Source organism: Eriocheir sinensis, chromosome 52 (genome assembly GCF_024679095.1).
Source record: "Eriocheir sinensis breed Jianghai 21 chromosome 52, ASM2467909v1, whole genome shotgun sequence".
NCBI classification, from domain to species: Eukaryota; Metazoa; Arthropoda; class Malacostraca; order Decapoda; family Varunidae; genus Eriocheir; species Eriocheir sinensis.
Genome location: NC_066560.1, coordinates 2,369,926 through 2,442,014, shown reverse-complemented (window position 1 = coordinate 2,442,014; position 72,089 = coordinate 2,369,926). Strand labels below are relative to the sequence as shown.

Genomic DNA, 72,089 nt, shown 5'->3' with positions numbered 1-72,089 from the left:
TTTCACTCCTCCTCCTCTTCTTCCTCCTCCTCCTCCTCCTCCTCTTCCTTCTTTTCCTTTTTGTGTTTGTTTCTATTCCGTCCTCCTATGCCTTTTTTTTCTCTCCTTCCATTTTCTTCTGTTTTAATTTGTCTCCCATTTCTTCCATTCTTCATTCTAATTCTTCTTCTTGTGTCCTATTTCTTCTTCTTCTTCTTCTTCTTCTTCTTCTTCTTCTTCTTCTTCTTCTTCTTCTTCTTCATCATCTATTTTTTCCTCCTTTTCCTTCAACGTTCTTTTTTCTACTTCTTTTTCTTCTTTCTCTTCTTCTTCATCATCTATTTTTTCCTCCTTTTCCTTCAACGTTCTTTCTTCTACTTCTTTTTCTTCTTCTTCATCATCATCTATTTTTTCCTCCTTTTCCCTCAACGTTCTTTCTTCTACTTCTTTTTCTTCTTTCTCTTCTTCTTCATCATCTATTTTTTCCTCCTTTTCCTTCAACGTTCTTTCTTCTACTTCTTTTTCTTCTTTCTCTTCTTCTTCTCCATCATCTATTTTTTTCCTCCTTTTCCATCAACGTTACCTCTTCTTCTTCCTTCCCTGCTTCCTTCTTCTCCACATCCACACCTCTGTTTCCTCTCTTCACCTTCCTCCTCCTCCTCCTTCTTCTCCTTATACCCTTTTTTTTTCTTTCATGTTCTCTTCTTCAATCTCTTTCGTTCTTCTTTATCTACAATCTTTCTGGTTCCTTTCTGCTTTCATTTTACATTCTCCTCCTTCTTCTCTTCCTCCTTCCTGCTCTTCCTCCTCCTCTTCCTTCTTCTCCCCTTTCTCTTCTTCCTCCTCCTTGCCCCGTTTCAACCACCTTCTCCTCCTCCTCCTTCTTCTCTTCTTCCTGCTCTTCCTCCTCCTCTTCCTTCTTCTCCCCTTTCTCTTCTTCCTCCTCCTTGCCCCCGTTTCAACCACCTTCTCCTCCTACCCCTTCCCTATCTTCTTTCTCGTTCCCTTCCCCTACATCCTCCTCCTCGACTTTTTATACTAATATCCTGTTCAACTCTTATCCTTGTTCCTTCCTCCTCCTCCTCCACTTCTCCTCCTCTTCCCTGCTCATTCCTCTTCCTTATACCTTCTTCTTCTTTCCCCTCCTCTTACTCTTCTCCTACTCCCCTTCTCTGATCATCTTCCTACTTCTCCTTCTCTCCTCCTTTTCCCCTTCTCTGATCATCTTCCTACTTCTCCTTCTCTCCTCCTTCTCCCCTTCTCTTATCCTCTTCCTACTTCTCCTTCTCTCCTCCTTCTCCCCTTCTCTTATCCTCTTCCTACTTCTCCTTCTCTCCTCCTTCTCCCCTTCTCTTATCCTCTTCCTACTTCTCCTTCTCTCCTCCTCCTTTTCCTTCTACTCCTCCTTTTCGTTCACGTTCTTACTTATTCTCCTGTTTCTCCTATTGTTCTCTTAATAATATCTTTTGTCTTTCTTTTCATTCGTCTGTCTTACGATCTTCCTTGTGCCTTCATTCTTTCCTCCTCCTCCTCCTCCGCCTCTTCATCCACCTCCTCCTCCTCTTCCTCCTCCTCCCACCCCCAGCAGGCGGCACACAGCTGTAGGCACCCACAACAGTACCCCGAGGCGCCCAGCTCCCTCCCCTCACATTCCTCCCTGATGAGTCCATCCTGCCCTCCTTCTCTCTCTCTCTCTCTCTCTCTCTCTCTCTCTCTCTCTCTCTCTCTCTCTCTCTCTCTCTCTCTCTCTCTCTCTTCCACTTCTTGCTGCTGTAAATAAACGAAAAAATAAACAACAGACGAAGCCACACACACACACACACACACACACACATACACACACGCACACTACCATATAGTGTGTGTACTTTCGTAACTTGACACCCATATCAACAAACGTACACAGGGACACCAGACGACCCGTGTGTGTGTGTGTGTGTGTGTGTGTGTGTGTGTGTGTGTGTGTGAGGGAGCTTGAGAGCCATCTGTGACCTCTCCCCTGCTTGTTCTCTCTCTCTCTCTCTCTCTCTCTCTCTCTCTCTCTCTCTCTCTCTCTCTCTCTCTCTCTCTCTCTCTCTCGTGGATAATATGGAAGAGGACGGAATGGGTAAAACAATAAAAACAAGGAGTGACTGTGAAGGGAAGCGGAGAAAGAGGAGAAGAAATGGTATGGAGAAGAGAAATGAAGAAGAGATTACGAGATATGATGGGAATGAAGAGGTGAAGGTGAAGGGGGAGAAGGGTAATGAAGGGAAGGGAAACGATGATAAGGGAAAGAATGATGAAGATGAAGGAAAGGGATGAAGAAATAGTGAAGAGATGATAATGAAGGGAAGGTATGAGAGTGAAGGGAAGGGATGAAGATGAGACGAAGGGCAGAGAAGGAAGGGAAGGGATGAGGATGAGACGAAGGGCTGAGAAGGAAGGGAAGGGATGAAGATGAGACGAAGGGCAGAGAAGGAAGGGACGGGACGAGGGTGAAGAGAAGGGATAGGAATGAAAGGGAGAGAGGAAAATGAAGGGAAAAATGGAGAATAAAGGGAATGAAGGAGGAAAATGAAGGGATGAGAAGAAAGGAAGGGGATAAGCATAAAGGGAAGGGGTGAAAATGAAGGGGCAATGAAGATAAGGGATAAGGAGAAGGGAAGAAGATGAAGTTTTGGAATAAGATTAAAGGGAAGGGCTGGGAGGAAAGGGAAGGGCTATGAATGAAATGAAAGAGTGAGAATGAAGGGGAGAAGTGAAGGTGATGGGAAGGGATGAAGATGAAGATAATAAATGTAGATGGAAGGGAAAGGATGACAATTAAGGGAATAAATGAAAATAAAGGGAACGAATGAAGATGAAGGGAAGAAATGAAGATGAAGGGAAGGAATGAAGATGAAGGGAAGGGATGAAAATGAAGGGAAGAAATGAAGATGAAGGGAAGGAATGAGGATGAAGGGAAGGGATGAAAATGAAGGGAAGAAATGAAGATAAAGGAAGGATGATAGGAAGGGAAGGGATGAAGATATGGAGAAGGGAGGATATCAGGGGAGAGACAGAGAGGGCCTGAAGAAGGGGTGAAGGGAAGGGGTATGACAGAGGATGGGCAGGGGAAGGGGCGGGCAGATGGGCACTAATGGGGTGGTTGCCTATTACGTACCCTTAAAAATAACCCTCGTCTGCCCATACCCACCCCTCTCTCGCCCCCCTCTTACACCCCTCTCATACCCCACCTTATCCTTCATTCACCCCCTCTCACATCCCTCTCACACCCCACTCCCTACACAACTGCCCCCCACCCTCCCCCTCTCACACCCAGCCCACTCCCCATTCATCTCCCATCCCTTTAATTAACACACCACTCCCATCCCTCTCACACCCCACTCCCATCCTTTTAACATCCCACTCCCATCTCTTTAACTCCCCACTCCTCTCCCATCCCTATTAACACCCCACTCCCATCTCACTCCCACCCCTATCCACTCCCTACCCACTCCACCCACCTCCCACCCACTCATCATCCACCCACCATCATTACCACTATCTTCACAACCACCATCACCACCACAGTAGCCACGAGCATCATCACCATCATCATCACCTTTATCATCACCACTAGAGGAACCAGCACACCTTCTTCATCAGGCATAGGAGGAGGAGGAGGAGGAGGAGGAGGAGGAGGAGGAGATAAGTGTGACGTCATCCACTTGACATCAACAGGACTTCCCCACCATCACCTCCTCCTCATCACCAGCGCCCACGCCTCCCCCTCACTCCCCTCACTCCCCTCCTCCCCCCTCCCCTACGCCCACTACCCCATTATACACCCTTCCTGTACCCCATTTCCCCTTCCCTTACCAACTGTTACCAGGGAGAGGGGAGAAAAGAATAGAGGGGAGAAGAGGGGGATAGAGAAGAGTAGAGAAGAGAGAAGAAGAGAGGGGAGCAGAGGAGAGAATAGAATAGAGGGGAAAAGAGGCGGATAGAGAACAGGGAAGAGTAAAGAAGAAGAGAGAAGAAGAGAGGGGAGCAGAGGAGAGCAGAGGAGGGCAGCGAAGAAAGAATAGCAGGCTAGATTAGAGGAGATCAGTATAGGGAGAAGAGAGAATAGAGAAGAGGAACAATTGACAGAACAAAGCAAGGAGGATAAAGAGCTGAGGGAGAGAGAGGATGAAGGAAGTAGAGGGACATAAGAAAAACAGAGAGAAGAGAAGAGAAGAGAAAAGAGCAGTGAGGAAGAACGGAAAGTAGTGGGAATAGAGGAGACTGAAGAGGAGCAGATGAGAGGAGAGGAAAGTATAAGAGAAGTGAATAAAGGGGAGGAGAGGGAAGTAAGCGAAGCAGAGGGAGTAGAGTAGAGGGAATAGAGGGGAGGAGAGGGAGGAGAAGGGAGAAGAGAGGAGTCTGAAGAGGAGTAGATGAGAGGAGAGGAAAGTATAAGAGAATAGAGGTGAATAAAGGGGAGGAGAGGGAAGTAAGCGAAGCAGAGAGAGGAGAGTAGAGGGAATAGAGGGGAGGAGAGTGAGGAGAGGGGAGAAGGGAGGAAGAAAAAGGGGTGTGAAAGAAACACATTAGGAATAAAATTAGAACAAGGAAAAAGAAGAAAAATAAACAAAGGAAAAACGGTGAATCAGAATACGAATGACTCACACACACACACACACACACACACACACACGTCCTTGAAAACCAGATCCAGACGTGACCACTACGTAAAATCATCAAACGCACGAACAAACACACAAACACACTCAAGCACACACACGAAAAAAAAAAAACACCGGAAACAAGCAATAACAAGGCAGGTAATGCGCACACCTGACCAAGACTCCTCTCAAGGTGACCACACACACACACACACACACACACACACACACACACACACACACATCTCCACCGCCTCTTCCTGTTCCTGCTCCTCTCCCTTTCTTTCCCTTCACATCGTCCCCCCCCCCATACCCCTTCTTCTTCCACAAAAACACCAATTCCTATATTACACACATCCATTACCTTTAATACACCGAACATTATACACTTCTCCCATTATATATACACACAATAATAATAATAATAATAATAATAATAATAATAATAATAATAATAATAATAATAATAATAATAATAATAATAATAAGAAGAAGAAGAAGAAGAAGAAGAAGAAGAAGACAATAATAATAAAATGAATAATAATAATAAAAATAACAACAACAATAACAATAACAGTAATAATATTAGTAATCTCCACTCTCGCCAACCTTCCCTCGCTGATATTCTCCTCAACATCTCTCCTTCACCCATTAAGTAAGGAAGTGAATGAATGAGTAAATAAGTGCATGAATAAATAAGCCAATATGCTCACCTCCATCATACACAGCGAAACACACACTGAAATATAATGATTAATTTGTTGATTAACTAACTAATTAAGCAATAAATAAATATAAAATAAACGTAAAATGAAAAAAAAAGTTTGATAGAAGAAAAGAAAGAAGGCGAGAGCGAAAGGAAAAAGGAAGAAAAGAAAAAGGAAAAGATAAAAAGAACGTAAAAGAATGTAGGAGAGGACAGAAAGGAAGGAATAAAGAAAATAAGAAAAAAATACTTAATGAATGAACGAACGAAAGAATAAAAGAAAGAAAAGAAAAAAAGGAAAAGATAAAAAGAACGTAAAATAATGTAAGAGAGGACAGAAAGGAAGGAATGAAGAAATAAGAAAATTGACGAAATGAATGAACGAACGAAAGAACAAGAAAAAGTAAAACAAGGCTAATTTATCAGTGAAAGAACAAAACTATGTCATATACTCGTAAACACGGCAGAACAAACACTTCTCCAACACACCACCTGACCCACACCCTCCCTCGCCCTCCTCTACACCCTCACCTCCACCTCCACCTCCACCCCAGCTATCAAGTCACCCGCGCACCTGCCGCAGCGAGTGGAGGTGTGACCGCCGTGACCTGCACACCTGACGCGGGGACACGGCCGGGCACACCTGTACATCCTAATTAGTCCCCCCTGCGAGCGGTCATCCCTTGCACACACACACACACACACACACACACACACACACACACACACACACAGGAGCGGAGTGAATGTAGGTGGTGGTGGTGGTGAGGGAAGTGGTGGTGGGATGATGGAGGTGGTGGTGGTGATGGAGGTGGAAGTGGTGGGATGGTAGTGGTTGTGTTGCCTGATGGGGATGGGTAGTTAAGAGGTGATGGGGACGGGGGTGGTGGAGGTGGTGTTGGAGGTGGTAGTGGTGGGATGGAGGTGGTTGTAAGGGATGGAGGTGGTGGAGGTGCATTGAGAGGAGAGATGGTTACGGGGAGAGGAAGTGCACAGGCAGACAGACGTCCCCCCAGACTCCGAGGAGCCGGTCTGTGGCGGTCGTCTGGTGGCAATGGGTGCAAGGTGCGCGTCGTGGCAGCAATACTAGTGCTCATGAAGAAGGGATAAAGAATAACGCTCGGGAAAAAAAGGATGACACTTCGTATAAATCACTGCATACGTGCATGGTGTGTGAATAGAGCAGGGGAGGAACGGGAAGGGCATGAGTAAATATGCGAACATTGCATAAACCACACCGTGTGAGTGGACGCTGCGAGGTAAAGTAAAATTACAAGACACCTGAACGGAAAACATTGAGATAATACCGACACACTGTGTAAAGATTATCTATAATACGCACACCGTGAGTGAAGTAATATTATATTACGTGGATGAACGGCGGTAGATGGAGTAAACATTAGTGGGCTACATCAACTACACTGTTGTATGCGTTGACACTGCTTGTGGTAACATTACATCACATTACAATACATTACGTGAATGAACGGCGACGGAACCAGCAAACAGTGTCTCGCTGCATGAAATAACTATTACATGGGTGAACATTACAGGAAACAACATACGTGGATGAGTGGCGGTGCAATGTGTAAATAGTAATACACTGCACAAAGTGGAATGCGTGTCAAATACCGTTATGTTACTATAGTCTGTTCACTTAAGCTAGATTCCTGGGCGCCTAGGCAGATTGGTAAGCTGATTGGTTGCTCCGCTCTCCCGCTAACACTCATGTCGGACCACATCTTGCATGCTCGAGTGAGACATGTTTCTTTAATATATGCCATAGCTCACCTCATATACGAGCTAGCCAGTTTTGGTTGACACCATCAGACTCAGCAGTGCCTGTAGAATCAAGATGCATTTTAAAAACTCGACAAAGCAAATAAGAAAATGGTATTACGATGAGTTGAACCGTGAAGATGTTAAAAAATGTTATAACATGTTTTACTTATGCTCGCTGTTTTCAACAGTTGTTCATTGATTGCAGAAATATATTATTACATTGCGTAGGAAAATCTCTCGTGAACACGATAGTGTGATCAGAATGCAGATAAAGCTCCACATATTGAAAACACAGGGTTATTTATCGCAACATTTCACTCACCCCAACCATCACGGTGCGCGAGACACGCTGTATGATGATGTTAAAAAAAAAATGAGTGTTGCGCGCGCCGTGATGGTTGAAGCGAGTGACATGTTGCTATAAATAACCCTGTGTTTTCAGTATGTGGAGCTTTATCTGCATTCTGATCACACTATCGTTCAGTAACGTAATAATATATTTCTGCATTCAATGAACAACTGTTGAAAATAGTGAGCATAATTAAAATATGTTATAAACATTTTTTTTTAACATCTTCTCAGTTCAACTCATCGTAATACCATTTTCTTTTTTGTTTTGTCGAGTTTTTTATAATACATCTTGATTCTAGAGTCACTGCTGAGTCTGATGGTGTCAACCAAAACTGGCTACTTTACATATAAATATATATATATATATATATATATATATATATATATATATATATATATATATATATATATATATATATATATATATATATATATATATATATATATATATATATATGGAGAGAGAGAGAGAGAGAGAGAGATTATCTTGCCTCACGTTGGCACCAACGAACTTTATTTCATTTCTTCCCAAGACACTTTCCACGCCGCCACGCCATCTCTTCTTGGTCTTCCACGCGCCCTTCTGTCCTCCGAGTGCATCCCATGACTCCCCTGGCCGTGGCCGGCCCCCAAACTGATGATGTCTACATATTCCTGTCTTTCTTGTCCACTTAATCCTATTACTATCTATCTTTGGTACCTTTAGTTTCGCGGTTTTTAACTTGCTCCTCAGCTTTTCGAGTTTTACCAAATTTTCACAACCATCGGACGTTACAAATGTGAACCATTATTCTTTTCGGTGAAGGATCTTCCGTAAAATGGAAGAAAAAGAAAAATCCAACGTTCTTGGAGCTTACTTATCATAATATTATTTAAACTTGATTACCCCAATATCTATTTCGGGCTCACGTAGCATAGATAATAACTATACGTAATAAGTAATGAAGATGATGACAGTAATAATAATAATAATAATAATAATAATAATAATAATAATAATAATAATAATAATAATAATAATAATGATAATAATAATAATAATAATAATAATAATAATAATGATAATAATAATAATAATAATAATAATAATAATAATAATAATAATAATAATAATAATAATAATAATAATAATAATAATAATAATAATAATAATAATAATAATAATAATAATAATAATAATAATAATAATAATAATAATAATAATAATAATAATAATAATAATAATAATAATAATAATAATAATAATAATAATAATAATAATAATAATAAAAATAATAATAATAATAATAATAATAATAATAATAATAATAATAATAATAATAATAATAATAATAATAATAATAATATACAAATTCTTGAGAAGTGTATCGTAGGTTATGTCGCAAAAAGAATATACAAATCTTTCTTTCCCTGTGCGGACTAATCTCTTTGCGGGACACACACACACACACACACACACACACACACACACACGTAGGAGACATTCACTCTATCAGAACCATTGAGAACCATTGAGAAGGAGGGAGGGAGGGAGGAGAGGGGAGAGAGAAGAGGAGGGATATTTGAGGCAGGAGAGAGAGAGGAATGAGTGATGGATGAGTGATGGGTAGAGAAGAGGATGGACGGGTTGAGATGAAATGACACTCGAGACTAATGTCACTCTCTCTCTCTCTCTCTCTCTCTCTCTCTCTCTCTCTCTCTCTCTCTCTCTCTCTCTCTCTCTCTCTCTCTCTCTCTCTCTCTCTCTCTCTCTCTCTCTCTCTCTCTCTCTCTCTCTCCTCTCTCTCTCCTCTCACTCCCTCTCACGTCCTCTCTATCTCTCCCTATCCTCATCCGTCCACTCCGTTTATTCATCCTTTCACTCGGCTCATCCATTCACTTGCCTCACACACAGACTCACTAGCAAACTTATTCACGTCAGTCTATTGCTATTCTGACTCCTTAGGCAGATAGATAGATAGATAGATGGATAGAGAGAGACGGGGGGGGTGAGAGAGAAAAAGAAAGACAGAAAGAAGGGAAGAAAATAAAGAAAAAGGAAGAAAGAAAGGAAGAAAAGAAAGATAGACAGACAGACGGAACAAGTTAGAGAGAGAGAGAGAGAGAGCGCAACACCTCCTCCACAGAGTACTAAGATTAGGAGGAGGGAGGTGGCAACAGAGGTTAGGGAAGGCAGGTGTTTGAAGGTGTGGAGGCGGGGGGGGGGGGTGAGACAGGTAAGCTTACACAGGTAAACAACCGCGTCCCGAAGGCTGCTGTGTTTGTGCAATGGTTATATACTTCTCTCTCCCCTCCCCTCCCCTCCCCCCTTCTCGTATCTACTTCTCTTTTCCCTCTCCCCTTTCCTCTCTTCCTTCCCTCGTATCTCTTCTCTTTTCCCTCTCCCCTTTCCTCTCTTCCTTCCCTCGTATCTCTTCTCTTTTCCCTCTCCCCTTTCCTCTCTTCCTTCCCTCGTATCTCTTCTATTTTCCCTCTCCCCTTCCCTCTCTTCCTTCTCTCGTATCTCCTCTATTCTCTCGTATTTACTTCCCTCTCTCTCCTCTACCCTCCCTTCTACCTTGTCTTCTCTCTCATTATCTCCTTCCCTCTATCTCATCTCCTTCTCTCTCTTCCCTCTTTCTCATCATCTTTCCACTCTTCCCTTTCCCTCATCTTCCTCTCTCACCTCTTTCTTATCTCCTTCCCTCTTCTCGCTCTTTCTTCTATATCCTTCCTTGTCTCCTCTCCCTCATCTTCTTCCCTTTCTTCTCTCTCCTTTTTCCTACCCTTTCTACTTTCCTCTTTCCTTCCATCCCTCCCCTCTCCTTCATCTCCTTCTCTCTCTCCCCTCGTTCCTCTCCTATCTTCTTTTCTTTCTTCCTTCTTCTATCTCCTTTTTTTCTCTACTCCTTTCATTCTCATTCCTTCTTTCCCCTTTCCCTCATTTCTTTACCTCTCTATCTTTCCTTCCATTTCCTTTTGCATATTCCTCCTTATTCTTTCTCTTTCTCCGTCTCTTCTCTTCCCCTTCCCTTTCTTCTCTCCTCCTTTCCTCTTCTCTTTCCTCTCTCATTTCTTTTCTTTCTTTCTCACTCCTCCTCTTTTCACCTATATTCTCTTCTTTTCTCTCGCTCCTTCCCTTCCCTCTCTCCCTTATCATCTTCCTTCTCCTTTCCCCCTTTACTTCTTTCCTATCTCTTTTCCATTCTCTCTTCCATCCTCTACACCCCATCTTCGTTACCTCTCCTCCCATCTTCTATATACCAGTCCCCTTCTCCTCCTCCGTCTACACTTCAATCTTCATATGGGCAAATGTACGTTATATAGGGAACATTGCATACTCCTCACGTAGCTACTCTCTCTCTCTCTCTCTCTCTCTCTCTCTCTCTCTCTCTCTCTCTCTCTCTCTCTCTCTCTCTCTCTCTCTCTCTCTCTCTCTCTCTCTCTCTCTCTCTCTCTCTCTCTCTCTCTCTCTCTCTCTCTCTCTCATAATTTATTTCATTTTTCCTCTAATTCCCGTCCTTTACCTCCACCTTCTTCTTCCCTCCATTCCTCCCATTCCTTCCTCCTCCTCCACTTTCTCTCTTTGGTTCTGTGCTTCACATCCCCTCCTCTCTCTCTCTCTCTCTCTCTCTCTCTCTCTCTCTCTCTCTCTCTCTCTCTCTCTCTCTCTCTCTCTCTCTCTCTCTCTCTCTCTCTCTCTCTCTCTCTCTCTCTCTCTCTCTCTCTCTCTCGACACATCTGCTTTCCCTCCGCTTCTTGACGTTCGCCTTATCGGAAAAAAAAAATATATGCGGGTGTAGGAGCGACGCAGATGGGCCGGCCGTGACCACACAAGACCTGGCTCACACCTGCCTCGCCTCACCTCAGGGCCCGTCACACCTGTCCACTGCCACCACCACCACCACCATTACCTCACTCACCCTCCACCATCACCACCATCACCACCACTACCAATAACAGCAACAACCTTATCCTCCACTTTGTTATCCTATAGTTCACCTCCACCTGCGTCCCTCCTACACCGGGCCCGTCACACCTGTCCACCGCCACCACCACCACCACCATTACCTCACTCACCCTCCACCATCACCACCACTACCAACAACAGCAACAACCTTATCCTCCACTTTGTTATCCTTTAGTTCACCTCCACTTTTCTCTTCCACCCTCCTCCTCCGTCTTTTTCTGCTCCATCCACTATCCACTACCCTCACAGTGTTACCATTACTTGAAATACGGGGGAGTGGTAACTATGTCTATCGTAAGAGGGCTTTACTTTTTTATACTTTACTTTCTACGTATCTTGCCGCTAAAAAAAGTCTTGTGTGAAGTATGTTTTTAAGTGAAGAACTTCCGGGGGAGGGGGGGAGGGGTAATGAATGTTTCCTGGGGTGGGGGGTTGAGTGGCTACGGGCCTGGACCTCTCCCCCCCCATCCCCCTTCCTCTCACGACCCTCACAGTCTAGTTCTCCACCGCCCACTCTTATCCTTCCACCTTCCTTCATTAGATTTTTCTTGCCACCATCACAAGCCTCCATCCTTAAGGGGCTATCACACTGGGCAAATTTTCCGTGGATCTTCAGTCAAACCACGATTTCCGCTGGCGTGGTTCTCATATTTCCGTGGTTTTCTGACGTGTCCACGATCTTCCAAAGCTACGGTAGATTTCACTGAAGGACGACGGTATTACTCACCATCATCATCAGCAGCAATAACACGAAACAAATGAGAACCACGCCAGCGGAAATCGTGGTTTGACTGAAAATCGACGAAAAATTAGCCCCGTGTAATAGCCCCTTTAAGATTCCACTCCCAACACCTTCCCACTACCTTCCACCTTCTTCCTCCACGCCATTCAACACTTCTTTTAGCCTTGCTTCACCTCATATCACCACCACCGCCACCACCACCACTACCACCCACACCCTCAACTTCATTCTCCCCTTCCACCCCACCACCACTTCTCTTCCGCCTCACCTCTTAATTATTACTGCCACTTGTTTACCTGTCCTTCCCCAACACCTCCATTGCCAACTGTTCCGCCCCCCCCTGGCAGCACCTCCACCCTTCTGTCTTCAACACACATACAAACACTTTTTTTTTCAGTATCGAGTCTCATTCTATTTTGCTGTTTCCTCTTTACCACATTCTGTCCCTTCATCATCTCATTTCCTTTCACATAACTGTCATTTCTTGCCTATCTTCTAACACATTTTCCACTTCCTTTTTCACTTCACTTCTCTTCTTTTCACTTCTTCACTTCTTCTGTATGACTTCTTTACTTCTAAACCGGCATATGACCACAGATGTTGCGCCGACTAAACGAAACTTTCCAACTTTTTTTTCTTTACTTCTAACAGTTATCTTTTATCTTTTAACCTCCCTCTTCTCCTTCCACTTCCTCCATTTATCACTTATTCACTTCCAAATGTCATCTCTTCTCTTTGAACCTTCCACTATCCTTCCACTTCCTCCATTTATCACTTATTCACTTCCAAATGTCATCTCTTCTCTTTTAACCTCCCTCTTCTCCTTCCACTTCCTCCATTTATCACTTATTCTCTTCCAAATGTCATCTCTTCTCTTTGAACCTTCCACTTTTCCTTCCACTTCCTCCCAGTTTCACATATTTTTATTTTTTTATTTTATTCAAACATACATATACCATATACTATTTACAGACTCAAAGGTGCAATGTCGTGTGCTGCCTATTCAAAGGGCAGAGTGAAATCTATATAAAAAATAACTACATAAACTATAAAAATATATATACAAAAAAATAATCTTGCCTGCTACAGCTCACCTCATTTCACTTCCACCCCCTCTCACCTCTGTCCCTCCTCCTAACCCTCATGATCCACCCTCACCTTAACCATTCACTTCATTTCTCCCATCCTCACTTCTCCCATCACCTTACTCCCTTCATCCTCCTCTTCCTTATTGTTCTCCTTTTCCTCTCTGCCTCACTTTCTCTCATATGACTTATCTCTGCTAACCTCGCTCTTCTTTCTCCACTTCCTGTATTTTATTCTAAGCTATCATTTTTACCTCTGTTCCTTTTCACATCAATATAAATTCTTCTAACTGTTATCTCTTTACTGTCACTGTCTCTTTTGTTTACGATATCCAAGTCTGCTCGTTGAGGGGACTCCGTTTGGGTCTATATAGTTTTTTCCCTGATGTTCTTTCATGGAGTTCAATAATAATAGTAAATAATAGTAATGATTGTTCCTCTTTTATCGTCAGTCCTACCCATTCCTAGAGTCTTCTAAAATAAATCTCTTTTCTCCCTTCTTCCCATTCCCTAATTTCCCCACCATGCTTCCCTTACCCATAAATCCCACTCCCATAAATTCCCCCCCTGATTCCCCTTTTCCTGTCTTCCCCACCATACTTGTCCCCATACTTCCCATTCCACTAACTTCCCCACCATGCCTCTCCCCCATTGTTCCCCTTTCCCTAATTTACCCTTTCATTTCTCTCCCCATAGTTCCCATTCCTAACTTCCCCACCTATCCCCCATAGTACCCTTTTCCCTAACTTCCCCACCGTACATTTTCCTATAGTTCCCATTCCTAACTTCCCCACCTATCCCCCATAGTACCCTTCTTCCTAACTTCCCCACCGTACATTTTCCTATAGTTCCCATCCCCTAACTTCCCCACCAAACATACTCCTCAAACAACCCACTTCAACCCCCATAATTCCCTCTCCCCAATACCCCCCCCCCACACACACACTAGATGCTGTCCTCCCCCCCTCCCTAGCACACTCCTCCTCATCATTAATCATCATCATCATCATTGCCATCATCACTCTCATGTTTGAGTTGTGAACCCGTAAAAGAGAATAATACAATGTGAAGGCTTACAAGTGAGTAAGCCAGCTCTCTCTCTCTCTCTCTCTCTCTCTCTCTCTCTCTCTCTCTCTCTCTCTCTCTCTCTCTCTCTCTCTCTCTCTCTCTCTTCATTAAATCAGAAAAATCAGGAAGAAATAAAAAGCTTGCCTCGTGAAAGATTAAAATTAAATTATTCGGGAGTAATTTTTCCTTTGGTGGTAACATGGAATAGATAGATAGATAGATAGATAGATAGATACTTTAACAATGCTAATAATAATAATAATAATAATAATAATAATAATAATAATAATAATAATAATAATAATAATAATAATAATAATAATAATAATAATAATAATAACAATAATAATAATAATAAAATGATAATAAGTATAATGAATAAGGCTGAAAATACACAAAGTACAATGAGATTTATGTGATGAGCAATGGGGGAAGTGGGGAAGGGTGGTTGGTGTGTGTGTGTGTGTGTGTGTGTGTGTGTGTGTGTGTGTGTGTGTCATGAGATGCATGGCTCGTGCGGGAATGAATGGCAAACAAAGTGATTCAGAAGAAGAAAAAAACAAGTGAAGGATAAAAAAAGAGAATGAGTACTGTGTGATGGAGACGAAGGACGATGAGGCAACACGAGAAGGAGGAGAAGTTGCAACATATCGAGAGAGAGAGAGAGAGAGAGAGAGAGTAGCGTCCCCCTCTTTTCATTCTCCCTCCCTCTGTGGCACACCAACTCCCGGATCAAGTTCTGTCTCTCCTCCTCCTCCACCTCCTCCTCTTGCAACTGTTACCACACACTCCAACGGCAGCTTTACCTCAATAACCTCAGTCCCACGTCACTACAACATCATACCCACCACCACACACATCCTATACACCACAGTCCAACCTTCACCACTACTACCACCATCACCACCATCACCACCACATCATACCCACCACCACCACATCCTATACACCACAGTCCCACGTCACCACAACATCATACCCACCACCACACACCATCACCACCATCACCACAACATCATACCCACCACCACCACCACATCCTATACACCACAGTCCAACCTTCACCACCACATCATACCCACCACCACCACCACATCCTATACACCACAGTCCAACCTTCACCACTACTACCACCACCACTACCATCACCACCACAACATCATCCCCACCACCACCACACCACCACACACATCCTATACACCACAGCCCAACCTTCACCACTACTACCACCACCACTACCATCGCCATCACATCATCCCCCTTCACCACCACCACCACGCTAGCACCCTACCACACTATATACCAAGATTTATAAGTGGTTGTAAGTGGAGTCTCATCAAGAATTGTGAAGTGCTACGCTACCGCCATACCTCTATACCATACACCATGCTATTCATACCATACACACCACCACTACCATACGCTACCATACATACACTCTACCCTCAGCACCATCACCTCCACTATACCCTCGCACCACAACCTCCACAGAAAAAAAAAAACATTATCACCACCACAAGGACCTCAGGATTAAGCGTAGAACCATCCACCACAACCACCACCATCACCACCCACCCACCCTCCCATCACCACCTCCACCCCCACCCGAAGTTCACATGTGTTCACCAAACGCTGCCTAACACCCTCCCCCCCGCACCCCCCTTCACACCCATTACGCTATACATGAACACAAGGACTTTAACTGGACCATCTGTAGGCAGACCCTGAAGAGGATAATAGCCTATGTTGCTGTTATTCCTTTCCTTCTCTTTTTCTTTTTATTTATTCTTCTTTTGCCAAGCTTTTCTTATTTATGTTTTCTCTTTTTTGTCGTCAATCCCAAACCGTGGTGTCACTTTGGTTGATATGGAGAGAGAGAGAGAGAGAGCTATATCAAGACCAGCAACGAACCAGCCACACGCACGCCCGAGGATAAGCCTGACTCCTCGACTTCTGCGGCTAAATTTGTCTTTAGGCTTCTCCTATATAGACAGACAAACAGTTTGATAGATAGATTGATAATAGATAGATAGATAGATAGGTAGATAGATAGATAGGCAGACAGATACATGCATACATGCACATACATCCATACATACATAGACATAAAGACATACATATATACACGAATTTAGAGAGAGAGAGAGAGAGAGACTGAGACTTTACTGGATAATGTATGAAGTAAACACGGAAAGGTAAATAAATCACTCACTCAGTTAATTAATAATCAAATCATTCATATTTGTGAGGGGGAATAAACAAAAACAGTGTGTCTGATGGCATTTTGTACACTAATAAATGTTCTGCAGCCTCACCTGGACACACACACACACACACACACTACAGCTACGGAAGGGTGCGAGATACGTCTACTCACCCACAACAACGCCGGACTCTGCACACGCCTGGGACGTCTCAAGAAGTCCACCTCATTATCAGTGGGCACTGCACAGCGCACCTACGCCACTCATTACGCTCATTCTTTCCCTTTACGCTTCACTCAATGCACCTTCTCCTCCTACTATTCGTTTTTTTCTTCTTCCTCTCCTCCTCCTCTAAATGCTAGCTCACACGGAACGCAACACAACACTTAGGCTTCATTAATCTCTATTGAAACACATCATCTGGCGGGTCCACGGTAGGAGTGGGTGTGGCATGCAGCGTCCACCCAGCAGGTCAGCGAGGCATGGGTGCCGCCACTCCACTCCGCCTGCTTCGTCCCACCACACTCCACGCCTAATCCTGTTACGGGCAGACTTAAGACGCACCGTGAGCCCCGTGACAGGTGTGAGGCACCGATACCACCAATGACAACAACAGCAGCAGTAGTAGTGGCGCGGTGGGAGCTTCTTCACTACAAACCTGTTCTCACCTTGCCCTCTGTCTACCACAAGCGCCGTATAATTATTGACCAGTGATAAAGGTTTGCTGCGCTAGTCTCTGCGGCATACTATCATGAATATGCAGCAATTATTTGAGGCACAATAACGAACCTTAACTCTGAGCAAATGATTCACGTTTCGGCCCTGCAGCCATGAACACGTCTGCCCCGCACCGCCGACGACGCGCCGCGAGACGGTGCGCCACGCGTGAGCCAAGTAAACAGACACAAGTGGAGGCACAACACTGCAGGGAGCTCCAGGCGGCGGTCAAGGCAACACCATGGCCATCTATCGCCTTCTGACCGTGTGTTGTAAATAACCGGCCACTCACGCCCGTTTGTATACACCCTCACGTCCCCTGACCTTGCGTGATACATAAGTACAAGCAGCCTCCCTCCCGCCCTGAGTCATCATTATTTTCTGCATCCCTCCTGAAGGACGCGTAACAATGCTAATTCGTTGCCTGTGATCTGCGGCTCCTGTAGCTACCAGCCAACTCAGCGGCGGAGGTTTCAAATTAGGACAACACTACGAAAGTTAAACAAATATGCCATGTAGACAATGCAAGGCAAAACATACCGACAGGAGGGTACAATCACTACATGTGTGTGTGTGCGTGTGTGTTATTGTTAACTTTTTATTTTTCAATGCTAAGAGTTGACCACAAATAAGTCTTGCATGTTTACCTTCCTACTGATCAGCCAGCTGAAGTATTTATGTAATTCTACACTATTTTGTTAACTTGGTGTTTTCAGTACATAAAATGTATAAGTTGGCTCGGTTCTTTTATTTTTTTACAATGTGTATTTCTATAAAAAAAAATGGTCTCAATATTCTTCTCTACCTTGCATGTGGTATTTACAAACCTATTTTCAGCATATCAGGACACCTCTCCTCCCGAAATTGACCTCTCTTTCTGCCACCTCTTTTGATTCTTTTTTTGTAGGAGCAGCGAGTAGCGGGCTTTTTTTTTATTGTTGTTTCCTCTTTTTGTGCCCTTGAGCTGTCTAATTTGTTGTAAACAAAAAAAAAAAAATAAACCTCAGGGTTCATAAGGGATAAATTCTCACAGTAAAGGAAACAAACCCACTAACAGCGCGACATATTTCCTGTACTCGCCTTCAGCTCTTGCAAAAATAGTTAAGGAGTGTGCGGGGCTGGGATTTGAGATGAAGAGAGGAGATGGTGGAGGGAGATGATAAAAGTGGTGGGAGAAGAAAGAGGGATGGGAGAGGAGGGATTGGGTGGGGTGAATGTCGCGGCCGGCACCACACCCTCCTCACGCAGGGCCAAGATAACTCCTCTCGGTGTCGTGTTGTGAGTTATAATGGCGAGGCTCCTCATTACGACACATGACGCCCCAAACTTACCGACACTCGAGCTGCTTCCTGCCTGCCCTCCTCACCACCTGCCTCGCCACCACCACCACAATCATCCAACATTCCTCTTATCATATGTATAGCTAACCTTCCTCACTGCCACCTCCACCACACCCCATCTACTTCATCACAGTCTACCCTTTTTCACCATCACCAGCTATCATTTCTCACTACCACCATTACCTACCATCTACCATCCATATCCTATCTATCGAGTAAAACCCTCTCTCCCCATCACCAATAATTGGTGATGGGGTAGATGGTAGATGGTGATTCACCATCTACCATCCATCCCATCCTACGTCCCCTTTTCCGCCACCACCTCTACCACTTATACCGCTATCTACCATCCATCTTACGTATCCTCTATCTCTGTGCCAAGTTTATAGCACCCCATATCAGTCTTTTTTTTGCTTAGGCACCAAATCACTCCGCTTGTACTCAAAGGAGAAAAGCCAAAATACAAACAAACGTTGGCGCTCACATTTTTCCTCCAGTGAAGAACGAGTCACCATTAATCACGTAGAGTGCGTGGGAGGGAGGGGAGGATGAACCCCCGTTGAGCACACGTAGCTTGGGTTTACGAGTCAGCTGTGTGAGGAGAGTCCTGCTGGGTCTTAACTAGGAAAGGATAAAGTCATTTGCCATACTGCTGAACGCTATGGTGGCCTTCATGTTGCAAGAAGCCACAGCGAAGGCACAGGACTGACGGATGGCTGGGCTTCAGAAGGGCCCTCACTCTCCACCTCACCAAGAATCAACAAGCACCACTTCGGATGGCCAACTGCATCCCCGCTCTGTTTGTTTGCTCTCCCGCTGATGGTGATATGACTTACACTGCCTGGCCGTGGAGAAGTCCGGCCGAGACGCCCTAGCCTAGACACTTGTTCATATTGAAACTCTGTTCTGTTGTTGGTTCAGTGTTCATTTCCACGCTCTTCATGCACCAAAGGCCACAGTTTCCATCCTGCCACATATCACTAAGCCACGTAGAGGGCCGCTCACACACTTTCATGATAACCACACCCCTTTAGTGCCGATGTAGATGTCAAACCAGACTTCAGTATCTTACAACACATATACTTATCAGGAAAGTGTGTGTGTGTGTGTGTGTGTGTGAGAGAGAGAGAGAGATTGTTTTGTGATTGTCATTCGTTGACATGAAATTATAGAGCGTTTAAAATCTCGTTTCAGTCACATCCTTATCCCTGCACGGCCTGCGAACTTGGCCGGCAGCGTACACACACCTGACTATTTCCTAACGGAACGGACGAGTGAGTGACTTACTTGGAGAAACAGTCGACGGAGGCAGACAGCAGCAGTCCCCCGCAGCTCAGTGCCCCGAGGAGGCCTCCCGCCCGCCGCCTCGCATCACACCCCGCCACGCCACCCGCCTCGACCGCTTGCGACACCACCCAACTCGTGCATTTTAATAACCTACATGCTATTTTTTTCCTCCACTTGTATCCTCCGAAATTAAGTAACACGGCGGATATTTCTTTCCTTAACCACTTCCCACTCGATGCTTTTGGTGTAGGTCACTGGTGTGGCGGCAGTGCAGTTCCACCCCGCGGCGACTGATGCAGGGATTGGGGGGTCGGGGGGGGGATGAGGCTAGGGCTCGGCCGCTAAGTCACTGATCTTCCAACGCTCCTAATAATGGTTTGGGCGGGTGTCAAAACGCGCCTGTTCCTGCAAACAGCAGCTGGCAGCCTCGCTTCTCGGCCGCTGCCCTCCTCAAACTACGGCGATGGTCGGGCGGCACCCGGCGGCACTGACTGCGTGGTGGGAGAGGCACTGAGCCGCGAGGCTAATATGCCACTCAACTGGGCGAGGGAGCCGTGGGGTGAGTACGGGTGGAGAAGGGGGAGGGGTTGGGTAGTACCCGCATTCACTGGTTCAAACTCAGCCCTGTATCCACCCTCAGACGGAACACCCTTTTCTCTTTTCTTTGGTGGTGGAAGTACTACGTTGCCCCATTAACGGTCATTCAGACCACTTCCCAAGCCATTGTCAGTTAATGGCTACATGACGTCGCTGCCAGTCTTATTACCACTCCATCCACATGTATGTAAGCCACCATGAGATTTTATTCCGGCTTGGATTTGAAGGCAACCACTGAGACCTGCATTGACGCACATGGCATCACATTCAATTCTTCTTTCACACACACACCACGCCCACATTCCCATTCTTCAAATTCTAGAACAAGCTTTTTTGAGTGCCTCATACATTTTGTGCTCACTACCTTGATACCCTCATCAAAGCTTATATATATAGCACCAAAAACATAGCCCAAGAAGAAAGATAGGAAGCAAGGAACGATCGAGACATCAGCATGAGCGTTTTTAGAACTTGAAACATTAGAGGCTTGGCCATGTCCAATAATCTTCACTTTCCTGTGGCGAGTTGCCGTGAATACGTGATAGGGATGTGAACCAGACGGGATCAAGCCGATGTTTCCCCCATGAGATCTATTAATTCTGGTTAAGAATTAAAGTCGAGTTGGTCCTGACTGAGGCTATTTTTATTTTTGTTAAAAAGGCTACTTGAGATCTGTGGTTATTAATAAAACATTAGGAGCTACAGCCTCCGATGCCCAGGCTTAACGTCGCCAATGAACATCTGCAAAGTTTGAGTGTAAGGTTAGGAAGTGCTGATACCAGGATAAAGATCAAAGTTAAATATATGAAGAGGAAAAATTTAATATAAAAACGAACTTTGATCAACAAACTATACAGCTATAGACGTTTTTCTGTCATTTCCTGTTTTCCTTGCAGACAGTCACGTTACTACCAAATGGTGAATTTCAACATTAGGTTCTGGATTAGGATTACCCAATTACACTCTTGAATATTACTTTGCAGTATTACTAACATATGCCACTAAATTCAAACTCGTGTTGTTAACACACATCCATACCATTATATGTAGCATCATTAACAAGTGCTAACCAACAAAATCCTTTACATCTTACAAAATGTTACTGATTGTAGGCATACCCACTACCATCACATAATCTCCCTAATTACTGAAATTCCTTGCAGAAACCTGGATGATGCCGAGGATTATTATCACTGTTCTGTTTGTCTGCAGACACATGGAGAAGGATTCAATATTACTTCTACTTTTCCTTTTCTATATACATGGCATGTATCCAGACTGTCTCATTATTAAAAACTTTCAACAAATGAATGTACTTTTTAATGAAAATAATATTCAACATTGGTATACCGGCATTACCTGGCGTTAACAATAGGCGCACCTAACATTACATTAGCCGATCCAGGATTCAGTACGTTTCCTAACTAGTAGAAGGTAATGTTATAATTGTATTTCGTAAAGAATCCTTATAACCAAAAACTAACTAAAATTATGGGTATTCTTTTTCTTGAACAGAACATTGAATAAACAACAAAATACTAATATGAAAATACGTATAACCACCGTTGCCAGGTCATCGTAATCAGAGCACAGTATTTTCTGTCTCTCTGACGCAACTATTCTAAAACATCAGGATCTCTAACTCTTTCAACGATATATTATAAATTAGTTCGTTATTGGGGGCCAGAAGACAGTTTGGGGTAGGATAATGGAAAGTCGGGACGATGACGATCTGACGGGCAACGTTGAGGCTGTAGCTACGACGCCCGAGCCAGCCTATACGCCATTTTGGGGGTATCAGATACCATAAATAGCATATTTTTACTGCGCAAAGTAGGTGATGTCACTTATTGTGACTTCATGAGCTTTCATATTTATCTATTTCTGTATATTTCATGGTGGCAAAACTTTCATTACTAGTTTCATATTTACCAGTGACACGAATATGTGACTGTTTTTCACAATAGAATTTCGCTCAAACAAGTGAATCAGACACCACAGAAATATTACCAGTGTGTGTATGAATGAATACAAAGATAAGCACATACTTTGATTTAACTCTAGGATGTCTCGTGGATCATTAATAAATAAAAACAAAATATCTGGATAGGGTACTCTTTAGCCCGTTACCAGCTATGGCTGCCAAAAAAGTCCCTCTGCCAAGTTTGTACCCCCTCCATTTGGTGATTGTTAGGTACGCCTATTAAAGGGTATCCAGAGGTTATTAATTACCAGAACAAACGAATTCCCTCTTTACGATGGATTAAAAAAATATCAATAATGCCCTCCACATATATCTTGAGACCATCAGACTTCTGGTAATTAAATGTACACTATTCCAAAGCTTATTAAATATCATAACTTATTCAGCTAATGAGGTCTATTAACTGTAAGTTTGTAAAAAACACTATCTTACAAATTAAAATCAAGAATTGCAGAGTACCAATTGAACAGTGTCTCCATTTGATGGTACAATGATGAATTGCCCTTCGTGGAACAATATTCATTAAAGCATTGATCTAGGCGATGAGAAAAAATCAGAATGGGAGAGGAAAGGAAAATGATGGATGCAATGGTTGGCATATAACTTATTCATAGAGCAAATTTAAAAAGCATGATAGCACCGTCAACTGACTTTAAAACCACTGTATGGCATCAGACCCTCTGACATCACTCATGCGACCCATACTCTTAGATTTTCATGGCTACAAACATGATTGATGTAATTTTTTATATTGCCACTTTTCTCTTTTTCTTTTCATTTATACATATTGGTACTAGTTCTTGGTTTTCAACTAATGCTCTTCTACATCAAGGAAGCATAAGAAGACCTTTACAGTTGCAGTTCCTTGCCTTTTAAGCTATGGTTGAGAGACAAGAGTGGCTGGGACGCATTGAAAACACAGTTCCAGACTTTCATTGGACTGGAGGAACCATAGTGACATTGACCGTGATTGATCATTGCTGATGCTTAAGTATGGCATAAGTTTGAATGATGTCTTAAGCCTCTATCATCTGGCAGTCCTTCTTTACCTGATTTTAAGTAATTTCAATTTTCCTCACTGCCTAAATGATAAATGAGGTCTGTAATGATGGTGATGATGATGATGATGATGACAAACATGTAAGTTGGTAAGCTTTTCCTTCTATGTAATATACAATCTCCCAGAGTTAGGGTTATGGCAGTAAGCAACTTTACCAAATGTGCACATCAGATTAACATGATGTTAATTATTTCATAGCTGACCACTCCCCCTTCAATCATTGAAACTGTTAGACCAATAATAATCACAGCCACAGTTAACAAAAGACAAAAAATACAAGAATATAATATCAAGGCAACAGAGTATTTTTGCTACATCATTTATCTGTTCAATGAACCAATTGCAGTGGGTGTATCTTCATACTGAATGGACTTAGGCTATACTAAAAATATCTCAAGCTTAATTATTGTATTGCATTGCAGAAAGACTAATGACAAGTAATCTATAACTTGGCTTTGAGTCCATCCTTAACTATAACATCATGCATGTCCATCAGGCTTTGCTCAAGGGCCTCACGGAAGGTTGCAGAGTCTGTTTCGGGAGAAGAATTGAAAGCTGAGACACCAAAGAACACACCATCGCCTCTGGGGTTGTAGCAGCAGCCATACCCATCAGGCACCAGAGGGCCATAGCACATGAAAGCCTCACACCTTGCAGGAACCTATAAAAAAAAATGCACGGTGGTTATTATTCTTAACTTCTTGCATTACTTATTAACAATTACAGTTCTTTGACATGCCACCTAAAAACAGTTATAGAACAAAGATTTACTATATATCACTATCATCAACAGTACCTGGCTTGTTGAGAGACGCATATGAGAGCTGCGCAGGTACCCAACATCCATGAACAGCTTTGGTACATCCATCCCTGCCTCAATGGCAGCCAATTTGAGTCCAAGGAGGTGGCGGTCAATCCCATAGCCACTTACAGCCTGATAAAGGCAAGCATTTTTATTTATAATCTGTACTAAATTATGCTCTCATACATACTTAGCCAAATAAATTTATCTATAGTCATCATACATTAAATTGGTCCAGATGCCCCACCTTCTTCCTCCCCCTCCCTTCAAGGCAACACTGACTCCTAACTCCAACCTCCTTTCATCCAACCAATCAGTTCCCATAGCTATGGAAGGCAAGGCAGGGCTTCTGGGCCAGTTTGGTGTATGGTGACTATAATGTACTGTGACAATTCTTGTCAAATTTCATAAAATACATATCACAACAAGTAACATTACATTTTACAGGAAGGCACATGAAACTTGCCCTTTTGGAATAGTTTTTATGTTCTTCAACAGCAGCCCGCAAAGCCTTTGCTTTCTCAGCATTTGGAAGGTCAGGCTTCAACATGGCCTGAGCAAAAGCCACCGATTCCTGCGAGCAGGAGCGTATTGTCTCAGTGCGACCATAGATGTACTTCCTCGTGGATGCTGACTCATAATGGGCTCCTGGCTCTTGATGGATCCTGTCCAAGGTAGACAATGTGCTACACAAAGTGTGTGTATGTGTGTGTGTGTGTGTGTGTATTTACCTAGTTGTAATTTTACAGGGCCTGGGTTTACACTCGTGTGGTCCCGTCTCCATATCTGTACTTGTCCAGCTTTTCCTTAAAGTTGTGCACACTCTTTGCCAATATTACATCCTCACTTACTCTGTTCCAAACCTCTATGCTTCTTTGCGGGAAGCTATATTTTTTTGTCTCTCAAGCATCTTCCTTTTCTCAATTTTTTACTGTTACATGTGTTGCTGGTGTTTCTTACTTCTCTTAGTAGCAACTCCTCGTTATCTACTTTTTCCATTTTATTCCACAATTTGTAAATTAGTATTAGGTCTCCCCTTTCTCTTCTTTGTTCCAATGTTAGCAGGTCCATTTCCTTTAACCTTTCTTCATATGACAATCCCTCCAGTTCTGGAACCGTCTTCATTCCCATCCTTTGTATTCTTTCTAGTTTTTTTCACGTGTTTCTTCTTATGGAGAGACCACACAGTTTTCGCATATTCCAACTTTGGTCTAATCATAGTGGTTATCATCTTTTTCATCATATCTTTATCCATGTAGTGGAACGCTATTCCTATATTTCTTACCATTCTATACGTATCTCCGAATATCCTATTTACATGACTCTCTGACTGTTGATTATCTTGTATTGTCACTTCCAGATCTCTCTCTTTTTGAACTATTAATATTTCTCCATCTCCCATTCTGTATGTCCATTTTGGTCTCCCTTCACTCTTTCCTATTTCCATTACGTGACATTTCTTCACATTAAACTCCATCTCCCATTTCTTACTCCAATCCCAAATCTTATTTAGGTCCTCTTGCAGAATTTCACAGTCTACTATTTCTTATGTGTCTCAGCAATTTTTCATTGTCTGCAAACAAGCTCATGTAACTATTTACTTTCTCTGGCATATCATTTATATACACCAGGAAAAGTATTGGTGCCAGTACCGATCCTTGAGGCACCCCACTATCTACATTTCTCCATTCCGATTTTATGTCCTTTAACACTGTTCTCATTTCTCTTCCTCTTAAGTAACTTTCCATCCAGTTTTTTATTTCCCATTCAATCCTCCTTTATTTTCCAGCATCCATAGTAGTCTTGTATGTGGAACTTTGTCAAAAGCCTTCTTCAAGTCCAAATACAAACAGTCTACCCATCCATCCCTCTCCTGTGTTATGTCCGTCACTCTCGAGTAAAAGCTTAATAAGTTTGTTACACATGAACACCCTTGTCTAAAGCCATACTGTTTTTCTGTAATTATATTGTGTTCTAGAAATTTTGTCCATTGTTTCTTTATCACTTTTTCACATATTTTACAAACTATACTGGTCAATGATACTGGTCTATAGTTCAGAGGTTCTTCCTTTTTCCCGCTTTTATATATAGGGACCACCTCAGCCCTTCGCCATTCCTTAGGTACTTTACCAGTTGATATTGAGCACTTTATATCATATACTCATATAAAACCTGAAACTCCATCCGGTCCTATTGCTTTCCTCTCTTCCAGCTCCTCCATTATTTTATATATCTTCTTTAGTTACTATTACTTCCTCCATTTGAATATTCATCTTGTCATCTTGTGGTTTATTAAATTTTGATTCTTTTGTAAAAACTTGTTGAAAACTCTTGTTTAGTAGCTCAGTCATGTCTTTAGGATCTTCAATTATCTTATTTCCATCTTTCAGTCTTTCTATTTTTTCCTTTGGTTTGATTTTTCCATTTATAAATCTATAAAACAATTTGGGTTCCTCCTTACACTTTCCAACAATATCCTTTTCGTATTCTTTCTCTTCCTCCCTACTTATTTTCACATATTCATTTCTTACTATCTTAAAGTCTTCTTTATTCCTATGGTTCTTATTTCTTTTCCATCTTTTCCACGCTTTGTCTCTCTTTTCTTTGCTCCCGCACATCTTGCATTAAACCAATCTTGCTTTCCTCTTTCTATTGGTTTATATAATGAGACATATTTTTTTACTCCTGTCTCATATGCCTCTATGAATATATCATACTTTTCCTGCACCGCGTTTGTTCTTTTTAACTTTTCCCAGTCCAGTTTTTCATAATATTTCTTGAGATTTTTTATGTCTGATTTCCTGTAGTTTTTCCTTTTTTCTTTGTATGATTCGTCTTCCTCAGTGACTTCCTCATCGGTTTCCAACTCTATTATTACATGATCGCTTTTTCCCATGGGACACACATATCTTAATTCATTTAACAAGTGCACTCCCTTCGTCAGCACCAGGTCCAGTCTCGCTGGTTCGTCATCACTCCTGTATCTTGTATTCTCAGTCACCCACTGCATCATTAAGTTTTCCATGGTCAGTTTTAGAAATCTTTCCCCCCATGCCGTCTCACTTCCTCCACTTTCGAATGTTTCCCAATTTACCTCTTTGCAGTTAAAGTCCCCAACCAAAAAGACTCTTTTATTTGCTTTAAGTAACCTACTCAAACACTGAATGGTATCCTCAATCATCGTCTCATATTCTTCTCTGTTCCATGAGTTTGTTTTTGGTGGTACATAGGTTGCTATTAGCATGAGCATTTCTCGGTTTTTATTATCCAAGTTAACATTCATTATTTCCACCTTTCCTTCTCTATATATTACTGATTTCACCAACAACTCCTTTCTTGTTATTATCATCACTCCTCCACCACCTTTACCCCTCCTATCCTTCCTTCATACATTGTAGTTATTGTTAAACACTATCTGTGTGTGTGTGTGTGTGTATTTATTTACCTAGTTGTAGTTTTACAGGGCCTGAGCTTACGCTCGTGTGGTCCTGTCTCAATATCTGTATTTGTCCAGCTTTTCCTTAAAGTTGTGCACACTCTTAGCCGATACTACATCCTCACTTAGTCTGTTCCAAACCTCTATGTTTCTTTGAGGAAAGCTATATTTCTTTATGTCTCTCAAGCATCTTCCTATCCTCAACTTTTTACTGTGCCCTCGTGTGTTGCTGACGTTTCTTCCTTCTCTTAGTAGTAGCTCCTCATTGTCTACTTCTTCCATTTTAATCAATAATTTATAAATTTGTATTAGGTCTCCCCTTTCTTTTCTTTGTTCCAGTGTTGGTAGGTCCATTTCCTTTAACCTTTCTTCATATGTCAATCCCTCCAGTTCTGGAACCATTTTCGTTGCCATCCTTTGTATTCTTTCTATTTTTTTTTTTATGTGTTTATGTGTTTCTTCTTATGGGGAGACCACACAGTTTCTGCATATTCCAATTTTGGTCTAATCAGTGTGTGTGTGTGTGTGTGTAATTCACCACGGCCTGATCACGAGTTGGACTCGCTTTCGCCAGCAGGTATCCTCACGACGTGAGCATGTGGTCATTATTGTTGATCTCTGGGTACTGGCAGGCCTCACACCCCATCCCCTTTGCAGAAAAAATCCGGCCTGAGCAGGGCTCAAACCGCCGCCTGTTTGGCCGTGAAGCCTTGCAGTGCGGCGCTCTAACCGATTGAGCTACCAGAGAGATATGTGTGTGTGTGTGTGTGTGTGTGTGTTTATGTGGCTGCTTAACAGATAAATTTCCTAAAGTTTCTAGAGTAAATAACAAATAACTATTGGTTAATGGGATTTTAATTTACATTATAATTAAAATATTCCTTTTATAAATATTACTGGGAGCAGTTTTCTTTACCCATTAACCAGGTGGCATACAAATAAGGTATATACTTGAATTGCCATACCATACCTGAAAAATGCCAATTGGATGGCCATTTGGAGGAAACTATCAGGACTTAGTTTCTGAGACTTGATGAAGTTCTTGCCAAAGCCTGTAAACTTGAAGCAAGTCATCTCCAAGTCACCAACCAAACTGAAAATAAATTAAAATCTTGATGCCGGCACTATTTATAAGTATCTGCATTTTCTCATTATATACACCAATTATATAAAGACTGAAAGACAGAACAATGACCTTTGAGAAAAAAAATGTGGCAAATAAGGCAGCCATGGCCAGAAAGAGAGGAATATAAGGAAAAATACTTTCAGTAAAATGAGAGGATGAAACAGGTAGCCAATACCTTTCCAGAGCAATCTTGGCATCCTCAATTTCCTGTTTCATTTCTGAGCTGATATTAAACATGAGACGCTGAGGCCGGGACAACTCCACTGCCGGCGGCCGAGGGTCTTGCTGCTCTGCCCTGAAAGTGTGCCATGGCAAAGGAAGCACCACTGGTTAGGAGCTAGGCATTCATCTACACAATTATTTCTATCAATTCAACAGGAAATTTGAAAGTTAAAAATAAGACTAAGAAAGTGTAAATCTTCTGAAATCATAGAAATGGCAATAATTACAGAAGCAGAAATTTCATAACAAATTTACAAAAAAGCTGTGAATGCCATATATCCTTCATTCAATACTCACCAATCCTCCTGACAAGGATCATGTAATCATATCACACAACAGGTTGACAAAAACTTTCAAGTATAACTGCTTACTACAATGATGTGGTGATTCACTAAAACACTTACACTAATTCATCCTTTGGAGATTGGCCTCTGAAACAAAACAAAGCAAAAATTCTGAAGAAGCTACAAAAATTAAATCAAACAGAAAACTTAGGGAAAATAATTAAGAGGTGTTAAGTTAAACTAAACTAAGTCAACCCACTAAAAAGAAAACAACGATATGTTCCCAAATGTTTGGTTTTCTGGTTTTGTAAATAAATAACCTAAATACATGAAGAAAACATAAATCACATGCAGCTCCTATATAATCATAATGACTGGCCATGCAAAAGCTACAGGTCTTAGGAAAATTCATGCAAACATATAGGACAAGTTCTCTTCGGTAAGTATGATTAAAACCTAAAAATCAAAGAAAAGGTAGTGCCTTGCTTGGGCCACTTACATGAAGTCCATGATGTGATCCATGAGGTTGGCAATAGGTGGACCCTCAGCTGGTGTGTGTTCATAGGTCAGGCCCACGGCACCTTTCTTCCCAACGATGAACTGGGGCAGAAAAGGAAACAAAATTAACATATGGATTAACAATAATTAAATTACTCTCATTCAGAATGCCTACAGAAAAGCATACTTAAATATGGCCAGTGGATCAACTATGAACAAGATGAATGATACAGAAAATTTTCAATAAAAATTCAGCTTATAAGAGACAAGAATTTCAATCTACATAAGCCTTATATTCTTTGCAAAGATAGCTAACACACCGTACATCTATCTACCTTACAAAATATAACATCCCTTGATTTCTTTACTAAATGAAGACACAATTACAAGCTGACACACCTGGATAGTCTTGTCATACCACCTGTTGCCAGCATAACCCTGGGGTCCATTGCCGTGGACACAGTTGAGGGCTGCATCTGTCATGATGTTGCCAGTGGGGTTAACAATAGGACCATCTAGTGACACCAAGAAGATGCAGCGCTGAATCTCTTCGATGGAAGCTTTGTTTACTTTGTCTGGCATGAGAAAGTTAGAGAGCAATCATTAATATTGCTGACATAATGCCTCAAAAGGAGGAAGTACTACAAGAATATTACCAGAAAAAAGCAGGTTAACAAAAGTTAATTATCCAAAAGGAAAGAAATTCTTACATATTATCAGCCTTACCTCTGATATTGATCAAAGGTTTATTAAACACTGGTTGCAAATGAACTAACTGGAGTATTGCATTTCCAGGGTATAAGACGACCTCCAAAAAATCCATTTAATATGCGGGCTGAGAGGTATCTTCTCTGTGTAATACGATACACACGTGGTGTAATTTGGAGGTTACAGCATCAGTAACAGCAGTCTTTTATAGCTCTTTCCGCTGACCACTGAAATGGTACTACATCAACACCTTGCTAAATAACTGTCATTGCTTGAGGATTACCTTTAATCAGTTTCTGTGGATTTCATGGATTTGTGTTTCAGTGACCCTTTCCTTTCCAAAGATGATATTAACCTGACTAATGTCTCATAAATGACTCAGTTTTATCCATGCATTATATGCATTTGGTCTGGTGCTGATGATATCATTGCATTACACTACACTGGTAATGTTTATGTGAGAGCAGCAGCCACATTTATATTGCTTGGATTCTCCATGAGGATGACAAGTCTAAGGGCAACTACAATTTATAAGCAATATATAAGCAGTAAATCAGAAATAATGTAGAAAGTGGCTCCACGGCAGAACAGGAAATGCATCTAGTGCTGTAGTGAAGTAGGAGATTGTTTGCCATTTCTTGCTTTCAGCTGCAGCAACTAGATAGCTCCAGTGAAAAGATGGCAGAATGGACAAGTCATTCCAGCTGCTACACAGCCTTTTAATTGTCAAGACCTTCAGAGTGCCTCCTCGTGGCACCCTTGGTCACAGGGACCTTGCAGTCCCAGGCTAAATCTCTGAAGGATCTAAGAGGAGGGTGGAGCCCCAGAGGTCTTGTGTGCATGGCCCACCAATGTGTATACACGCCCAACCACTTCACCAATCCCGCCCAGGCAAGTGGGGCTCACCCTGAGGATGGCCTCCATCCTCAGGGGAGAAGGGAGGCTGATATACAAGCTCATACCCCACAGTGGCGGATATATATATATATATATATATATATATATATATATATATATATATATATATATATATATATATATATATATATATATATATATATATATATATATATATATATATATATATATATATATATATATATATATATATATATATATATATATATATATATATATATATATATATATATATATATATATATATATATATATATATATATATATGATGGAAGATGTATAGGTGATGGAAGATATAGGAGGAGGAGGATATGAATATATATATATATATATATATATATATATATATATATATATATATATATATATACATATATATATATATATATATATATATATATATATATATATATATATATATATATATATTTTGTTAAAAGTGATGGCTAGGTTGGCGTTTATTATTTTCTTCAATGTACTTTCTTTTTATCTTAGTAGTGTTCTATTCTCTTTTGACAGGAATTGTATGACTTCGCCGTAGCTAGTCATTTGGCTGGATCCGGATTTCGGGTTCTTAACCCTTCATCAGCAGCTAGTAGAGAGATGTTCCTTCCCCTGGTGTTGAGGTGAGAATGGTAAGTGGATGGCGCGCGGCTCCTTTTAAGCTGGAGCCTCGCTGCTACTCTCCTCTGGGCGGGACGCTGATTGGCTCGTCCCGCGTCCCTCGTGCGCGCGCATCGATGATTGATGGCTGCCTGTTTGTCGGCGCATGCTCGGTAGGGCCTGTAGGTCCTCAGCCTGGATGTTGAGTTTTGGCTTGAGTTCTTGTATGTACAAGGCCTCCAATATTGGAAGTCGTCGCCTATCCTGGCAGGTATCCAGAATTTCTGTGTTTTCTTCCAGGGTGCTTCTTGTTATTGTCTCTCCGTGTTCTTCTCGAAGGTGTTTTTTGGGGGCTCCGGCAGATAGATGGAATGTAAGTCGCCGAGACAGCCTCATTGTCGTCATGCCGATATACAACGAGGAGAGGACTTCACAGTTTCCTCTTGTGCAGTTGAACCTGTATATGATGTCAGACTTCTGGGTTGTCTCTTTATCGGGGCGAGTATTGTTTTTCAGTAGGAGGTGGCTTGTTTTCTTGTTTTTGTAGTATATTCGGAGGCTGATCTTCTTCTCCTGGTTTGTGGGTTTTAGGTTGCGGTGCACTATCTGCCTCATGATCCTTTCTTCTTCCTTGTGTGCTGTCCAGAAGAATGCTCTGTAGAAGATGGTAATTTCTTGCTTCTTTTCTGTTGTTTTTGGATTGTGCCAGCTATCCATGATCTTCTTGGTGTGGCGGTTGATTTCAATCTCACTGAAGCCGTTATTGAGTAGGACTTGTGTTGAGCGCTCTATTTCGCTGTGTATTTGTTGCCATGTGCTGCAGTGAGTGAGTGCCCTTCTGACATATGCGCCGATTGTCGAGTCTTTGTATCTTTGTGGACACTCACTTCTTCCATTGAGGCAGTGTCCGGGGTTTGTGGGCTTGACGAATACTTCTGTTGAAGGCATCTTCCTGGTGGGGCCTGATGGTCGGCCCAAGGCTTCTTCCAGGTGGGGCCTGATGGTCGGCCCAGCCCGTTCTGGCGCAGGCGAGTGTTTATAGTGGCGCCATCTTGCATTGGCTCATGCGTTCTTGATTCACTTGGACGGCTTCCTCTAGAGTCCGGGTTGATGGGTGGTCTTCGGGACAGCATGTGGGTAGTTTTAAGCCACTCGGCGGTGACTGAAAAATCTGAGTGGTAGCGTGGGGATTCGAACCCGCGTCGTCCATCACGCGGTGAATGTGGGCCCAGTACGTTACCAGTTCGGCCACCGCCTACTCATTTGCCTTTCAATCAACCATTTTCTTCGTGATTATACATTGAGAAATATGTATGATTACACTAATATATGTAAAATGCTTCAATTATCAATATTTCCGTGTAGAGATGTTTACAGAGGCTACCAACCCAACTCGGAAAAAGCTCTAGCGGAGGAAGGGACTGAGATCACCTTATAGTATCCGGCAGAAAGGGGACACCGTTTAAGGGAAGAGGAAGAGGAAGGTTTAGAGGCTGCCTAATGGTACGGCTGTTAGACTCCACTCTGTCCAGAAGAGCTGTGTGAGTGGAGCCCCCTTACATGTGAGATGCATATTCCATACGAGGGTGGACAAGGGCCCTATATATGGAAAGCATCTGTGCGGGGAAGAACTGGTGGAGACGATACAGAATGCCCAACCTCGAGGAAGCTGATTTCGTAAGAGATGAGATGTGAAGTTTCCACTTGAGATTTTGAGCTAAGGATAGAACGAGGATATTTAGTGTTGAAGAAGGTGACAGCTGAGTGTTGTCGAAGAATAGGGGATAGGTGTTAGGAAGATTGTGTCAAGTTGATAGGCGGAGAAACTGGATTTTTAGGCACTGAAGGACAAAGTTCCTTTTACCCCAATCGGAAATGATAGTAAGGTCTGAGGTTAAGCGTTCTCCAGCCTCCAGTCTAGAGTCTTGTAGTTCCTGTTGAGAGGGTCTTCTGTTGAAAGAAGTTGAGTAATGCAGAGTGGAGTCATCAGCGTATGAGTGGATAGGACAGTTTGTTATGGAAAGAAGAGTGGGTGATAGGACAGAGCCCTGTGGAACACCACTGTTGATAGGTTTAGGGGAAGAACAGTGACCATCTACCACAGCTGAGATAGAACGGCCGGAAAGGAAACTGGAGATAAAGAAACAGAGAGAGGGATAGAATCCGAAAGAGGGCAGTTTAGAAAGTAAAAACTTGTGCCAGACTCTATCAAAATCTTTCGATATGTCTAGCGCAACTGAGAAAGTTTCACCGAAACGGCTAAGAGAGGATGACCAAGAGTCAGTTAAGAGAGCTAGAAGATCGCCAGTAGAATGCCCCTTGCGGAACCCATACTGGCGATCAGATAGAAAGTTAGTAGTAGTAGTAGTAGTAGTAGTAGTAGTAGAAGTACATAGTAGTAGTAGTAGTAGAAGTACATAGTAGTAGTAGTAGAAGTACATAGTAGTAGTAGTAGTAGTAATTGTAGTTTTGTTATTATTATTATCATTATAATTAGTAGGCTAGTAGTAGTGTTCACAGGAATGATACCCTCCCAGATCTCAGTGAATCTTTGAAAGGGCGCAATTTAGGTCCTAAACCCCTCCCCATCGTGCGTCATCGTGCGCCAGGACCTTTTACCCTTGATGACGCAAGATGCGTCATCGTGCACAAGAGGGTTAATATAGTAGCAAATGATCCAGGAATTATAAGAAAATTTATTTGATCTAATATGAATCAGGAAAAGTTTTTTAAAATAAATGATTAAAAATGTTGTTAAAGACTTTAGGGTTTCATGATTCATCATGATTTTTAACCCTTGCCATGTCAACACACTTGCTTGATTAACTCAAGCAGGTAGTCCTTTGCTATAGTTCCAACGGGGCTCAATCTGTATTCTAATGGATCCTTGCTTGGCGGGACGGTAGCGAAAGGAAAAGGAGTGGTAGCGGCGGGCACATGTGGGCTCCTGGGCTGGTTGTGTGGAGCGATGGAGGTGTGGAAACACAGCCCGCCAGGGATGCCAACCCTATGCCATCATGACTTTATTCAGATATTTCTATGAAATTCTGTCGTCATATAAAAATTTCCACAATTATACCTATATATGCACTATTCAATCAACTATTTTAATTGTGATTAAACATGAAAAAATATGTATAATCACACTAATGTGTGTAAAATCTTCAATTATCAAGATTTCCACGTAGAGGTATTTGCAAATGCTACCAACCCAACCCCTAGGAAGGGAAGGGGTCGGGGTCAACTTATAGTGCCCAACAGAAAGGGGACATCGTGTAAGGGAAGGGGAAGGGGAATGGGTGGGGAAGATGTATGGTATGGCCGTATGCCCCACACCCCTAGGATTTTTTTTATTTATTTATTTATTTTTTTACAGCAAGGGAGACAGCTCAAGGGCATCAAAACGACAAAAAAAGCCTGTGCTGCTCCCTTGATCAATGTTCATACTCCCAACAAAAGTAGCATCACATTTGAAAGTGAAGTCTACTTTCTAATTCTAGAACCACATACAATACTGCAGATGAACAAATTCAACTTAAAAAATATACTTTACCCAGAAAAAAAATTGTAAACTGTAAAATCAATCCACATAAGCCACTCTGTTACCCCCCTGAAATTCTATGTCACACCCCTTGGGGGTACAGGCATCCCACGTTGGGAACCCTTGATCTAGATATATATCACACTGCCATCACAGACAAGTAACACTGTGTCCTCCATCTACCTGGCCACTTAGGTGCATGGCTGTTCTTAGTTAATACTGCATAATTATATAATCTCACCTTTCCTGAGTTGTTTGTATGCCTTGCCCCAGACATTCCTGTTTTGTGTGGTGAGGATGCCAACAGGGACTGTGGGGTGTGTTGAGCGCTCTACAACATTACGCAACTGATGCACCAACTGACGCACGTTGAGTGGCTTCCCATGCTTCCCATAAACGTCAATCTTGAAAAACTGTAGTAAAGAATGAAGGAACCATTAATTAATACAACTACCCTATTATCATGAGAAGCATGAGAGGTACAAAGGTGAGCATGGAGGTAAAGGGAGGATTTTGGAATATAGTGTATGGTTCTGCCAACTTTGACCTATGCTTCTGTTACATGGGCGTGGATTGAGTCAACAGATATGGGTACATGAAGTAGAAATTAGCTACTTGAGGAGGTCATATTATTAACAAGCTAGCATGATGTGAGTAAGGAAGAGGTGGACAGGAGATGCAGTATAGATGTAGGAGCAAGATGTGTAGGAAGAGGAGTACTGGAATGGGTAAAGCAGAGTTCAGTGAGATGGTTTGGATATGGTATGAAAATGCAGAGGTGAAATTTTGTAGTGTGTTTGTAAGAGTATCTAAAATATAAGTAAGTGGGTGGTAAAGAGACCACTAGTATAGTGGAGCAAATGGAGTGAGGAATATTTGAAGGAGAGAGGTGGAAGAAGGATGTAAATGTACCTAAAAGGGAGTGAATGAACAGGGAAAATATTAAGCCATTATGGGGTCAATTGGCGTGTTCTTGCCATTCCACTCCCCTACCCCATAAATAAAGCATGTAAAGTACATTTACTGAGCTATATATAAATAGTTTTAATCATTTTTACAGCTTTTATACCAATCATATAAAGTTTCTAAAGCTGCAGAAATGTTTTTTTTCTTTGGTTCTGTAAAGAAAATGAGAGGCTAGGAGTGTATTAACCCGAGAACGTCGGCAGACCCTTTTTAGGGCTTTCACAAGTCGTGGCTGTGGTACGGTGGACCCCAAAAAGGGCTCGCCATAAAACACCTAATTCAAGCTAATTGTAGGCGGTGGTGGCATAGCGCAACCCACCATGAATGCCCGAGGTCATTGTGGTGGGTGAGTGATCTTGAGATGGGCTTTTTTGTCATAGGTGGTGCTGTAAGGTCATGGCATACTCAATTAGCTATCCATACAGAAATCACTTGGCAAATACCCTATAGTAAACATCAAGCGACTCTTGGCTAGATGCCACGCGTCAAGAGACTATTTATTTTGTAACAAACACCACCCCAAAAAAATGGAGTTTGAGTAAAAGTAAATATTTTTAACGGCTTTATGGTTATAAGAGGAGTACTCTGATGTACGTTCCATGCTCTTTTCTTAGTCTCAAAATTCAGGGTAACTTTGTCGTTTCTCGGCTTTCCTATAGCTGAAGCCCACGGGTTAAAGGGGTAGCAGTCATTCACAGAACTTTAACATTCGTGGGGGTCTCTGTTGCGTAACGTGTGAATACTCATATTAAGGGACAACTGCATCTTCAGGAGATCCAATAAACCCTTCCCGTCAACCCTATCATAGGTCTTTTCCATATCCAAGAAAGCAGCAAATAGTTTTCTATCCTTCTCTAGATACTTCACAATAATTATTTTGAGTGCAAAAATTTGATCCACACATCCCCTTCCTTCATTGTTTGTTTCAATCATCTTTTCATTTGAAATCCTTCCCTTGGTTATGGAAACCTTTGCCAAACTTTTTACTGTGAAATATGGATGTAGTAAATTATATATGTAAAGGTTTCTTGTTTAGCAAATGTTCTGTGGATGAATGATAAATAAAAAAATAAAAAAGATCCAGAACACAGCAGCATGCAGATGACCCAGGAGTGTTGACTGACAACAATTTGCTGTACACAATACAATTTCACTTACATGATTGTTATGTGCCACCACTATGTGTTTTGGGGGGTCTGCTTCTTGTCCATAAAACCTGATTGTGTCCCTTGTCACCCCGGGGATGCGACAAGTGCCCAAGATCTTGAAATACTGAGACATGTCTAAGATGTCCTTTCCCATGCGGTCCACTGGTACTGTTTTCCTGCATTACAAAAGCAACATTTAAACCTTACACTAAAAATTAGACAGAGAGGAATGCAAAAATATGAAATTGGGAGCATATGCAAAGCTGCGCGTGGCCTCAGCGCTCATCTACATTTCTTTTGCCCTTGGGTCTGTGATGGGTAAGACCCCACTACTCTTGGGTACAGGGCAAGTGAGACATATGGGTTACCATATATTATATATGTGTACCTTCCCCAGGTACACATTCAGGGATGAACTTGAAAGGGAGGATTAACAGATATGCAAGCTGGGCACCAACTGTCCCAGGCCTGGATTGAACCTAAACCAACAGATTTGTAGGATGACACGCAACTGAGGAGTGAGGCAACGGCAGAGGCAGTGGGGATCCCCTTCAGGTTTACACTGCTGCCATATGTGTGACAGGAATTTAAATTTTATAACACAAATTTAGGAATGTTTCACATTTACGTTTTTCTAGAATAACCTCAAAATAAAAAATCCACAAATAAAAAGGAAACACTATACATTGTTTCGTTTAAAGTCATAGTTTCCAAGAAACTATCAGAGGCATTTAGTGAGAACATCTCATGCTTTAAAACATTAAATTAATTCCTTATAGCAAATGAGTGCGAGATAAAAAATTCTTTCATATTCTATGTAATGATCTGATCACAACTGTAAAATGAGAATCGAGGATTTCAAAACTTGCTCAGAGTCAATCAATGAAATACGTACAAGAGACATAAAAGGAAAACTGTTATATAACTTTCAACATCAATATACATGGGAAAACACAAGGAACCAATGGTTGCTCAGTATCATTACTCAGCCATTCTTCACACCCACATGACTCCTCCACGCACACACTAAAAACACAGAGTCAAAAGGTTCACCAACATAGGGCATCACCACTTACTCGTCCACCATGATCTTGTAGTCCAGAGTTCCTGCAATTACTTTGGCAGCATAATTAAGTTGGTCATCTAAGGTCTTGAACTCCTGAAGCGGAAACACAAGCCCTGGGGAAGACCACACCACCAATGGTCCACGGCAGTCCAGATATGCTGCATTAATCCACCAGTCAGATAACTACAGAAGAAAATTAGAAAAAGTTGCTCAATTCCTAGAGCATACAAAGAATTAAAATAGAGGCATGGACTACACTTGTTTGTATAATCTGTATGACAACTTCCTTAGGGAAACTAATACAGCAATGCATGACGGTCTACTTTTGACTGGTTGCCATACAATCAAGCCTTCAATTCCAGCCAGATTCTTGTTATTTTCCTGGAGATTATGCAATGATTTTTTTTTTCTAAATCAATGAATACTTAGACTACTTCAGTGAATTCAGAATAACAAAGAAACAATAACTAAAGCTCACCCAGTTCTCAGTGTTTTTCTTCCTCTCTTCCAACTTTTGCTGCAGCTTCTGGCCAATTCCATCAATATTACCAAACTTCTTTACTATCTCCTCTGTGACCATATATTCCTCCTCTGTTACAAGGGGTTTGACTGTTCTGAAAATTCATAAAATTCCTTTTAAAGTGACACAATACTGAGGGTAACTAAACATTTTTTCAGTTTAGTATTGACTTGACATATACACAAAATATTAAGGCAATACTTTTAACTATATTGTAAACCTTCAGAGAAACACAGTAAGATCTAAGGAATAGGGTGTGATAATGATGCAGTGACATACTTGAGGTACTTTTGGAGTGTCTCTTGCAACTGAGGCACTGGGAGCTGGGGCAGGGCTGGGGGGTCACCCTGGTGCAGCAGTCGTGGGGGCATCACTAGGGAGGGAAATACACTGCCCGACCTAAGGACTCTGCTACACCTCAGCCCCTATGCAACAAGGGATTGGGAGGGAAAGTAGAAATTAGGATGATGAGGAATGAGGCAGCAGCAACAGCACCCTGAAACTGAACATGCACTCATCACTCACACAGTTCATGGATTTCACTTCCAATGTTGAGAAGACACGCATATCAAGAACTGTGTTGTTCTCTGACACAACCCTGAGTGAATAGTATAATTCAGGCACCACCAAAAGTTATGGTTGGAAAATGCTAATAAAAAAAGATGACTTGAGGTACCTTTTGATTTGGAATTAGCATTTCAAGTGCACCAAAAAATATATGATGAAGTCTGTTGATCTATTTACATCTTAAATGCCCAGTTCCCTCCCAGGAATTTCCCTCGAGAGTGGCAAAGGCAAAGGCATTTCCAAATTTTACTGTTCTAGCACTCCCTCTCCACACACTCAATCCCTTACCTATCAATTCTCTCCAATACCAGTCCTCTCTATTGATCAATTTCACTAGTGGTTTCCCCCTGACACACACTCAGTCAATCCAGCACTCACATAATCCCATTATGTGTCCAAACCATTTTAGCATCTAAGAACACCACACCACCTATTCAACCACTCAACAATCCACACCCTTCACTATTACAGGCATATAAAATCTCTCATACATACTTTCATTAACTTCTCTATCCTATCCTGACACACCACGTGCACCTCTTATATAGCTCATTTCCCGTGTGTATTCGTGATTGCCGTGCTACATTTCATGTCCAACTCTCTAATGAACATGACTGAGTTGGGACGATGATGCTAATTCTTATATCCCTCTTTAACCTCATGCTCACACTTCTTCCTTTCATACTCTCTTTAAAGCATTTTTACCTGCTTACTCTTCACTGTTCTCTTCTTCATCTCCCCCTCCATGCTTACATATAGCTGTCACTAAGTACTTAAACTCAATTACTTCTTCCAGCATCTCCTCTCCCAACTAGTTCTTGCACTTTGTCTTGCTATCCACTCTAACTTTGTATGGCTTTGCTTTGCAAACTTAACTGTCTGCTCTCTTGCCCCCTAGAATATCACAACCTTACTCCTGCCAACATTTATTTTAAACTTTCTCCTTTCAAACACACTGTCAAATTATTCACCCAGAATCCTCTGCAGCATCTTCAGTTTCTGCTAACAACACTATCACCTGCAAAAGGCCCACCACCGAAGGCTGCTCCATACTTCTCACTTTCAGCTTCAGACCTAACTCCCTTACTTTGGTTTTCTCCCATACAACCATCCATATGAATATCAACAGCCATATTGACATCAGTCACATCACATACGGTCACATGCCCCTCTCTCACACCCACACCAACATCAACACTCAAGCAGTTTCTCATTCATGTGCACAGAGGCACTCAGGTCCTTATAAAAAGACCTGATCCCTACTAATAAATCCCCTCCCTAACAGTAAATATTCAAGATATCCCACAAACCCTTTCTTTCAATTCTGTCATAAACCTTTTCCAGGTCAATGAAAGAAGCAAATAGTTTCCTGTCCTTCTCTGGATGCTTTTTAACTATCATTTATAAGGCAAAAAATTAGCCCAGCCCAATCATTCATCGTTACTTTTCTTACACACGATCAATTACTATTTATGCACTGATGTTACTGATGTCTGTTGGTTTATAAATAGGGTCTTAACTAATTAAATAGACAGGTCACTATTCTTAGCAGTGTCAGGCTTCTATGAGTTAGGTTAAGGTAGGGTTCTGTTAGTTTATAAATACAGTAAAGTTTCCCATAAATGATACCAGAGAAAGGTTGAGGTGTAAATAATAAAAATAATGGGAAAATCACTACTTGGTACCTGAGCCCTCAGAAATGAAGACTCATGTAGGTCATTTGGCAGCTTAAAATCTCCATTTTTTTGGCATTATCTTGCATTGTGTATTTGGTAAATTTCAATCCCACATGATACTCATGTTTTGGTCCTTTTTTCCTTCACTTTTAATCTCTGTCATCATCCCACGCCTCACTCCCAGAAGAAATGTTATGTTTGGCTATATATGTTGAGTTTAATAATTTTCAATAAATACTTGTGATGAGCTTCATGATGTGTTGTGGGCTATATGGTGGTCGAAACGACAGCTCACTTCAGCATCAGAAGAGTCCCCCCTTCTTATGATCTTTTGAGGACTTAGTGCTTATTTTTTTCCTTTATGTGCATTCATGATGCTTTTTGCTGTACAGAGTAGCTATATTTGATTTTACATTAAAATAGCTTTCTTGAGATTCAAGGATAAAGTTGCTCAAGGAGTTTCATTATTTTCTGGTAAATAAAACTACCTCTACATGAAAAAGCATAATATTTTACACTAACTTAATAGTTAGTGTCTCTGAAATAGACTGCTCAGTAAGGCTAAATTTTTCCCTAAAATTTTTTACTTCTGGCAAGTTTTTGTATTTGCTATCAATTTTGTTATTGTATTGAAGAACTCCTATTTTGGGGGAGGTAGGGAGGGAGGAGAAATTTGGGAGACTAGCATGGAGAATAGGTAGTTAAGATTATCTTTTTTTTTCTTTTTTTTACAGCAATGGAAACAGCTAAAAAAAAAAAAAAAAAAAAAAAAAAAAAAAAAACAATAATGAAAAATAAAGCCCACTAATCGTTGCTCCAATAAAAAAAGGGTTCAGAGGAGTGGCCAAAAGAGAGGTCAATTCCAGGAGGAGAGATATCCTGATATTCTCCTCTTGAAAGAGTTCAAGTTGTAGGCGGGAGGAAATACAGATGATGGAAGATCGTCCCAGAGTTTACAAGAGTGAAGATGCTGGTTAACTCTTACATAAGGGATTTGGACAGTATAGGGATGAGCTTGAGTAGAAAGTCGTGTGTAGCGGGGCCGCAGGAGATGGGGAGGCATGCAGTTAGCAAGTTCAAAAGAGCAGTCAGCGTGAAAATATTGATAGAAGATAGAAAGAGAGGCAGAATGGCGGTGGAATTTGAGGTAGGAGACTATCAGTAGAAGGAGGGGAGTTGATGAGATGAAGAGCCTTAGACTCTACTCTGTCCAAGAGAGCTGTGTGAGTGGAGCCCCCCCACACGTGAGATGCATACTCCATACGAGGGTGGACAAGACCCTTGTATATGGACAGCAACTGTGCGGGAGAGAAGAAATAGTGGAGACGATACAGAATGCCCAATCTCGAAGAAGCTGATTTAGTGAGAGAAGAGATGTGAAGTTTCCAGTTTGTATTTTGAGTTAAGGATAGACCGTGGATGTTTAGTGTAGAAGAAGGTGACAGCTGAGTGTTGTCGAAGAATAGGGGATAGGAGTTTGGAACATGTGTCAAGTTGATAGGTGGAGAAATTGATTTTTTGAGGCATTGAAGGACACAAGATTCCTTCTGCCCTAATCGGAAATAATAGCAAGGTCAGAGGTTAAGCGTTCTGCAGCCTCCCGTCTAGTCTTGTAATTCCTGTTGTGAGGGTCTTCTGTTGAAAGAAGTTGAATAATGCAAAGTAGAGTTGTCGGTATATGAGTGGATAGGACAGTTTGTTGTGGAAAGAAGATCATTGATGAATATCAGAAAGAGAGTGGGAGACAGGACAGAGACCTGTGGGACACCACTGTTGTTGTTGACTTGTTGAATTAAAATCATATTAAATTTAACTAAATATATATAGTTTGGTACACCACTGTGAGACAGGTAAAGTTATAGATAAGATAAAGATATAGATGAGCTATTGATAGGTAAAGTTATAGATATGATCCTGATGTGGCAGCAGTCCATCTTCCTGATTATGATTTGACATTTGTATATTGCAGTAATATACTGTCCCCCCCTCTTATATCGTAATTGATGATGATAACTGAATTAATTTTATATATAACTTTTGCTCTGGTAATGAGATTTTGCTGCTAGGGGATTTCAACTTGCCCTCAATTCATTGGGGTAGTGTATTACAGTGTGGTGGATTAACATTCACTGTTAGGCAGTACTATAACTGCTTTATCTCCCTTGGTTTTATTCAGTGGGTTACTGAACCAATGTTTCTCAATTCAGGCAACATATTAGACCTTGTACTTACATCTGAATGTGATAGTGGGGGAAATCATAGTATTTTCTCCTTTTCCCAACTGTGGTCATGGTCCAATTCCTTGCAGCTATATTTCAAGCTCTTTCTCCTACTCTCCAGACTATTTCACATTCATTATGGCACAAAGCTACATACAACATGATCAATGATCATTTAGCAACTATTGATTGGGATAATGAATTCATGCATTGTAATGTCGACATGTTTACACATTTTGCAAAGTATATTGTCGCCCTTATCCGAAAGATTTGTCCCTAGTGTTGAAGTCGATGCTATTTCTTCCTCTAAATAGTCACCTATACCTACCAGGACACTGAAACATGAGAGACAGCTTTTATGGAGTCAGTTCAAAGCAGTTTGTAACCAGTTTGATAGAAATTCTGATGAAGCAATAGAAATTTCACTATCACTAGTCAGGCAGCATATGAGACCTCCTTGTGTGAGTCCTTTCCTCACAATGTCAAGCCATTTCACTCATATACGTCAGAAGAAGGTTAGTTCACCCAGGATTGGCCCTCTTAAAACATTACATGGGCAGGTTATTAATGATTCTGCTTCAGTAGCAAATGTCTTGGCTAATGCCTTTTCATCAGTTTACTCAGTGGTGGCAACTAACAATCCTGAACCCCATCAGAGCACTGTTGGGAGAATAAGTGAGGTTAGTATAAGCAATGACCAAGAAGAGACAATATTTTTAAAACCTTGATGTTTCTTCTTCAATGGGACCAGATGAAATACATCTTTCTTTGTTGAAAGCTTTTCGATCTGAGTTGGTTTATCCCATGATGATGAATTGTAAAAGCTCATTGGAAACTTCATCCTTGCCTACCATTTGGGAAAGGTCCTTGATTGTACCTATTTTCAAAAAAAGGTTTCAGACAAGACCCCCTAAACTAAAGATCAGTATCTTTAACTTCTGTTTGTTGTAAGTCACTGGAACATATACTACGTAAACATATCTCTGAATATGTTGAAAGATGTAATCTGCTAACAAAGGACCAGTTTGGTTTTCGTCCTGGGAGATCTATTGAAGACCAACTTCTCTTAACTTACAATGATAGTTTCCAGGGAATTGATTGTGGGCATACTGTAGACCTCATACTATTTGATTTTACTAAAACATTTCATGTGATCTGTCATAACATCCTCATAGACAAACTAAGGAAATTAGGCATTGTGGGTAAACTACTTGATTGGGTTAAAGAATTTCTGAAAAACAGTCATGATTGGAAAAGTGAGCCATCAGTTCAGCAAGGCACGCACTGTAGCCAGCGAGGTGCCTCTGGGGTCTGTTCTTGGTCCTTTACTCTTCTTGCTGTATATCAATTTTCTAACTTATGATATCAAGCTTCCTACAAAAATCTTTGCTGATGATCTGAAGCTGTACTTTACTATTACTAGTTCTCTCTCAACAACAGTGCAGGATATGCTCGTTGGTCAGTGTGATGTAAACACCTGGCACAAGGTACCTTCTTCCTGGAGCCTATCAATGAATGCAAACAAATGTGTTGTGCTGAGATTTTGTTGATGGTTAGTGAATTTTAATGAGTAACCAGCTTTGGGTATACAGTTAAACCTCAGTTTTCATATGCCCTAGTTTTTGTATGATTCGGTTTTCGACAAATTTTTTTCATCAAAATTTTGTCTCAGTTTTTGTACATCAGCTCGGTTTTCGTACAGTTGAAAAGGGTCTGTACCAAACTCGTCCGCCTGACCACATGACTCGGCTACTCATTTCCCAGAATTGAGTGCCCACACAAAGCATCCCATGCATTTGGTACTCACAGCTGTATGATCGCCTCTCAACATCATCCTCAAAGGAAAACTTAGCATTTCCAAGGTACCCCCAGACCTCCCTTGAACCTTTCCCTTGGGACATAATTAGGAATTATATGGCCATTTATGCCTTTTATTTATTCTCATTGGCATAAAATACGTGAATTTCAGTCAACCTTGACCTGAATACGAGGAAAAAAAAAAAACAGATACAAACACGTTTATAAGACTTTGGTGTTCAAGTGATAGGGAAGTAACCCCAGATAGGTCCTTGATACCTGAAGTCTTTATCGAGGGGGATTTCCCTCCCAAACAATAACCTCTCCTCCTCCCTATCCTCTCCTCACCGTCTTCCATATGATAACAAGAATCTTCAATTAAGGTAAAAGTGATGTTAAATGTTCATTTATCCATTTCCTAAGTCATTTATATCTATTTCTTATTGTTTTGTGTATGATTTTTTTTGTTATTTTCTATTAAATGTTTTTTTTTTGTTTTTTTTGGGGGGGTGTCTGGAACAGATTAATTGGATTTACATTATTTCTTATGGGAAATCTTGCTTCAGTTTTCGTACATTCGGTTTTCCTCAGACTTTTTCGAACAGATTACTCCCAAAAACTGAGGTTCCACTGTATATCTTTAGAATGGTAGGCCTATTCCAGTTTTCAAGTTTCTGCAGTAAACCTTGGTGTGACAATAGATGCCACTTTGAAAATCCATCAACACATAGCAAATATAGTGCATAAAGCAGGTGGGGTGTCCTAAAACCTACTTAATAGGGATGCCTCGTTTCTTATTCCTCTGTTCACAACAAGTGTGTCCATCACTGGAATATTCATCATTGGTTTGGAACACAGGGTATGTCAAGGACCTAAGGTTGCTAGAGTTGGTTCAAAGGTGTTGGACAATAAATGTCATGGGTTTGGAGCATCTACATCATCTTCAAAGACTGAAATATATAAATCTATACTGTGTAGGGATGTACCGATACCAAAATTTTGACCGATGCCGATACCCCAATATTTGACCGATACCGAAACCCCAATATTTGACCAATACCAATACCTGTGCATTAATTTTTTTTTATACAACAATTCCAGTAGCTAAAGGGCAATATCAAATGTTAAGAAAAAAAAAGACCCACTGCTCGTTGTTCCACCATAGAAGGGAATTGTTAACACCCCCCCCCATGAGTTTTGACAAAGGGCGAGGGAGGAGGCGCCTTGTGAGGTCTAGTTGACTCAGCTAGGTTAGCTTTACCTTAATTGCCGTACATTTAGGCAGAAAACTGTGAAGAAATCCCCAGACACTGGCAGCGTGCCCCATTGCGGGGCGACCGTCTGACCAACTGAGGCAGGCAATTGAGGCAAATGAGGCGAGTGGAGGGGCTCCGCTAATCCCGCGCCGAAGCTACTAGTCCTAAACCTGTATTGTACGTGTCTGCGGTACCAAAGGTTATACTGTGTACTAAGTATTATATATTTGTATTCAAAGTAATATGAATCTTATCGTTTAAAGTGATGAAAATTAAAGCACGGGAAATTCCAAACTATGTAGTATCATGATACTAGATAATTACACTTTTCTAATATTTTTTCAACAATTTAGAAAATCCAGTTTCTATTGAACAAAATTATTTGCAACGAGTGACATGTGACGTACAAAACTCCTTCAAGTATCGGTAGTATCGGCAGAAAATCAGCCAATACCGATACCGATACTCTTAAAATGTGCCGATACTACCGATACATCAGTACATCCCTAACTCTGTGTATGGTAGACTGTTAAGCCATGACTTGATATAAACAGTGGTGGGCACCGCTAACCAAAACGTTAGCTTTGCTAACTTGTAATCCACTAAAAAGTTAGCTTAGCTTACGCTAAACTGCCAAACTGATAAATAAATCAGAAGAAGCTAATGCTAACTGCTAACTTTTTTATATATCAATTAAGCTTCGGATTAGTATTTTGGCTCTAAAACCCTAAAAAACAGACCTAGTGACCTGAAATTTCAATATATTGTAGCTTAGACAATAAGTTTCCCTAATAATTGTCCAGTTACTCTAAGGTGTAATTCTCCAAAAAGTGGAAGCCCTAGAATCATTGTGCCATGTGGCTCAACTAGTGTTGTGTCTGCCCACAATGGACAAGGACAAACCTCTATGAATTTTTTAGTGGACTTAAGTTAGCGGGGAGGAACTACATTTAGAGGAATCTAATTGGCCCACTAACTATTTCCAAAGTTAGCAAAAATGCTAATCAGCTAACGGAAACGTTAGCTTCGCTAATTAGCGGTTAGAGGATTAGAGCAGAGGTTCTCAATCTTGTTTCAGTGATGGCACCCTGAACTTATATAAACCCTTTTGTGGCACCCCTTTTTCACCCCCCCCTCCTCACATGAATTAACTTCTTATACACAATTTTACCTGTTTAAATTACTTTGATTAATGAATTAAAATTATTATCCATATTCAAACCAAAATTAACATACGATACAGTACATGCCCAAACAGAACTCATCAGTCGAATTAGATTAACTTATGAGTTATTAATGCAGACTAACATAAAAAGAAGAAAAAAGTGATTAAAAATTCATGATAAACTTGTGGCACCCCTAGGCACTGTCCGTGGCACCCAGTTTGAGAACCTCTGGATTAGAGGAACCATGCCCACCTCTAGATATAAGTATTGGCTTATTTTTTATAGTAAATGTGCTATTTCCCTTGATGATCTGTTTATGTTTCCTCCTCTGGCTACCAAATTAAGATGAAAGAATGGGGTTGGACATACGCAAGAGATTCTTTAGAGTCAGAGGCATGATTTTCTGGAATGCATTACCAGAGAGGACTGTAACTATATCTATTCTTGGAATATCTTAGTGATAGGTTATTTGAATATGAATATCACCTCTGACATGGTGTGGTGGTGCATGTGTCTGCTTTTTTGAATGAGTACTATATCTTCCATGGTAATTACCTAGATTAGCTTACCCTTTACGTGCACTGTCCATACCAAAAATATGGATGATATGCTGATGACATATGAGCTGCATATGATGCACTATACAGCCATTTATACATACACTGAACTGCCTTTATAGATTATTACATTTTGTATGGGTTGGCGCATCAGCAGTGTGCTGCTTCCTGCACTCACAGGCTCCTGAGCTGGGGTCTGGGAGGCCCACCAGGTAAGAGACTCAGGTAAGAGCACTGGCTATGCCTCACGGAGGGAACTTAAGAAAAAAACGATTTCTACTCTCAAAATAGCAGAGAATTATATACCTCCTTCCATCAATAACTTACGAGGACCAGTAAGGAGAGTCTTGAACACAACTGGAGTGAAGACACTCGCCACTAACAAACACTGGTCATTAGTGTTAATGCTAAGGGAGGTGTGGCGATTATGCTAGCTACGGTAGTTAGTGTCCGTGTGACTACGCAGTTTTTGCCCTTTGCACTCCTGCCTCCTCATCATGTGCAGCCCTTATCTCTTCCTGTAGCAGATATATGGGTCATACGCACACCTATGTTTATCATCAACACCGCGGTACTCTTAACTATAAACAAGTACCTTTCTCCGGCCTTGGGAGGCTCTCATAAGAAAAACATTTACTTCGTAGCCTGAAGAGGACTATTTAGAAATGTTGAACAAGATGACAAACAGTGACACCGTACCTGGCGGAGGACGAAGGACGCCGAAAGTGCCATGTCCCCGCTGGAGTCAGGACGATAAGGCAGATAAGTGGACGCCGACCAGGATCAGCTGAGGCGGCCAGAGGACAGCTGCTGCTTCTTCTTCTTCTTCTTCTTCTCGTGCCGAGGCGGGCCAGGCCAAGGCCGAGTGGCGCGGGGAAGACTTCGGCCTCGGCATTAAATAGTTACGTCCCCAAGATTTTCTGGATTCATTGAGTAAATTTTATAGTGGGTAGTCAAGCAATAATTATTGAAAGCATGAGATGTTTAGATTCACATGGAGAGAAGAGAGAGTGCCAGTGACTTGAGTAGAATGACTGATTCACAAGGGAGGGAAGAGTTAAACGAATACACGGTTCTAACGGCCCATAACTGCCCCCAGACTGCTGAAGGGTGATGCTCAAACGCGAACGATTCACAACAGTCACTTTGGAAGGCTTTAATTATGGTCACCTTGGAGGAAGAAGACAAGCAGAGGACATGACGTCACAGGAATGAAGGTTGGCTCGGCTCAAGGCTCGGCTCCTCCCCGCCGCGCCGCTCAAGTCAGGTGCACGATGGGCCATACTCTGCTGTTTTTATCAGTAATCGATTATTTTCATTACTTCTGTGGTCAATAATCGATTAATTTTCGATTACTTTCATCTTAAAATAGATTATACAGGGATATATTGGTAAAGTAGTGTATATATAAGGTATAATGTTAATTATGTTATATGGTTTGTGAAGCCAACTCTCTCTCTCTCTCTCTCTCTCTCTCTCTCTCTCTCTCTCTCTCTCTCTCTCTCTCTCTCTCTCTCTCTCTCTCTCTCTCTCTCTCTTTACAAAACATTAAATGATAAAGAAAAATATCCGGGAAAAATGAGAAAATTTTAAAAATTCAACAAAAATTAAAATATAACTCACAAACTCGTGACTTTTAATACTTATCAAATAATGGTTTAGTATTCGATTACTGGGAATTATAATCGATTACTAAAATACATTGTAAACGATGTAATCGATTAAAAATAATCGATTACACCAACCACAAAAAGTGCAACCAATAGGTCTTGAACACAACTGAAGCGAAGACACTCGTCCCTAACAAACATTGGTAATTATAGTTTTAATGCTCAGGGAGGTGTGGCGATTATGCTGGCTAGTGTCTGTGTGACTAAGCAGTTTTTTGCCCTTTGCACTGCTGCCTCCTCATCACGTGCAGCACTTATTTCTTCCTGTAGCAGATATATATGGGTGACCGACCGTCGCTGGTAATTAGTCTATCGCTGTTTCTTCATCCGTTGCGGGTGTTTTATCCTTCGCTGGACCTTCTTCCCTCGCTGCTATTTCATTCGTCATCACTTCTTTTTCCGTCACTGCCTCTTCATCTTTCGCTGCTTCTACATCCGTCGCTGGTCCTTCTTCCGTCGCTGCATCTTCATCCGTCGCTGGTCCTTTTTCCGTCGCTGCATCTTCATCCGTCGCTGCTTCTTCATCCGTCGCTGATCCTTCTTCTTGCACTAGTCCTTCTTCCGTCGCTGCATCTTCATCCGTCGCTGGTCCTTTTTCCGTCGCTGCATCTTCATCCGTCGCTGCTTCTTTATCCGTCGCTGCTTCTTTATCCGTCGCTGATCCTTCTTCTTTCACTAGTCCTTCTTCCGTCGCTGCATCTTCATCCGTCGCTGCTTCTTCATCCGTCGCTGCTTCTTTATCCGTCGCTGATCCTTCTTCTTTCACTAGTCCTTCTTCCGTCGCTGCATCTTCATCCGTCGCTGCTTCTTCATCCGTCGCTGGTCCTTCTTCCGTCGCTGCATCTTCATCCGTCGCTGCTTCTTCATCCGTCGCTGGTCCTTTTTCCGTCGCTGCATCTTCATCCGTCGCTGCTTCTTCATCCGTCGCTGGTCCTTTTTCCGTCGCTGCATCTTCATCCGTCGCTGCTTCTTCTTCCATCGCTGGTCCTTCTTCCGTCACTGCTTCTTCATCCGTCGCTGGTCCCTCTTCCATCGCTGGTCCTTCCGTCGCTGCATCTTCATCCGTCGCTGCTTCTTCATCCGTCGCTGATCCTTCTTCTTTCACTAGTCCTTCTTCCGTCGCTGCATCTTCATCCGTCGCTGCTTCTTCATCCGTCGCTGGTCCTTCTTCTTTCACTAGTCCTTTTTCCGTCGCTGTTTCTGTATCTGTATATGCTTCTTCATCCGTCATTGGTCCTTCTTCCATCGCTGGTCCTTCTTCCGTCGCTGCTTCTTCATCCGTCGCTGGTCCTTCTTCCATCGCTGTTTCTTCTTCCGTCGCTGCCTAGTCATCCGTCACTGCTTCTTCATCCGTCGCTGGTCCTTCCTCCGTCGCTGCTTATTCATCCGTCGCTGGTCCTTCTTCCGTCGCTGCTTCTTTATCCGATGCTTATCCTTCCCCCGTCACTGCTTATTCATCCGTCGCTGGTCCTTCTTCCGCCGCTGCTTCTTCATCCGTCGCTGGTCCTTCCCCCGTCACTGGTTATTCATCCGTCGCTGGTCCTTCTTCCGTCGCTGCTTCTTTATCCGATGCTTGTCCTTCCCCCGTCACTGCTTATTCATCCGTCGCTGGTCCTTCCCCCGTCACTACTTATTCATCCGTCGCTGGTCCTTCTTCCGTCGCTGCTTCTTCATCCGATGCTTGTCCTTCCCCCGTCACTGCTTATTCATCCGTCGCTGGTCCTTCTTCCGCCGCTGCTTCTTCATCCGTCGCTGGTCCTTCCTCCGTCGCTGCTTATTCATCCGTCGCTTGTCCTTCCGCCGCTGCTTCTTCATCCGTCGCTGGTCCTTCCCCCGTCGCTGCTTATTCATCCGTCGCTGGTCCTTCTTCCGTCGCTGCTTCTGCATCCGTCGCTGGTCCTTCTTCCGTCGCTGCATCTTCATCCGTCGCTGGTCCTTCTTCCGTCGCTGCATCTTCATCCGTCGCTGGTCCTTCTTCCGTCGCTGCATCTTCATCCGTCGCTGGTCCTTCTTCCGTCGCTGCTTCTTTATCCGTCGCTGGTCCTTCTTCCGTCGCTGCTTCTTCATCCGTCGCTGGTCCTTCTTCCGTCGCTGCTTCTTTATCCGTCGCTGGTCCTTCTTCCGTCGCTGCATCTTCATCCGTCGCTGGTCCTTCTTCCGTCGCTGCATCTTCATCCGTCGCTGGTCCTTCTTCCGTCGCTGCTTCTTCATCCGTCGCTGGTCCTTCTTCCGTCGCTGCTTCTTTATCCGTCGCTGGTCCTTCTTCCGTCGTTGCTTCTTTATCCGTCGCTGGTCCTTCTTCCGTCGTTGCTTCTTTATCCGTCGCTGGTCCTTCTTCCGTCGCTGCTTCTTCATCCGTCGCTGGTCCTTCTTCCGTCGCTGCATCTTCATCCGTCGCTGGTCCTTCTTCCGTCGCTGCATCTTCATCCGTCGCTGGTCCTTCTTCCGTCGCTGCTTCTGCATCCGTCGCTGGTCCTTCTTCCGTCGCTGCATCTTCATCCGTCGCTGGTCCTTCTTCCGTCGCTGCATCTTCATCCGTCGCTGGTCCTTCTTCCGTCGCTGCATCTTCATCCGTCGCTGGTCCTTCTTCCGTCGCTGCTTCTTTATCCGTCGCTGGTCCTTCTTCCGTCGCTGCATCTTCATCCGTCGCTGGTCCTTCTTCCGTCGCTGCATCTTCATCCGTCGCTGGTCCTTCTTCCGTCGCTGCATCTTCATCCGTCGCTGGTCCTTCTTCCGTCGCTGCATCTTCATCCGTCGCTGGTCCTTCTTCCGTCGCTGCATCTTCATCCGTCGCTGGTCCTTCTTCCGTCGCTGCATCTTCATCCGTCGCTGGTCCTTCTTCCGTCGCTGCTTCTGCATCCGTCGCTGGTCCTTAGCTATTCCGTCGCTGCTTCTTCCTCCGTTGCTGGTCCTTTCTCCTTCGCTGGACCTTCTTCCGTCTTCATCCGTTGCTACTTATTCATCCGTCGCTGCTTCTTCTTCCGGCGTTGCTTCGTTATTAGTCGCTGAACCTTCTTCCGTCGCCGCTTGTTCATCCGTCGCCGCTTCTTCTTCCGTCCCTGCTTCTTTATCCGTCCCTGCTTCTTTATCCGTAGCTGCTTCTTCATCCGTCGCGGGTCCTTCCTCCGTTGCTGCTTCTTCATCTGTCGATGGTACTTATTCCGTTGTTGGTCCTTCTTCCGTCGCCGCTTCATCATCCATCGCTGGTCCTTCTTCCGTTGTCGCTTCTTTATCCGTCGCTGTTTTTTCATCCGTCGCTGGTCCTTCTTCCGTCGCCGCTTCTTCATCCATCGCTGGTCCTTCCGTCGTGAAGAAATAGTTGGGTTAAAAGAAAAAAGTGCAAGGACTAAATACAAGCATAGATGGTGTCGACCAATACGAGCGTCGTAACACCATCATTGTGAGCGGATGTAATGTGTATATTATAATGTACATGTGTATGTATGACTGTACGTGTGGCGACACCTCAGGGGGAATGGCGTTGCTTGTGTCAGCTTTCCTGCACACATTCCTGTCTGCCCCTTGACGACACTTGCCACCGTTAAGTGTTAAGTGTTAAGAGAGAGAGAGAGATAACACACATAGGACACTTCGGAGAAGGTCCGGAAACCGCTGCCACCACTTTTGTTAGCCTTTCTTGTTACCAACTTTAAGTGGTTTGTGTTATGTGTTAATATTTAATAATTTTAAGGCGCGAACTGCTATCTCACGTCAGGTCCGCGTTCTCCAGTTGATTGAAGTGGTTGAGACAACACAATAGCCTTTTAGTGAAGTGATGTGTGGCCGAGCGGTAGCCGTTATAAGTTCACTTTAGTTCACTTTAGTTCTCTTTAGTTCTCTCTCTCAGGTTAATACAAATACCAAATGTATTTTAACTATATTAACAGTTGTATACAAGGTTTACAGTTTACGTGAGCGAGACGCACGAAATCAGAGACAGCCACACCGCTGCAGGGCGCGGAGCGGCAGAGCACCGCTCGCCTGCCCGTCACCCGTCTTCTCCCCCTTCTCCGCGTTGTTCGCCCGTTTTATTTGCTTGTAGTTCGTCCGGAAGGGTGTGGGTTCCGGTTGATGACTGTTGATGAAAGTCATCATTTGCTGATCCTAGTGTCAGTTCATCACAGCTTCCCACGGCCAAAAGCACGACGTGTTGTTAGACATCCTGTTGTGCGACACCGACCGGGTGTCGCCACACGTACAGTCATACATACACATGTACATTATAATATACACATTACATCAAAATAATCATGGAAGTGACAAGAAATGGGCAAAGTACATGCAGGGCGAGGTAAACAGGGCTAGAGTCGTGGACATGGAAGCTCAGTACTATTCCGAGAAAACAAAATAATAGCTCGAAAAATTATTTACATGATACACCCTAGTAAAATTAAATTGACTAAACTGTCATTGGGATACATGGTAATGGAGCTATTTGGAATAGTAAAAATAAAAAGAAACAATCCTTGAAGAAGATCTGCTACACACTGAACCTTCGAGTCACACCTTGACACAAAACTGTCGCAGAGAAACACTCATCCGTTGCGTGACAATTAATTGCCAGTGTCGTTACCCTCGGCACGCCTTCGAGACGGGTGGGGTTTACAACAATAGATAAGGTTGTGTGAAAAGAGGTAATGTTATCCGTAGAGTCTCCTAATAGTTACAATGTGATAACAAGGACAAGTCCGGCAGTCAGCACCACTAACTCCTAATACTCCGTTTTTCAGGTCTACAGTACTATAAAAGAAAATCCTGTCACCAAGTTGTGAAATCACTGTTGCAACAAATCTCACTGAAATATATAATTCCAGCATAATTGATTAAAATAATTCCAGCATTAATAAACATCAAATTAAAAAGACAAATTTCCACCTATATCCCTCGATCGTAACGAACGTGGATGACTGACATCTTTGACGCCAAAAATAATTCCCGTAACGGGTAACAGTGGTATGTTAAGTAAGGGTAAGTAAGACTTGTCTGCTTACTTCCAAAGCTTACAGATATTCACATGCTGGTTACGATAAAAGTTAGGGACAGCATCTGCTCAAGTTAAGTCTGTCAGTGCAGAGAAGAAGTATGTTTTAAGCAGAAGCACATGAGGTTCAAGGTTAAATTGTAACTATCCCTATGTTAGTCTACACCCTCGGTTATTACGGCTCCAATTAAATTAAGAAGACTGACTGCCTTGCATCAACTCAGCAATAAAAGAAAATAGTGGGTTAGAGTGAAAAGTATTACTCAAGCACTCCCCTTCTCGCATGAAAAAGATGCAGGCAAAAGCTTAGGGACCAAACATAAATTAGTAGATGCGGGGATGCAGGTTATAGTCGTGTGGTGGAAAGATACACAAAGCAGCGTCAGGCTGAACCTCAAGCCGGCGCTAGTCTTTGGAGACGATCACTATGCACCATTCTGTGCAAAAAAAAAGATCGTAAAGCTCAAATTTCCAACCACCTATTTATCTGACTATTTCTGCCTAAACCACGGGTAAAAGAACACACCAAGGAATTTTTGATTACCGCTGGTGACACCCAAAATGGTTTAGGTCAGAGGGTCACGAAGGGCCCCCTCACCGACGAACGTGTCGACGGCAAACGAAGCTTCAATAAGGACCCAAAATTATTTTAAATGCCATAAAAGTTGGCTGATAAACCGTGTAGGTTGTCAGTGGGGCTGTAGTCAAGGGATACTGCACTCCTTCGAAGAGGAACTTTAATGACAATCATGTACACAAGGAACTCTAGTAATAATCTAGCATTAGCTACAGAAATGGTTTCTCCATCTGTCTAGTTTCCCTGTTTAAAACACGAGATCAAATCAGTAGATAGCCTATAGGCGTCCACTGGCCTATTAAAAAGGCCACTCGTTTGCACAGTGTCCACAGCAAAATATACATGTGAACCCTTTACGAGGCTGTGTTGCCCATCTTCCCCAAATGTTTCAAGAAAAAGTGACCGAAACGCATCATAATCCTTCCGTCCAGTGAACGCGCTCCTGTTTATGAGGGCCCTGCGCCCGTTCCCGGGATTGACCTTCGAGCGGCTGAGAGATATTTAATCTCCCGGATTTGACACGAATGAAATGTCCATGACAATCTCACTTTGAAACAAGAAGTCCCTGGCCGAATAATCTGCCTCCCTTGCTACCCTGCGAAAGGCCTAACTGCTGTTGCTGTTAGTGGGTGATTAGGGGCAGAAGCCATTATGGGATTAGTAAGGTAAGTAAATACCTCTTGGTTGCACATGCAGCGTAGAAGGAGGAGGCACCCTTTGAAGACTGCTACAACTCCTTACATGAGAACAGTTACCGTTATCCTTGACGGCACTGTTCTTTCTCTCTACCCACCCCTCATAGTCCTCGGGTCAGGTTTCTCTGCCATTAAAAGAGTTACTAGTAAAATGAGGAGTAAAATGGAAAAAGAAAAAAATATTGCTGCAAAAATAAGTAAAGTAATAATCATTCACCGCTAAGTATGTGCTCACTCCTCCCCTATGCTTTTAAAATGCATAATAAAAGAGGAAAAAGAATAATGAGTGAGGCTTAGCAAGACAAAACTTCTCCACTGTGCAATAAAACACACAAAAGAAAGGAGAAAAAATGAATGATTATACATGACATACGTAACCATGTTACTCAAGAAAAATATTAAACATCCACACGCCAGAAAAATCAACAGCTGAAAAATCTAATAGATTAGATACGGCCCCACACGCCTAAACACGTGAACATAATAATAGTAATGCACCTGAAATAATGTTGCAAGTGGTGTAATTACTGAAACCGTATCAATGAGTGTCAGCTATAATGTGTTAAAAACCTCGAAGACAGCAACTCGATGCCCCACTACTCAGCACGCTCACGTCCTTCGCCTCGCCGGTGGCAAGGGCAGGGCTGCAGGGGTGGCAGGGGTGGCAGGGTCTGCCGTCCCCCGTCTGGTAGCGGTGGTGGGAGGGGCGGCGGGCAGACAATATACGCCCACCAGTCACCCTCAAAGGTCCGAGTTGCCTGGCGAAGATAAGTGCGCACCTACGACGAGTTGTGTCGTAGGAAGACACAAAAGCCTGGACACCTCCAAGGAAACTTGGCTGTGTGGAGGTGCGAGGCGGGGCGCGCGGGCTGTGTGGAGGTGCGGGGCGGGGCGCGCGGGCTGTGTGGAGGTGCGGGGCGGGGCGGGGTGTGCTCTCGGGTGCGGCTGTGTGCTGACTCGACTCACTGGGGCAGGAAAAGCCGCGCGCTGATATCAGCGTATGCTTGCTGTGTTCGATACCGTTCACTGCCCCCACACACTGTCACTGAAGCTACGTTTGAGAGAGAGATATAACAATTCGGTGTAGTTCGTAACCACGCTGCACATCATTTATGTTAATAACTTTTGAGCGTTACTTTTTTTTAACGTGGTTAACGACGAGGCGGCCACCAGCCACCATGCATTTTATGTTATGTTATATTAGAGATAACACCTATAGAACACTTCGGAGAGGTCCGTAAACCGCTGTTCACCACTTTTGTTACCCTTCTTTTTTTATTATTTTTATTATCATTGGCATTTCCCGATGTTGTATCGTTAGGCGGGCTCTGACTTGTATATATATTTTTTTAATGCAACCATAACAGGACCTCGTTTAACTAGTACACATTGTGCGACTGTAACATGGGTAGGTATACTGCTTTTAAAGGTCGGGTGAGTCGCGAGGTCGCGACTTTTAGAGAACCGAGCGATGTAATGTGTATATTATAATGTACATGTGTATGTATGACTGTACGTGTGGCGACACCCGGTCGGTGTCGCACAACAGGATGTCTAACAACACGTCGTGCTTTTGGCCGTGGGAAGCTGTGATGAACTGACACTAGGATCAGCAAATGATGACTTTCATCAACAGTCATCAACCGGAACCCACACCCTTCCGGACGAACTACAAGCAAATAAAACGGGCGAACAAGTTCAACGCGGAGAAAGGGGAGAAGACGGGTGACGGGCAGGCGAGCGGTGCTCTGCCGCTCCGCGCCCTGCAGCCCTGGGTAGGCGGTGGCCGAACTGGTAGCGTACTGGGCCCACATTCACCGCGTGATGGACGACGCGGGTTCGAATCCCCACGCTACCACTCGGATTTTTCAGTCGCCGCCGAGTGGCTTAAAACTACCCACATGCTGTCCTGAAGACCGCCCATCAACCCGAACTCTAGAGGAAGCCGTCCAAGCGAATCAAGAACGAGTTCCGGGGGGCAGCATGAGCCAATGCAAGATGGCGCCACTATAAACACTCGCCTGCGCCAGAACGGGCTGGGCTGACCATCAGGCCCCACCTGGAAGAAGCCTTGGGCCGACCATCAGGCCCCACCAGGAAGATGCCTACCGGCGCAACAGGCAACGACGTAAAAAAAATAAAAAAAATAAAAAAGCGGTGTGGCTGTCTCTGATTTCGTGCGTCTCGCTCACGTAAACTGTAAACCTTGTATACAACTGTTAATATAGTTAAAATACATTTGGTATTTGTATTAACCTGAGAGAGAGAACTAAAGAGAACTAAAGTGAACTAAAGTGAATTTATAACGGCTACCGCTCGGCCACACATCACTTAACTAAAAGGCTATTGTGTTGTCTCAATCACTTCAATCAACTGGAGAACGCGGACCTGACGTGAGATAGCAGTTCGCGCCTTAAAATTATTAAATATTAACACAACACAAAACACTTAAAGTTGGTAACAAGAAAGGCTAACACGGTCCATCATTACCTGATGAAACACCACACGAAAACCCATCTACCGTCATCACAAATACATTCAAGGACCACCTGAAATTAAACATCAGTGTATCCGACATCAATATTGCAGACAGGATTGGACCAGCTAACTCCCAACGCAAACGACCAATCATACCTCCACCCATGTTTATTTTCCCGACACATAATCATGGTGGGCTCCATAGCTTGGAGGTCATTATCCCCAGCTCTGTTCGTTAATGACTGTGGCATCCAATCATATCATACTACTTAGCACTAAATCTATACATAACACACTATCATATATTGCGTCTAGATCCCCTTTTCTTCCCTACTCATGTCACTCCCGACCATGGAGGTTAAGGGTGGAGAGACCCACAGCGCCGAGTGCGCTGTACTGGTGAGTGAAGCCAGTTTTCGTAGTCTCTGCTGTCAAATCGGCCGCCATATTGTTCAAGCCGTGAGGTACGAATACGAGGGTGGAGCGCGCCTAACATGGAGGGCGCTTGCCCTTAGAGTACCGCATCCATGGAGGACCGTAATGTTTTTATTTTCTCTTCTTACTGTTTTCCAGCACTTCAACATGCAGGCGTATGAAATAAAAATAATTTCGTAATTTATTACTGTAACTATGCTGTGACAGATAAGAAAGTACTGCATATGATATTCAAGAAGCGCTGTAATGTATTCATGATCACCAAGAAATGCGGTGAGGACAATTCATCACCAAGATATGCGGTCTCCTTTACATATACAAGTTAGAAAATTGTAGTGCCAGTCTGCCACACGAACCCTCATGAAATGTCATTCGCGGACACGTGGTCTGGCCGGCCGCTCATGGAGGTACATCCATGTGGCCACGCCTCTCCGGCTTGAACAATATGGCCGACTGACAGTTTACTGGCTTCAAACCGCGAGACTCCATGCCTCCCCCTGCTCCCGATCCACCCTAATGTCACTCTTCACCACTGTGGCTTCATAGTCCATATTGGAGATGTTGGTGACTTTTAGGTCAGAGTGTCTGGTGCCCCTGAGACATAGGATGGCCGACCTGAGCAGGGACAACGAGAGGCGACCCCTCATCCAGGCGACAACGTGGCTCCTTGGCTGATGTTTCTTTTCTGAGATCAGTTCCGCGAGTCGTGCGTAGAAGCATCGGGCCCCGGGACCCATCCCGCCGGATGTGGTGAAGACGAGGGGGGTGAAGCTGCCCTGATCCACATGTTGGATTCTTTCACCGTATGGCCTTGTCTTCTGCTCGTTCCTGTGGTGGGCGGCTTCCAGGGGCAGCTCACGGTGACAAGACTACTACTACTACTACTACTACAACTACTACTACTACTACTACTACTACTATAACTACTACTATTACTACTACTACTACTACTACTACTACTACTACTACTACTATATTATTATTATTATTATTATTATTATTATTATTATTATTATTATTATTATTATTATTACCACAACAACAACAATAACAACAACAGCAACTACTACTACTACTACTACTACTACTACTACTACTACTACTACTACTACTACTACTACTACTACTACTACTACTACTACTACTACTACTACTACTACTACTACTACGACTACTACTACTACTACTACTACTACTACTACTACTACTACTACTACTACTACTACTACTACTACTACTACTACTACTACTACTACTACTACTACTACTACTACTACTACTACTACTACGACTACGACTACGACTACTACTACTACGACTACTACGACTACTACTACGGGCCTCCATCTATTAGAGTTGCGTTGTGAGCGGTATATTTTCTCATATCCTTTCACAAAGCAATTCATTGGCCCCACCCCGCCAATGACTGTAGCCGACAACCATCTTTATTTAATATTACAAACTTTACTAAACATTTTATTTTTAAGCTAACAGAGCTTGTGGTTGATACGACTATCAACCACCGTCGCCTCAAAGTCCAGGTCAGCAATGCGGGTGGTTTTGGGTGCAGGTGACCTGGTTCCTCTCAGGCAGACCAAGGCTGACCTCAGGAGGGAGAAGGACAGCCTGCATCTCATCCAGGCGACCACACTGCTTCTTGGCTGTTGTTTCTTATCCGCCAGTGTTTCGGCGAGTCTTGCGTAGAAGCTCTGCGCCCTTGGTCCCATCCCTCCTGCCGTCGTGAATACTACCGGGGTGAAGGAGCCCTGGTCCACATTCTGTATTCTTTCTTCATATGCTCTGTTCTTCTCTTGTTCGTTTCTTCTGTGGGCTGCATCAAGGGTCAGGTCTCTGTGGCAATGGGCCATGGGATCAAAGATCCTTATATCAAAGTATGCCCTTTGTCCACGAGTCCAAAACCCTCTGGCGCTAACATCCACTCGTGCTTCGTTCGAAACATTAGCGGTGCGTCTGGCGAGGTGTTCGCCTTGCAGAGGGAGCAGCATGGGTTCCACAGTCACGTCGTGGCAGACTTCTTTCAGCATCTGAGCTGTTACGTCTCTTACTTCATCATGTCTCATGCAGACGAAACCTCCTCTCTTGCATGTCATGGCATGATTTTGGTTGAAGGGTGAGCCACAGTTACACATGTTTGGGAGCCCATCCACTGGCCAGCCATACCTGAGGGCAAGGGCATCAGTAAACTCTTTTTGTTTAAGTTGAAGCCTTTTGCCCTGATAGGTAGTGTGGTTAGCCAGTTTGAAGCGCCCACTTCCTGTGCAATATCTGTCCTCCTCCTTGTGTCTTCTGGGAGTTCTCTCATTAGGTCACTCAGAGTGTCTCTGTTTTCCTTCTCTGTTTATGGAGATTTCATTCCTTAGTGACCTAATATCTTGAGGGTTGTCTTCACCCCTTTCATTTTGATTGGTAATATATCCGGTCAAGGAGGCTGTGATTCGGATTGAGTTCCCGAATTCAGACTCAGCCAGATTTTCGAGCCCACCCATTCTTGGCGGCAACTCCAGCGACCTTCTCTCCTGGTCGCTGGGACATCTCCCATTTGCTATCGCCGGTATGAAGGTGTTTCTGAAAGCATCTTCCAGAGGTTTTAGTGACGGAGCAACATCAGGAACTGCCCTCATGAGGTAGTTCATGTATGCTTAACACCGTACGTAAATGCTGCCTAGCTGTGGTTCTGTTTTGGCGATGTCGCTCAGCCTCTGCAGTTCGGAGTCCCATCGCCTTACAACCGTTTTCACACACTCGGTTCTGTGTTCAACTCTTCCAATGACTGCCCCGAGGTGTCTCTCTCCAGTCACTGACAGTTTCACGTTACTGACCAGGAATGCTGTTTTGGCCCGATCGTATGCCTCTGGTTTTACAATCACCACAGACTTCGTGGCGTTGGGATGGTACCCTATTTTAGGGCCATGTTCATTGACGAGGTCCCACCATTTCCTGAGGTCTGCAGACTTTCCTACCCCGGTGAGGTCATCCGCATACGCCACCTGTTTGACGTTGGTGTTTTCATGGCGGATGATGTCCTGCAGCTTCATCATTCCCATGGCAAACATTGCCATGGCCACTGGGTCCCCTTGGGTGGTGCCCTCTGAGGATTGTATGGCCACCGGGTCTCCAAGTCGTTGGTTATTATGACTGCTGATGAACAGTCTGGCAGGTTCCTTGTATGTATTTTCAATATATTGGGCGAATATAGGGCACTTGATTTTGATGTTGTGCAGTGCTGTCTCCCTATTGATGTTGTTGAACGCATTTGCAGCGTCCACCATCAGCACCGCCTCGCATTCTGGGTCTTCGAACATTCTCCTGACAGCGTGAATGGCCGCTTCACATCCAGCCTGCTGACCCGCACACACTTGGAGGTTTCCCACCGCCTTCCTCACGTCGTCCTTCACCACCTCCATGACAGCCTTGCCTATGATCCTCCTGAGCACCTCCCCTATCCCGATGGGGCGACAGCCTGGTTTTTTATCCAGCGGGATGAGCCGGCAGGCCATCAAAGGCTCGAGGTGTTGGCAATTCTCTGACGCCAATTTTCGACTACTACTACTACTACTACTACTACTACTACTACTACTACTACGACTACGACTACTACTACTACTACTACTATATTATTATTATTATTATTACCTCCTACTTATCCCCCCTCTGGCTCCTTTATGCCTGTTATTAAGATTCTTCATAATGACGTTTTTATGCCCTCTCTGGCCTCAACTCTCAGAAGGTTTATGGACCTGATGGAGTGCCTCCTATTGTCCTTAAAAACTGTGCTTCTGTGCTGACACCCTGCCTGGTCAAACTCTTTCGTCTCTGCCTATTAACATCTACCTTTCCTTCCTGTTGGAAGTATGCCTTCGAACAGCCTGTGCCTAAGAAGGGTGACCGTTCCAATCCCTCAAACTACCGCCCTATAGCTTTACTTTCCTGTCTATCTAAAGCAGGCCCGGATTAAGCTTGAATTGGACCTTACGCCACCCACAGTTTTGGGCCCCCTATTTAATAAATTAGGCAAGATCTGGACAATTTCATATTTTATTGGAACATCAGAATGAATTAATGATACAGTATATTTTATACCGATTGTTATCATCTTTATTTTCTTTATATTCTATATTAGCAGCATGTATATCATACTTATGTACAGATAGGTGACTATAGCAGCTACACCAATGCCCGTTTTCTTGATTTCTCTTGTGAAAACCGTTCAATTATGGTTTCAAATGTCTTTGAGGAGGTGACATCATTTTCAACTGACATAACAGACAAAGCATTCAGTCCTTTTTTAGTCATTGTTGAACGAAATCTGTTTTTGATCAAAGACAGTTTGGAAAATGAACGTTCACCTTTGCAGACTGTGGCTGGTAATGTTAAGAACTATCGCAGAGCAGTTGAAACATTGACAAATGTCGACTCTACAACTGGATTCTTCCTAAAGTATTTTAACAAGACATGAGGATAACGATCCAACTTCAAATGGGTTACAAATTCTGCGAATGTTACAAATTCATCCTCGCAGTGAGGTTCCAAGTCGTTGATGTCTTTTTCACCAAGATGCATGGAATCTCAGCTGTGCAGTAGTATCATTCTCGCTCAATAACTTGTTAAAGGCAAAGTCGTCAGATATCTTGTTATAAGCCTGGCGACGTTGAGCTAAACTTACAAGTAACTTGTCAATGATGACAACAAAACTCTGTACAGGGAATTTTTGTGCATCTTGAAGATCTGCATCAAGTTCAGCAGAACCATCAGCTTGACGCCGCCGTCTTCTCTTCCGTATCTTTTCCGATACATATCCTTGCTGAACATTTTCCTTGGGATTTTTTGCATCATTCTCCAGTTCATCAAATTGACCACGAAGCTCAGCAACAAAAATTTTAAATGGTAGAAACAATGATACAGCCATGTTGATATCAATATTTGTGCTTTGGAGAAGTGTACTAGCTTTCTGAAAGCGCTGGAGGATCTTGTTCCACAGAACACACATAAATGCATTTTCAAGAAGGCACATATTCTCTGCAAAAACTGATGCAGCATCTCCTTTTAGTTCCTCATTGTCTGCAATTTCATTTAACATACCATAGATGCTAGAGTACTTTAATTAAGTGCAGTGCTTTTACTGATTCAGAATGGAAATGCCAACGTGTGGAAGATAATGTTTTTAGGGTTAGAATTCTACCATTTTCATTAGGTGACAATCCCTTTGTTAGTAAAATCCAGCGCTTTGTTGATCCAACTGAATATGCATATAATTCTTGCACAAGTTCAAAGATATTGCAAGCACTGACTTGTGTTGCCAACACGAATAAGTTTTGGTTTATTTTTTTTTTTTTCGATCAATAGTCCAACGAAGCATACTGATCTCCCTGAGGCTACAGACATTTCCGGGATTTCCATTATGTGGGGGCCCAATTATGGGTCGGGTCTATCAGGTTTTGTGGGCCCCTCAGTGCTGGGGACCCTACGCCATGGCGTACTTGGCGTATAGGATAATCCGGCCCTGATCCAAGGCTTTTGAATCAATCCTTAACCGGAAGACTCAAAAGCACCTTTCCACTTCTATCCTTCTATCTGATCGCCAGTATGGGTTACTGGCGATCTTCTTGCTCTCTTAACTTTTTTTTTTTTTTTTTATTTTTTTTACGTCGTTGCCTGTTGCGCCGGTAGGCATCTTCCTGGTGGGGCCTGATGGTCGGCCCAAGGCTTCTTCCAGGTGGGGCCTGATGGTCGGCCCAGCCCGTTCCAGTACGCTACCAGTTCGGCCACCGCCGAACCTTAGCCGTTTCGGTGAAACTTTCTCTGTTGCGCTAGACATATCGAAAGCCTTCGATAGAGTCTGGCACAAGTCTTTGCTTTCTAAACTGCCCTCTTTCGGATTCTATCCCTCTCTCTGTTCCTTTATCTCCAGTTTCCTTTCCGGCCGTTCTATCTCTGCGGTGGTAGACGGCCACTGTTCTTCCCCTAAACCTATCAACAGTGGTGTTCCACAGGGTTCTGTCCTATCACCCACTCTCCCTGTTATTCATCAATGATCTTCTTTCCATAACAAACTGTCCTGTCCACTCATACACCGACGACTCCACTCTGCATTATTCAACTTCTTTCAATAGAAGGCCATCCCAACAGGAAGTACATGACTCCAGACTGGAGGCTGCAGAACGCTTAACCTCAGACCTTGCTATCATTTCCGATTGGGGTAGAAGGAACCTTGTGTCCTTCAGTGCATCAAAAACTCAATTTCTCCACCTGTCAACTCAACACAATCTTCCAAACGCCCATCCCCTATTCTTCGACAACACTCAGCTATCACCATCTTCAACACTAAACATCCTCGGTCTATCCTTAACTCAAAATCTTAACTGGAAACTTCACATCTCCTCTCTCACTAAATCAGATTCCTCGAGGTTGGACGTTCTGTATCGTCTCCGCCAGTTCTTCTCCCCCGCACAGTTGCTATCCATATACAGGGGGGGGGGGGGGGGGAAGATTGCTCCCTCGTGGACGAGGAAGCACGGGCCTTTGCCAAAGGCGGCCGGTAGCAGGGAGCCGACAGACTGACTCAATCGGCGATCGAAATCTAGCCGACCAAGTCGGTCTGTCGACGAGGACTGGCGTGTCTCTGAGCCATATACAGGGGCCTTGTCCGCCCTTGTATGGAGTATGCATTTCACGTGTGGGGGGCTCCACTCACGCAGCTCTCCTCCTACTGAAAGTCTTCAACCTCTTAAATTCCGTCGCGATGTTGCCTCTCTTTCTATACTCTATCGATATTGTCACGCTGACTGCTCTTCTGAACTTGGTAACTGCATGCCTCCCCCCCTCCCGCGGCCCCGCTGCACACGACTTTCTACTCATGCTCATCCCTATACTGTCCAAACCCCTTATGCAAGAGTTAACCAGCATCTTCACTCTTTCATCCCTCACGCTGGTAAACTCTGGAACAATCTTCCTTCATCTGTATTTCCTTCTGCCTACGACTTGAACTCTTTCTAGAGGAGGGTATCAGGACACCTTTCCCCCCGAAATTTACCTATCTTTTTGGCCACTCCTCTGTACTCTATTCAGGAGCAGTATGTAGCGGGCTTTTTTTCTTTAATATTTTTTTTTTTTACGCCCTTGAACTGTCTCCTTTGCTGTAAGAGAGGAGAACAAGACTGGCGCGGGCACGAGACACAAGCCCCGGCTTGGGTGTGGTTGTCTTACTTATCTTCGTGCGACTCGCTCGCATAAATTTTGTAACTATTGTGTAAAGCTGTAAATATAGTTAAAACTGATCACACTTTTAATATACCAGAGAGAGAGAGAGAGAGAGAGAGAGAGAGAGAGAGAGAGAGAGAGAGAGAGAGAGATAAGTGAACTCAAAGTGAACAACGGCTCCGCTCGGCCAAAATCCACATCACTTAACTTAGAGGGCTAATGTGTTATCTCACCACTTCAAGCAACTTGTGACGCAGGCAACGGTACATCGGACCTGACGAGAGATAGCAGTTCGTGCCCTTAACACAAAACATAACACTTACCCGCAGTTACTATAAAAAACGTGTGACATAAAAGGCTAACAGGTGTTTGCAGAGGCTACCAACCCAGCTCGAAGAAGCTCTATAATATACCGAGGGAAAGGGTCGAGATCAAAGGAACACAAAGGAAGAACAAACAACAGTTGACCTGCTGGTCCTTACGAGGCTGTTTGTGACAAGCTACACTAACTATCTAATCAAAGGTGGAAGATGAAGGACAGCAAAGGCGAAGGCTCCTCCCCACCCCCCCATCCCTCCAGCCAAAGCTGGCAGGAAAGGAAAAAGAACCATGCAGCATGGAAAAACTGCATGGAATTTATGTAGGAAAGAGGATCGAACTACCATTACTGCTACCACTAACCGGGCGATAAAAGTAGACAAGGACACCAGTATTCGAAAGAACTTAACGTTAATACGACAATGAGTAATATCTTAGTTGCTGGTTGGATTCAAAATACTTGTCTAATCTATTCTTGAAGGCCGTAACTGTTGTACTATCAACGACATCACAGGGTAGAGAGTTCCAAACATTAACAACTCGATTGAAGAAGAAGTGTTTAGCTTCGTGCGACGAGAATCTTTTACCAACTTATCTTCAAATTGTGATTTCTTCTTGTTCTAGTTGATCGATCAATAATTATTGTAAAGTAATCTTCCGCATTAATATCACTGAATCCTTTAAACATTTTAAACACTTCTATTAGATCGCCTCGCATTCTTCGTTTTGATAGGCTGAATAAATTTACTTCTTTAAGTCTTTGTTCATATGATAAATTTCTCAACCTAGGAATCATCTTTGTTACTCTTCGTTGAACCCGTTCCAACTTTTCTATGTCTTTTCTGTAATAGGGAGACCAAAACTGTACACAGTACTCTAGACGGGGTCGAACCAACGAATTATACAGTTTTAATATTACTTTTTCCGATTTATTATTAAAGACTCGTCCGATGAAGCCAACCAATTTGTTTGCAGTTTTAACTACCTCTGAACAATGCTGACCGGGCTTTAAATCGCTTGATATAGTGATTCCAAGATCTTTTTCTTTACTTACTGCAGAAAGTTTTTGGCCATTCATTACGTACCGAACGCGATTGTTATTTTTTCCGATGTGCAACACTTTACATTTGTCAACGTTAAATTTCATTTGCCATTGATTGGCCCAACGTGCAAGTCGATCTAGATCTGATTGTAAAGCTTCTTCTTCGAGTGTATCCAGCAGAAAGGGGACACTGTTTAATGGAAGAGGAAGAGGAAGGTTTTGAGGGAGATGTATGGTATGGCCGAGAGACACATGATTTACTAGTAGTATTTAAGAAACGGGAAATGCAAGAAACAGGAAATTTATATATATATATATATATATATATATATATATATATATATATATATATATATATATATATATATATATATATATATATATATATATATATATATATAATATTTTTCCTCACTTAACTCTGGCACCGCCCACCTTCGGCCGTGTTTCCTCTTTTCTGCGACTTGAACAGTTCCCGGACGAACGTATGCAGAAACTTCTTTAACCAAAATTAATCTTGGTCATTTGGCGTCTTCTGCCTTTTTTTTTTTATTATCATGTCTTCAAGCTGCAAGTTGTGCTCCGTCACGATTCAATTTAGAGATGTGCCGATACAACGATGTTGGCCGATACCGTTACCGATACTCACTTTTCAACTGATACCGATACTCACTTTACAACCGATACCGATACTGATACTAGCAAATGGCCGATATTTTGCCGATACCGATACCGATACTTTTTATTTTATTACATATATCTGATATTATTAAAGTACAGAATTACCAATACCTTAAAATTATTAATACGTAAGAGCATATATATATATATATATATATATATATATATATATATATATATATATATATATATATATATATATATATATATATATATATATATATATATATATATATATATATATATATATATATATATATATATATATATATATATATATATATATATATATATATATATATATATATATATATATATATATATATATATATATATATATATATATATATATATATATATATATATATATATATATATATATATATATATATATATATATATATATATTCAAAGGATACTAAGTCAGTTATGCCGAGTGCTCTTTCAGTGTTTCAAATATTTTCTTGCATTGCCTTCGTTAATGAGACGCTTCTCTCTCTCTCTCTCTCTCTCTCTCTCTCTCTCTCTCTCTCTCTCTCTCTCTCTCTCTCTCTCTCTCTCTCTCTCTCTCTCTCTCTCTCTCTCTCTATATATATATATATAGATATATATATATATATATATATATATATATATATATATATATATATTTGTGTGTGTGTGTGTGTGTGTGTGTGTGTGTGTGTGTGTGTGTGTATATATATCTATATATATATATATATATATATATATATATATATATATATATATATATATATATATATATATTTCCATACCCTTCGGGTTGGCAGCGGCGAGCGTTGAGCACAGGGCCGCCTCCCCATCCCAGCCCCCGCGAGGCGGAGCGAGTTATTACCTGTTCGGAAAGTCTCTCTTGCCTCTTACGGGTGCTCTGTAGTGTAATGGTTAGCATACTCGGCTCACAACCGAGAGATCCTGGGTTCGATCCCTGGGCGGAGTGGAGATATATGGGCTGTCTCCTTACACCCGTGCCCCTGTCCACCCAGCAGTGAGTGGGTACCGGGTGTCAGGTAGGGGTTGTGTCCCGCCTCCCGGGGTGGTGTCTGTTCTCTACCGCGGCGGGTAGCCAAAGGGTGCCGTTACAAAGGCTGAACCCGCGATCCCCAAAGTATGAAGAAAAGTGTGAAGTATGAAGAAGTTGTGTGAAGTATGAAGAAAAATGAGCTGAGGAGGGAACCGGGGATCTCTCTCCGGTGAACCGTCGTTGTAAGACCGAAGACCATCACTTTTGTTCTGAACATTGCAATCTATCAACTTTATTCATGTTTCCAAATAGCGTCTTTCCCTCTCCTATAAAGATGTCTCTGTCCACTTTTCCTTCTTCTCTCTCTAGACACTTCTCACACGAAAACTGATCATTGTAATTTGGCGTCGTCCTCTTCCTTGATTTATTTTTGCGGCAGCAAGTTGTGGTCATTTTTATCAAGTTTTTCTTCAGCCCTTGTCCTGCCTCCTGTGCCTTAAGGAAGTAATGGTATTGGTTACACAAGATCGACGCGAGTGGCCGAGAAGACAACACTCCTGGTGCCACAGCTTCTCAGCAGCTCCTTCATCCTTCTCCACACTGGCTCCACACCTTCCCTCCACCTGCTTCCCGCCACTCCCTGGGCGTGTGTTCGAGTCACGCCACGGCTGAAGGCTGACACTATAATTGTTTTTACTCCTTTCTCTTGTCTGCTTTGCAGTACTGATATAGTTTGTAGTTTGTATGTCTTCATGAAGGTGTATATGTGGCTGCATGTAGCTACCCATATAGGCCGCATCTGGCGAGCAAGAGACACCCCCAAATCTTGTGGAATTCTTACATTTCCTGTTCTGGAGCGGGATTTTCAAGACGACCCCCATCCCCAATTTTTGAGCCTCCTATAGGTAGCCCAGCCAGTTTTGGGGGGACTATATTGAGTTCACGAGGTTCCTGTTGTGTTACTGCTGCACCATAGACCGTTTTAAAGCTTCATTGTAGGATAAGTAGGAACTTTGAAGTATGAAAGCACATCATCGTCATCATTAAAACAATTAAGAAGGTGAAGCAATGATGGAAATGTTCCTTATAAACTATTGATCTCGTAATCATGCCTAAATTAGCGTGTGCTGTCCTTAATGAGTAAAAAAAAAAAAGTAATACTGTTAGTTCATTAAGTCTTTTGGGCACGAATGAGCGTTCTGGCAGATCACGGGATTGAGGCGATCTACTGGACACATGTTGTGCTTTTCTTCGCGTGCTTTGCTCCTTCCAGTGTTTTATGCCATTACACGTATCATGATCACTAGCAGGCTCCTGTGTTTCAGCGTTCTGTCCACGGATTTAAGAAAAAATATGCATGCGACCAATGAATGCCCCGCGTGACACCGCGTATTTTTTGTAGCGTTTTCTAATTGTTTTGAAAGGCAAGCTAAAAGGTTTGTGTCCAGAGGAACATTCCTTTATTCGTGTTTTCTCTTTGTTTTAAGGGTAAACTAAGCTGATACAAACAAGTTGAATGACATTAGCATCTCTCCATCTACCTGGTATCTATCTGCATAATCTGTACGCATGTGTGTGTGTGTGTGTGTGTGTGTGTGTGTGTACACACACACACACACACAGGAAAACAGATATATAGATATAAGTAGCTAAACATAGAAATATTATTTATCTACCTGTCTATCGGCTGCGCCTGCGTCGGTGGCGGGCGTCAAGTTAGTACAAGCTAGGCCGCCTCCCCAGAGTGATTTCGATCCCTGGCGGAATGGAGATAAATGGCCAGTCTCCTTAACACCCGTGCCCCTGTCCACCCAGCAGCGAGTGGGTATACCGGATGTCAGGCAGGGTTCGTGTCCCGCCTCCCGGGGTGGTAGGTAACCTAAGGGTGCAAATACCACGGCCCCCTTCTTTGGCCCAGCTGGCTTTGGTCAAACGTCGCAGTAATGCTGACAGCAGATGCTTATTCGCCTCACGCACATGCGTGACTGTTCTTGAAGGAGGGACACGGGGGCCTCTCTCAGGCCAACCGTCACGTACGGCAGAGTCGGAGCCCACCACTTTTTATTAGTAGCAGGCGAGTGACCATATCGATGTCACCTGGTGTCTCTTGCAATACAGTTGGCAGTTTGTCTGATTTTATGAACTTCATTGATCGTATTAACTCCTCTATTGCTGAATGACAGCATTATGGTTATTGCAGTTGTTATTTATATATCTTTATTTTGTTTTATATGGGTCTCCTACTGTTCCAGAATACAAATTGCTGAGGGTCTTATTTTCAACCTTCGAGACTGTATGGTCGACTGTGTGTAGCAGTCAAAGGCAAACTAAGCACCAAGTTTTCAGGCGCCACTGTTGTTAACTGTCTCGGAATATGCATATGGAATATGCGATTGACTAAGTCATAAAATTCTCCTCGTGCCGCAGCTTCTCAGCAACTCGTTCCCCTCA

The 72,089-nt window shown here is 42.7% G+C and overlaps 1 protein-coding gene and 1 long non-coding RNA gene across 5 annotated transcripts; one reads left to right on the top strand and one right to left on the bottom strand.

The window, feature by feature from the left end:
• The first annotated feature begins 18,834 nt into the window (after positions 1-18,834).
• Positions 18,835-21,745, top strand: LOC126982885 (uncharacterized). Its single transcript, XR_007735375.1, has 2 exons — positions 18,835-19,440; positions 19,749-21,745. It is a non-coding gene; the product is annotated as an uncharacterized LOC126982885 (long non-coding RNA).
• A 971-nt stretch (positions 21,746-22,716) lies between these two features.
• On the bottom strand, positions 22,717-49,429 carry LOC126982883 (carnitine O-acetyltransferase-like). Of its 4 annotated transcripts, none has more exons than XM_050835161.1 (14): positions 49,258-49,429; positions 39,600-39,745; positions 39,279-39,414; positions 38,811-38,983; positions 37,745-37,910; positions 35,862-36,033; positions 30,250-30,425; positions 29,852-29,952; positions 29,473-29,499; positions 29,022-29,141; positions 28,691-28,813; positions 24,751-24,949; positions 24,279-24,416; positions 22,717-24,143 (listed from the first exon to the last, which is right to left on the bottom strand). In XM_050835161.1, the coding sequence occupies exons 1-14, from the start codon at positions 49,288-49,290 to the stop codon at positions 23,925-23,927; spliced, it is 1,929 nt and encodes a 642-aa protein (XP_050691118.1). In that variant the 5' UTR covers positions 49,291-49,429; the 3' UTR covers positions 22,717-23,924. The 4 variants fall into 4 exon arrangements, with proteins under 4 accessions (XP_050691118.1, XP_050691121.1, XP_050691119.1 ...); XM_050835164.1 differs by lacking the exon at positions 49,258-49,429 and adding an exon at positions 48,886-49,045; XM_050835162.1 differs by lacking the exon at positions 49,258-49,429 and adding an exon at positions 48,689-48,815.
• Positions 49,430-72,089: the final 22,660 nt, after the last annotated feature.

Coding starts and splice junctions, on each gene's coding strand:
- LOC126982883 (XM_050835161.1), bottom strand. CDS start 49,290: ATGGCACTTTCGGCGTCCTTCGTCCTCCGCCAG. Junction 39,746..49,257: donor CGTCCTTCGTCCTCCGCCAG/GTACGGTGTCAC, acceptor CTTGTTGCATAG/GGGCTGAGGTGTAGCAGAGT. Junction 24,950..28,690: donor ATCCAATTGGCATTTTTCAG/GTATGGTATGGC, acceptor TACCTTGGACAG/GATCCATCAAGAGCCAGGAG.